The sequence below is a fragment of the Pleurodeles waltl genome, chromosome 3_1 (assembly GCF_031143425.1).
Source record: "Pleurodeles waltl isolate 20211129_DDA chromosome 3_1, aPleWal1.hap1.20221129, whole genome shotgun sequence".
In the NCBI taxonomy this organism is placed as follows: domain Eukaryota; kingdom Metazoa; phylum Chordata; class Amphibia; order Caudata; family Salamandridae; genus Pleurodeles; species Pleurodeles waltl.
The window spans coordinates 209,511,338-209,583,426 of NC_090440.1; positions in this window are offsets into that span (position 1 = coordinate 209,511,338).

Here is a 72,089-nt window from a genome sequence, read left to right on the forward strand (position 1 = left end):
TTCCCTTTGAGAGCAGATAGAGTTGTGGAGTTTGGGGTCTCTGAACTCACAATTTAAAAATACTTCTTTTAGTGAAGTTGGTTTTTAGATTGTGAGTTCGAAAATGCCACTTTTAGAAAGTAAGCATTTTCTCGCTTTAACCATTCTGTGACTCTGCCTGTTTGTGGATTCCCTGCCTGGGTCAGGCTGACAGTTGGGCTATTTGTGAATCTCCTCTAGACAGTGACACAAATGGAGCTGGGGTGTAGCCTACCTATCCGGATGAGACATCTGGGCTAGAGTGGTCCCTCACACCTGAATGGGCTGTGTCTGCCCTCACATAATGCAGTCTCCAACCCCCTGGTGTGTGTCTGGGTCCTGGCATGGGCAAGGCAGGATCCTGTAAACAACAGAGACTTTTCCTTTAAGTTGGGCAACTTCAAAGGCATAAAGGGGTATAAGTATTGGACCAAAAACCCCAGACCTTTGATTTCTTCAAGATTTGCTTCGGGAACCAAGAGGATCCTCTGCCAAGGAGAAGAGCTGAAGAGCTGAGGGGAAGTGCTACCCCTGCCTGTGACTGTGCTTTCTTCAGCTATCTTGCAGTTGATGCTTCTGCCTGTGAAAGGGGACAAAGACTGGACTTTGTGGTATACTCCTGCTTGAGAAGACTCTCCAAGGGCTTAGACTGAATTTACCCCCTGTTCTGCAGTCTCAGGGCCATCAAAGACTTCCTCTGCAAGCACCTAGACTCTCTGCTGAGACTCCTACCCTGCCAAGTGGTGCCTAATCAGGCCCTGGGCACTTGAAAGAAGAAGGTGGTGGAAAAACCAAGAAAAAACAAGCAAACTGACTTTGGGTGACTCTGGACTGATGCCGCTGCCAAATCCAGTGATGCTGCCTGCAACCAAAGCCCTGGTCCTCGCTGGAGTGTTACTACGCTGCAGGCTCGATGCGGCTGCAGCCTCACTGAAGTCCACGACTCCGTGGAAATCGCCGTACCACGTCTTGACCGCCGGATATCGACTTGGCCAGAAGTGCCCAGATCCAATGTTTCTCACCGATGCCACCTCTCCTCCACCACTTCGCAGCGAGGAACCGACACCTCTACGTGACACCTCCACTCCTTTGCTACACAGCACCCGAACCAGAACCAATGCCGCCTCGGATCCAGCGACGCTGCGATCCCCAACTCAGTGCACCAGCTTGTTTCCTCATTTTCACAAGGTACTGTACCTGGGGGTCCGTATGACTTTGTGACTGGCACCATTGGCGTCGGATAGTTGGGAACGACTCCGTCACGATGCCATGATATCACCTAATCAAAGCATTTGTGTTTCTAAGTGATATTTTTGTGTTTAATCTTTAACTTGACTTGTGAATGTTGGATTTTTGTTGTTTTGGTCTTGCTTTTTTCAGATAAATATTGGCTATTTTTCTAATCTGGTGCTGAGTCATTTTGTAGTGGTTTCACTGTATTACTGTCCGTGTTGGTACAAATACTTTACACATTGTCTCTGGGTTAAGCCTTTCTGCTCATGCCAAGATACCAAGGGGGTGAGCGGGGGTTAACCAGGTGTGTTTCTCCTTTTTCCTGACTAGAGTGAGGTTCCTTGCCTGGACAGGGGGCAACCTGACTGCCACCCAAAGTCCCAATTTCTGACACTTAGCAACCAGACCTGACTGCTGTACCTTCAATTTCTGCTGCAGACTAACTGGAATGAAGGGAAAGGTTTTGGAAAGAACAACAACTTGTGGAATTTTGGGATAGAATATTCCCTGCATGGTGTACAGTCATGTTCCCCTTCCCTGACTTTGTGAATATGTGTATCTGGTATCACGGTTTTTGATTCTGGCCCTAACTTCACACTTATCCAGTATGTTTGCCACGGCCAAGGCCTTTTCCTTCCTTGACTTCAGTGAATTCTTGGACCTGTTCTTTGACCTTAAGTGGTATACTAAGCGGGACCTCATTGTACTGAGAGTGAACTACCATTCAGTTAATAAATTTAGCACATGGATCGGTGGTGGCAGAGTACCCTGTTTTGTGAATCCATAACTATGACTAGATCTTTTTTAGGTTGAAGCATCCCAGACACTGCAGCTGCTGGATTTGCTAACAACTTTTTGTGTCATTCTATCCTACTTCAATCCGCAACTCTACCCCACTCCACTCCAATATACCCCTCTCCAAACTACCCCAATCTACCCCATTCCACTTCACCCCAAGCAACCCCAATCTACCCCACTCCACTCCAACCTAACCCACGGCACCCTAAACTACTCCAGTGCACCCCAATCCACCCCACTCCACCTACTCCAGTCTGTCCTACCCCAGCCCACACCAATATATCCGAGGCCACTCCAACCTACCCCACTCCAATCTCCCTCAATCTTCCCACTCCAATCCATTCCACTCCAGTCTACCCCAATCTACCCCCTCACCCCCATCTAGCCCAAACCACCCCATTCCACCACAACCCACCTCACGGTACCCCTCCCCAGTCCAATCCACCCCACTCCTATATATCCCTCTCCAATCCACCTCACTCCACTCCACTCAAATCTATCACAATCTATCCCACTCCATTTCAAACCCCCCACATTCCAATCCACCCAATCTACCCCACTCCATCCCAATCTACCCCACTTCCATGCATTCTACCCAACTCTACTCCACTCCAATCTATCTCACTCCACTTCAATCCACCCCTCTCCACTCCATTCAACCCCAATTCACTCCATTCCATTTCATCCCATTCTACCCACTCCACCCCATACACTCTTCCCCAATCTATCCCACTCAAGTCCACTCTATCCCAGTCACCCCACTACACTTTATCCCAACCTGCTCCAAGCCAATCTATCCCATTCGTATAAATTCCGGTCCACTCCAATTTACCCCACTCCACTCTAGTCCACCACACCCCACCCCAATCTATCCCAGTCCAATCCACACCACTACATTCTACCCCACTCCAATCTACCCCACTCCTTCACTCCAATTTACCCATCCCACTCTGTACCACCGCATGCACCTCCAATCTATCCCTCTGTGCTCCATGCCAATCTACCATACTCTATCTCACTCCAGTCTACCCCACTTTATTCCATTATATTCACCTCAATCTACTCCACTCTACCCCACTCTCCACCCTACTCCACCCCCCAATAGCTTTTAGCCATGCCGAACAGCAGCCACACTGGTGAACACCATGGCTGAGGTGCTGATCACCTTTCCTGAGCACCTAGAAGTCTCTCTTCATCCTAAAATATGTAAAGTGTCTGCTAACCATTCAGGAAGAGTAACAATTCTAGTGCAGTGGGTCGTTATGAGTGAAGGACTACAGGAAATGATTTTTGCAATCCAGTGTCAGGGGAATGCATAATCTCACTTGATTTCCTGTTTCAATCATGAAGATGTGGCATGGCCTAGCTGATACACTTTAAGTTTTTGCAGTGGCTTAACCTGTTCCACTGTGCCAAGAGACAGAGCCTGGTGCTGCCCTACCAAGATGCACTTGACCATGCCATGAACTGTATGGCAGATACCCCACCCACATAGTGAAGTTGATCCATTTGCTTACCAGCTGCAATTACCTAGTTGACTTATACCTATAGTATTCTTTCTCTGCCCAGCCAAGCTGTTTAAATGCATTCTGCCAGGACTGGTGGGACTTAGGGGCAGATTTAGGAGCCTCTAGTGCTACCGTAACATCAGTTTTTGTGACGCTCCGGTGGCGCTAACCACTGCTCCATATTTACAAGAAGGTGTAATGTGATTCTTTGTGGCATTACGCCTCCTTGTAAATATGGGCCCCTCCAACGCAGTTTTCTGCATCAAAGGGGCATGCAATGGGTGTTGCAGTGGGTGTTCCACCACAACACACATTGCCTTTTATGCTCTTCCAGATTTACGAGTAATCGTAAACCTGTGGCAGCACCAAAATCTAACGCCACCCAATGGGTGGCATTAGCAATGCAAAACGAGGAGGAATGCTTTAATTCCTCCTCGTTTCTTGCTTTTTCCATGTGTGCTGCATTCCGCACATCCATTCCTGCACATAAACAATCATTAAAAAATTACGCTTTGGTAGTTTTATGTGTACTGCATTTTGCAGCACACATAAAAGTGCCAAACCACCATTATAGATTGTTTATGTGCAAGAAGGGACACTTTCTTGCACACAAACAATCTATTCTCTCAACACAGACACCCTTGCACTTTAGTGCAAAGATGCCTGCATTGGCGCTGGCAGCTTAATTCAGCGCCAGCCCAGGAGAAATGCAGGGGTGCACAATATTCCTGTAAATATGACGCATCCATGCATTTCAAAAGTGGCACAGCGTGGTGCTGCTATTTTTGGCGCAGCACCGAACTGCGCCACTTTTGAATAAATCAGGGCCTTATTATCTTAAGAAAAAGCCTTAATCTAAATGGGAGATGTGACTGCAAGGAAAGCCTGACTGAGACATCTGTACCAGAAATAGCAGGAGCAGCAAAGCCAGCCGGAAGCAGGGTGACCACTACTGGGTGACCACTAGGGACTCAGCCTGATCAACAGCCTTACATCAATACACACATGCACACACGCATACCCACCACAACCCACGCATGCACACATACATACCCACCCACCGCAACACACACCAACATACATTGTCACACACATGCATTCACAACACCCAACACTCACAATTACTCATTCACGCATGCATTCAATGTGACTCACACCCGCATGCACGCATTCCAAAACATACACACACCCCCACACATACACACAATACCCCCCACCCCTCTCCGGTCAGAGAACCCGACTTAACTGCTTGCAGGGGGTCCTCCGGCTGGAGATGGTCCGTGACGCTGCTGTTAGCAGCAGCATCCGCCAGCAACACACCACCAGGCCATATCATTGGACATGATGCAGTCGTCGGTGTTTTGCACCTTACCGACGTCCACCGCCATGACCGTCGGCGGTGTTCCGCCAGCATTCTGGCAGTATACCACTGGCAGTCATGATATGCGTAGACGGCTGGTAGCCACGGCGGTGTGTTGGCGGCCGTCACAGTGGTGGAGGTGGTAGTTACTGCCAATGTTTGTAATGAGGGCCAAAGTGCTTAAATGTGAAGGATTGCAGTGTATGTTTGGGGTGGTAAAATGAGGAAGATGCAAGGGCGTGTACTCAGGATAGAGGGAAGAGAGGGTGTGAAAGAGAAAAGAGAGGAGGTTGAAAATGAGCAGGTGGATGAGATGTGAAGAGAAAAGGGCATACTTATCTAATGTAAAGCACACATAACTGAAGGTCAGACTCCTTCCATAGGCCTCAATAATATTGAATTCACAGTCTTACAATTTCAGAATTGAAACATTTCCAATGTTAATTATTGATAACTAATCATTGTTTTTCTCATTTATCTTAAACAGCTAACAACCATTAGCAAAGCTAATCGTATTGACAGGTATTAGGTGTATGTTAGTTGTTGTGTTATATTTCTAGATGCAATAACATCTCAGAGAGAAACCAAAATACAGGCCGGATGGCACAGAATGGGAATCACAGAAATGTATTTTTTGTGTTCCCTTTTAGGGAGTCTCCACTTTTTTCATCCGACTTAAAGATCTGTCTGCACATATTTCTGTGTGATTGATTGCAGCCAGCAGCTGTGGGTGCTTACTGATGCCTGGTTAGAGCATTTTCTTCCAAAGTTGATGCTGCATGCGGTGCAAGACACTGTACAAGCACACACTTACAAGGACCTGAAGTTGTCACTCAACCAAATACAGCGCAACTATGGTGTCTTTATGTGCCAGTAGGAGGGCGCAAGGAAAGTGCTGCATCATAGCTGATGCGCCACCTTTTTATAACTATAGGACAAAGTTTCTAAGAAAGCATGTGTTTTTTTCACTAATAAAAAAACATTCTTAATATATATTTAATCTTGTACTGAAATCAACCTAATCTTAAACCTTTGTTTTTTGTTTTTTTGATGACACGCTGATAGGTATTTTGTTAAAAAAAAAAAAAAAAAAAAAAATCACACTAGCCACGTCCTCAACTTTGTTTATGTTCTATCTGGACACTGTCATAGCTTTTAGAAACCTAAAGCTGAGCATTTTGAGGATTTTATTTTAAGTCTACATTGCCATCTACTGTATCTTATGGTAAATTACAAGCAGGTTTTACATACATTTAATTTATTTGCACACAATATGTCCCTTAAAATATAGGGTAAATGTTTGTGTAAGTTAATTGTTTTGTTCATATTTGTATTTAAAAAATACATTTATAAGATATATTTATAGCTATAGATATATATAGAGACATCTATCTATCTATCTATCTATCGCTTTCTCTCTCTCTCTCACTATATATATATATATATATATACATATATATATATATTTATATATATATATTTATTAACTAGTGGTGCTCGCTACTAGGTAGTCATAGTTAGGACCTAGTTTCTATATAGAAAGCGTTATTTACTTGCATATATCTTTGGCGTCGCTTGATAAATCTTTACCAAACTTTCTAAAAACATTTGCCAGCCTCGTCCGCTGCTGCCTGTAAAGTTTTGGGGTGATGCATCCGGTGGGGCACCAAGAAAAAGTTGGAGGTCTGAAAACACGTTTTCCCCATTAGTTTTTCCACAACGATTTTAAACAGTGATAGTGTAAAAACTACTGGACCGAATTACACCAAATGTTGCAGGAAGGTAGGTCCTGGTTCAGAAACAGTGCTTATTTGTTTTGATATAATTCCATTCAGTAGTTGTGCGGGAAATTAAAGAAAATCCAAATTCATATATCAAGGGACGCAAAGGATTCACGATCCCTCACGATCTGGTGCAGAGATCTGATTGGATGATAATACTTCAACAGCAGAAGCCGTTGAAGTGTTGTCAGCCATCTTGGGACTCAACTGAACCTGAGTCCCAAAAAAAAAGTAAAAAATAAAGAAAGGGGACCAGGGTATGAACACCCTGACCCCTTAGCTCTGGTGGTGCTGAAAAGCATTTTATTTTATGGCTGGATCTGCAGATACACCGTAAAATAAAAAATAAAATAAAAAATGAAGTGCGGTCTCCAGGGCTTTATTATCATAAAGCCGCTTGTTGGGCTGCCCCAGGGACCGCCACCTCCCTGGGGCATTCAAGTAATAATATGTGGAGGGCCCCGGGGGCCTCCACCCCGGGACAAAATGTAATTAATTTGCGGGGGCTATGCGGGCACCCTACTGTTCCACCCGAGGGACCACCACTCCTGGGCAAATTTATTTGAGGTGGCGTCATGCACCCCCACACCTGCTGCCCTGGGGACCACCAACTCCCGGGGCTTCCTTCATGTTGGAGGGGGGGCCATGCAGCCCCCCTCTTGGAGCCTCTGATGGCCCTGGGAACTGCCACCCCCCAGGCCGGCTTCTGCTATGTCCCGTAGTGCCAATCCCAGGACATAGCTGTTTGCTATGGCTTGGCTACAGCTTTTCAGCTGCATCCAAGCTACAGCAAACACTTCAGGGTTTGACAGAGGAATCGTAAAGCAGGTCCGGCTGTCAAAATCCAAAGCTTTAATGTTTTCAGAGGGGACAGAGATGAAATGCTTCAGCAAGCGATGGCACTGCGAGGGAAGCTTTAAGGCTCCCTCTGTAGTGCCAGGTAGCCCATAAGGGGTTGTTATTAAAAAAAATCGTAACTAAAAAAAATATATATGGGACCATGGGGGAGCCCCTGACGGCTCCCTCATGGTCCCAGATAGCCCATAAAGGGCTGGAAAAAAGTAAACAAAAACAAAACACAGTAGCTCAGTGTGAAGGTTGCAGACCTTCACACTGAGCACTGGGTGTTTGAGTCCAACTGGACTCATTTCCCTCTTTAAAAAAATATATAATAATATATATATATATATATATATATATATATATATATATATATATATATATATATATATATTTATATATTATTTTATTTTTAAAATTACAAATACGTTTTTTATTTTAAATTGTGTGTACATATCTAATTCTATCAGACATCAAAGTAAAAAAAAACTCTCTCTCTTTTTCTTTCTCTCTTTCTCTTTCTTTCAATCAATTTCTCCCACTCACACACCCACTCAGACACTTACTCACCCACTCACAGACCCACTCAGGCACTCACGCACCCACTCACAGACCCACTCAGACAGTTACGCACTCACTGACACACCCACTCAGACTGTCACACACCCACACACAGACCCACTGACACCCTCATGCACCCACTCGCAGACCCGCGCACACACTGGCGCACCCCCTAAAAAACTGACATACGCACTCACACACCCAGACAGACAATCTGACAGCCACTCTCGTCCCAAATACACCCTCTCACACCTTTTCTCACACCCAGAGGCCAAAGGACTGTGCACAGCATGGGGTCGGTTGGTTAGTGGGTGTTGGTCATAGGGTCTGGCTGCAGGCCACATCTTGCGGGCAATCTTCCCAGTGCACGGGTGAAGACTGTGCATGATGCAAGGTTAGGTGTTTATGGGTGTTTGGTGGCCAGGCCCTGTGGTCAACCGCCACCATGTATGGCCATAGGACGAGAGCGGTGATGGCTGGATTATTGCAGAGTAAAAAAAAATGACTACACCTTCAAAAAGACGTATAAATTCACTGAAAAAAACCCCAAAGGTTACAGGGATGTTATAGTTAGGAAATAGAATTTAAAAAATAGACGATCCAGAGCTCGCAGTTACAGCTTGGGGCCCGTGGCATCCTTGGGGTGGGCACTGTGCTCTGCCCTTGCCCTTTCGGGCACAGACCGAGATAACCCCGCTTGATGCTAAAACTGAACCACCTCAGATAATGCTTGGACCCAATGATGGCCATGGGCCTATGCCAGTGCACCTGTGAGATCCGTTGAGGCATTCTGGGGCAGATTCGGAGAAGTGCACAAGGCAAACAGGAGAATATGGACATAGAGAACATTTCCCAATACCGGAGGCCTGGAGCACGCAAAGTTGAGGCTCCCTGATCCCCATCAGCTGGTAGGCATGTGGAACCTGGGGGGGCTGTTCAATTGAGACATTGTGCTGCAGTTGCTTGGAACACACTGGGGACAGAACAGGAGACCGAGCAAGAGGCTTTTAACAGTATTCCTTATTGACAGCAGTGGACTTTATTGCTGTCCTACCTACCTTGCGAAAATGGGCAAAACTGAGGGAAAACAGTCCAAGCTACATTTTGAATTTAAACTCCCAGCAAAACATGAAACCAACACCATGGCAAACTCGGGAGAGACCACCAGATGATTCATTAGAAGACATGGACATGAACATGAAAACGTTGTTGGTTTCCATGAAAAGCAGTCTGGTATCAACAGAAAGCAAAACAGACTCTATGTGTGCTAAATTGGAAACCTTAAAGCAGAAGCTAGATTAACATAATATAAGAATACAGGAGGCAGAGTGGCGGAATCCACTATAGTGGATACTACAGCTTCCCATGGTGAGCAGCTTGTAAACATGGAAAAAATACTCAAACTCATAGCAGCAAAGAATGAGGACAATGGGAGTACCAGAGTCCGCTAATACTGGGAAAATGGAGGACTATGTGGAAAAGCTACTCCTCACGCTTTTCGGTGCGGACTCCTTTTCCAAAGTGTTCATAGTTGAGAGAACCCATAGATCACTTGTGGCTAGCCCGACTCCCGGCCACCCAATTATTGCCCAACTACTCAACTATAAAGACCATGACACAGCCCTTAGGGTGGCAAGGACGAAACACACATTGAACTTTGATGGGAAAGCAGTTTCCATCTACCCGGGCTTTATTATTATGGAGCAGGAGGACCATACAATATTTGTTGCTGTCAAACAGAGGCTACGCCAGGCACAAGTTCAATATGCGATGCTATATCCAGCCCAACTGAGAGTCAGCTACAAGGGGAGAGACTGAATGTTCACAACCCCTCAACAGGCCCAGGATTTTCTACTAAAAAAAGGCATCGCCCCGCAGAGGAGTAATACTAAAGAGATGAGATCAAGGTCAGGAGCACCCACATCGGATATTGACTAATAACGTGGGCCACAGGTCCTCTAGGAACATAATCTGGTTCCTGCATCATGGAGGGCGAGCATTGGGATATACCCTTGCCCTCTATTTAAGGCCCCAGGGTAAAGGTTAGTATTTAAGGGTGCACCGCTTATATTACTTTCCGTCGGAATGCTGAAAATATTGTCTACTACCAGGCGCCCTCTTTAGCTGAGGCGGAATACCCCACCTCGCTTCTGGAGGGACCCCGCAGGTTACCTCTCCTGCATTAATGTTATTGTTTGAGATAAGTTTGATGCATGGCAACGTTGAAATGCATTGGGAGGGATTGGACCATCAGCATGGGAGGAGGGGGGGACTGGGAATTATAGTCAAATTGAGCCAACTTCAGTCTGTTTTGAGTCAGTCCCATCAAAGGGTCAAGATACTAGTTTCATACTACACACCCCTCTACAAAATACACTACCCTTCTCCTGCATAATATTAGCAGGCAACACACCACAGAAGTGCACAAGACCTCTTCCCAGGAGTCATTCAGATGCCTTATATGGGACGTTCGGGGTCTTGGAGTCCGCGTAAGTTCAGGCACGTTATAGCCTACCTGGACAGGCATAATATCCATATAGCTCTTTTACAAGAGACACACTTTTTGCCTTCAATGTGGGGGGGGCATTTGCTACAAAATGGGCCATGTGTCAGCAATACTCCATTTCTTTCACATAATCTCGGGGCACCATTACCATCATACACAGAGGAGTGGCATTTCAACTACAGTGCTCTATGAATGATACCAAGGGAGGTTCACTATAGTGTGGGGCAGGCTGTGGTCCCAAACTGTCATAACAGCTATGGCCCTAACATCAATGATCACACATTCTTTAATAAACAATGGGGGCTCATTGCTGATATGGGTCTGTTAGAAATGGGGTCTCTAGTTGGCAGAGGTATACACATTTGTCCAAATAGGGATCACAAACCTAGTCAGGGTAAGTCACAGGCAATCCAAGTTATCCTGTGCCCATCAGCTTGGCACTGAGCAGTCAGGCTTAACTTAGAAGGCAAAGTGTAAAGTATTTGTGCAATAAACCATGCATTAACCCAGTGAAAACACCACAAAAAGACACCGCACAAGTTTACAAAAATATAAGATATTTATCCGATTAAATTAAGGTCAAAACGATCAAGAATTGTTAATCACAAGTTTAAATATCACCTGTGTAATGATAAGAAGAGTCTTTAGTTCTTAAATGCAACAATTGACTCTTGCAAGCACAAAGTAACGGGTTTGAGTCAAAATTACACACACAAAGACCGCAGAGGTACCAGGGATGATGCGTGGAAACTTGGGCATGCTGGACGAAGTCACAACTATTGCTGGCGCTGCGTTGATTCCACTCACAGGAAGTCGGGCTGCGTTGTTTCGGCTCAGCAATGCACTGATCCAGTGTGCTGTGTTGAAGTTCCATTCACAACGCTGGCGCTGCGTCGATCTCTACTCGGGGAGCTGGGCTGCGTCGTTCCAGTTGGGTGATGCAGTGATTTTCTCACGTCTGGGCAGGCTGTACATCACTTCCCGCAGGATCTGCGTCGATTTTCGCCGCACGAGGAGTTACTTTGCAGAGATGAAGTCTTTTTGGCCCTCAGACTTCAGGAACAGGAGGCAAGCTCAATCCGAGCCCTTGGAAAGCACTTCTCAGCAGAGCCAAAGGCCAGCATGGCAGCAGGGCAACAGCAAGGCAGCAGTCCTTACAGCAAAGCAGTCCAGGTGAGTCTTCTGAGCAGCCAGGCACCTTCTCTTGGCAGGTTGCAGGTTCTGGTGCTGAGTGTCTGTCCCAAGAAGTGTCTAAGTTGGTAGGGTCAGGGATCCAGTTTATATACCCAAAAGGGCCTTTGAAGTGGGGGAGACTTCAAAGACTAGTTTTAAAGTGCACAAAGTCCCCTTTCAGTACAACCCTGAATGCCTGCACCCCAGTAGGGGGTTTGGCAGTCGATTGTGTGAGGGCAGGCCACTGTCCTTTGAAATGTAAGTGTCAGGCCCTCCACTCTTCAAGCCCAGGAAGAACCATTCAGTGTGCAGATGTGTGCAGGTGTGACTGAGCATCCTGTGTTTGTGGTTGTATGGGTGAAATGCACAAGGGAGCTGTCAACCAGCCCAGCCCAGACATGGATTGGGGGCAGGCTGTAAGGCAAAGAAGGATTTGAAGTGCAGAGAAATGCTCACTTTCTAAAAGTGGCATTTCTAAAATAGTAATATAAAATCCAACCTCACCAGTCACCAGGATTCTGTATTACCATTCTGGCCATACTAAATATGACCTGTCTACCCCTTTCTGATAGGAACATACCACTCAAAAAGTATGTGAGGGTAGCCCCAATGTTAGCCTATGAAAGGAGCAGTCCACACAGAGGTGGAAAACGAATTTAGGAGTTTTCCACCATCAGGACATATAAAACACATGGGTATATGTCCTGCTTTTTACCTACACAGCACCCTGTCCTATGGGTTACCTAGGGCCTATCATATGGGTGACTTAAATGTAGGAAAAGGGGTGTTTCAGGCTTGGCAAGTACTTTTAAATGCCAAGTCAAAGTGGCAGTGAAACTGCACACACAGGCCTTGCAATGGCAGACCTGAGACATGGTTAAGGGGCTACTTATGTGGGTGGCACCATCAGTGCTGCAGGCCCACTAGTAGCATTTAATTTACTGGCCCTGGCACATGAAGTGCACTTTACTAGGGACAAGTAAATTAAATCTGCCAATTGGGTATGAGCCAATGTCAGGTCTAACAGGGTCCTTGTCCTGCTTTGTTGGAGGGGACTTTAATTTATTGCTAAATTGCACAGAGGATAAATTAGGATTAACCCACATTTCACACAGAGTAGCTCCACAACACATTGTGGCCATTGTGAAAGAAAATTCCCTGATCGACTCCTGGAGACAGGTTACTCTAAGTGCGCAGGAGGGCACATACTACTCTGGGATCCACAATAGTTGGTCTCGTAGAGGCTACTAGTTCATTTCTAAATGCTGGTGTCCCTGGGTACTGGAGGTCTGACACATTGCAAGAACATATTCAACTCACTCACCTGTCCTGGTGATATCTTCGCCAACCAGGGCCGGTGGTGATGCGCTGTTCTGTGAGGAGCTCTGACACGAAATTATGGATTTCCCGGGCAGAAATATTGACTCTGTATCATCCACAGGCATGGTTTGGAAGGCTTTTAAAGTAAACATATGGAGTTTCTGCATAGCGAAGAGCAGAGGAGTGCTGCATGTGTTCTGTGCCGATCTCCAGGAATTAGAGTGAGAGATTAGGTACCTGGAGACTCTGCGGAGTACTCCAGCTGAACCTGAAACCTACACACTATATGGAAGACCAATCAGAGCATGAGGGGGTAGCGGAGAGGGAATGCAGATATAGGGGGAAATATGCCAAGGCCCGAGCCTATGGGGAAATAGAAAGACTGGGCTGCACATTGGTCGCTATAAGTCACAAGATGGTGGCAGCCAATGGCATATTCGAGATGAAAGCACCTGAGGGAGGCACTCACAGAGACGCATCTGATATCCTACAATATTTGCATGCTTTTATGAGGGCTTACATGGCTCCCACACAGGTTGACTTTACACCATTCCTAGATGTAATAGCGTTGGCCTGCATCACTGATGTGCAACAGGAATTCCTAGCAGCAGACTTCATAGAGGATGAAGTCAGGGAAGTGACTATGCAACTACTGTTGGGTAAAGCCCCCAGCCTTGATGGCCTACCAGCAGACTTCTATAAAGCATATGCTGACCTTTTGATACCTATACACCTCAAAGTGTATTGGGAATCCAGAGACAAAGGCACGCTGCCACCCTCAAAGTGAGAAGCCATGATCCTTGCCATTCTGAAACCAAGCAAACCACCTACAGACTGTGATTCCTACCGACCACTGTCGCTTATCAATTGCAATGTCAAAATTTTAGCAAACATACTCGCTAATCACGTATCCTTGCTCCTTCCATTTTGAGTTAGGCCCTATCAGGCTGGATTTGTTCTGGGATGGTCAACTTCCCATAAACTGAGAACACTGTTTGCTGTTATCCATGATATAGACCCGGATCTCGACGCAGTGGCAATCTTTTTAGACAAAACCAAAGCTTTTGATTCACTTGAGTGGGATTTCCTGAAGGTAGTACTACGGCACATTGTCTCCCTGAAAGGTTTCTGGCCTGGATAGCTCTGTTATATACCAGCCCTACGGCAAGATTGTGAAAAAACAGTTCACTTTCAGAACAAATACAAATATCTAGGGGTACCAGAAAGGGGTGCCTGCTGTCTCCCCTCCTTTTACCATTGGCAGTAGTGGAGCCCATGGCTGCCAAACCTCGACAGAAGCACAGAGAGCTTGCACTTCGATACCCCTCCAGGCATTTAATGGTGTCACTTTATGTGGATAATATTATACTGTACCTGAGGGAGCCGCAACGTAGCATGAACACCTAACCCCTCACACGCCTTCATTCATACCTCACTACCCTCTGCAGTAGTGCACCATGGAATTGAAATTTTTGAGAGTAAAGGTCACCCTAAATTAAGAGAGGACGCTTAGGGTCAACTATGCTGTAGCTGTCTCAAATATTACAGATAGTGTCATGAGATGGGTATCTTTACCGCTATCCTTAGCCAATCGTATAGGTCTAATGAAGATGATTGTCCTTTCTAAGCTTCTATGCCTCTTCCTGAATATACCTTACTGACCCAAGCGTGCTTTTTTCCAGGCTCTTCACACTCAAATGATATGACTAGCATGGGTGGGTGGCCAAACCTGAATTAGCTGGGGTAACCTTGTTCCCCCATATTCCCAAGGTGGTTTTGAAGCACCACACTTTGAACTATACTACTATTGTGTGCAAGCCCACTGTGCTATATATTGGTTTAAACCCACACCCTTCCTTCCACACCTGGTTGTAGAGGAAGGCTAAATGAGCCCTCTACATTTCCCTGAAGCAGCTGATTCCACCCCTGCATGTAATGGACTGGCGCAACATGTAGGGAAAGCTGTACTATACTCCCCACATCTTCATCTTCTCTATAATCCCTTGTTACCAATCACTCATGAAACAACATGCCGTAAACTACCTGAACAGCTGAATTATCCCAAGTGGGGTAATCTATATGAAAATTGTATATTTAGATCAAAAGAGCAATTCTTTAAGGGAGCACTGCCCTCACCATTTGATGTATGCATATATAAAACTTCAACACAATGTAAGGGCCGTCAACCACAACTTCTCTGCGGAACCCAAGACATTGCTTACACTACACACAATATTACAGGCAGAAACACAGAGGCGACTGGTGTCCAACCTATACTGCACCATACAAACAGAGACATCTCCTAGGGCAACCGAAGCAAGGAATAGATGGCAAGCTGAACTAAATGTAGAATTAACAGAGGACCTTTGGACTGCATGCTGTGCACATATGAGAAATATTGCCTCTTGCAGCTGTCTCCGTATTACTCACTTTAGGGCCCATATTTATACTCCCTTTGCGCCGGATTAGTGTCATTTTTTTTACGCTAGTCCAGCGCAAACTTAACACCACATTTATATTTAGATAGTAGACCCGTCTAGCATTAAACTTTCAGAGTTTGCGTCATTTTCTGGATGCGTGAAACCGCCTTGCATCAATGAGATGCAAGGTAGGCATTCCCGACCACAAAATGACTGAAACACCCGTGCACCATATTTATCCAACCGGGCAAAAATGGTGCACGGCTGGGAAGCGGACCCGAAAAATTACACCTGGGTCAGGGCAGGCATTAAAATGGGGCAAACACACCACTACTTAAGGAAAACTCACACAAGCAACATCATTGCTCAAGAAGGACGACATGGAGGTGCAACTCACGCAGCATGCCAGATGACGCAGAGCATAGGACCAACAGCAGCAGCTACCACCACACCAACATGGACCCCAAAGGCAACGCAGAAGGCAGGAGAGGCTATTCAGGACCAGGACAACCCTCCTGGGCCTCAGGGAACATGATATTACCCAGAGGTACAGACTTAACTGGCAAGCCATACAGCAGCTGCTGAGCCAAATTGTGCCACAGTTAACAGCCAGCCTGCAGGCACCCCACATTATACCACCGGAGACCAAGCTGCTAGCTGTCCTGCACATGTTGGCAAGTGGCTCATTCCAAGCTACGGGTGCCCTGGTTGCTGGGGTATTACAGCCCTCATTCTCCGCCTTCCTTCCCAAGGTTCTTGATGCCATCATCTCCCTCACACCCTGCCACATCAGCTTCCCAAACACACAGCAGAAGCAGCAGGAGACCAAACAGAGGTTTTACCAAATACATGGCTTCCCGCATGTGCTTGGTGCCATTGACTACACACATGTCCGGATTGTACCACCTGCTGCAACCGAGCACCTATACCGCAACAGAAAGCACACCCACTCCAGAAATATGCAGGCCATTGTTGACCACCAGGGATTGTTCACCAGCCTCCTGGCAAAGTATCCTGGGAGTGTCCATGATTCCTTCATCTTCCGCCACAGCACCATCAATCGGCACTTCCAGGATGGACGATATGGCAATGGCCTTCTTGTTGGTAAGTCCAGAAACCTAGTAATATACACACGACACAGCAACCCTGTAGGACACACAATACATACACCACTACATAGACACGTGGACAGGAAGACACTAAGGTGTGACACTGGTAGTTATGTTTGATATCCTGACCCAATGGGATTCACACCTATGGACAAATGACGGCTGCCATTAACAATAGATGCAACTCTAGAGTCACAAGGGACCAATTTAAAACCACACAGTGACAATGACATGGCCTGCACTGGCAGTACAACTTGGAAAATCAGCCATTCAATATCACATAAGGCCACATAGTCAATCCCACACTCTTCCAAACAGTACACACTGTGTAAGGGGTGTCCAATGTGTGTTGCTGCAGGTCAAACCCATGAGACACATAGCATGATGACACTGACTCAAATGTAGGTGACATGGAAATACTGAGGCAGTGCCAACATTTCAAATCACTCCTGGGGTGACGTTGCCATCTAGCAATAAGGAAGCAGACTGTGCTACGGAAACATGTTGATGTGACACTAATGCAAAGTGCACACTGCTGCACATACTGAATCAGACAAATCTACATAACAGATGTACAGGGAGGGGCGTGGCCACGCGAAGGATGATGGCACACGCTTGATTCTGGAGCTCTGGAGGGGCCTGCAACTTATCCACGGATACCGAACTTAGCCTCGGGCATCCCGCAACCACAGAGCGGGGGAGCCTGAGAAGGCATAGGGGAGCTGTTCCGGACGCTGACGGGCGGATCCTGAAGGAGTCGGAGACTCCGGAGCCGGAGGCCGGATCCGCCCTGAAAAGCCAGGGACCTGCGTGCAGGCGCACGACCTGCTGTAAACGGGCCCCCTACGCGGATGAGACCGGAGGCGGCATCGGCCGGTCGGGAACAGCGGCGGAGGACCGGGGAGCGGCTTCGGCGCGCTGCTCGAGCCTGAGGTGAGCTGGGGGCGCGCCGGTGCCGGGGGCCCCCGGATGTGGCCCGGATTCGGCGCTAGCAGCGAGGGGAGCCGGCGGCCCCTGGGTCGAGGGGCAGCCGGTGCCCATAACATAAACTGGAGCAGGGGGAGTGCGGAGGAGAGCACCTGAAGATTCCTTGGAGGCAGCAATGACTGGGTGAAGCAGTGGACGCCCGGTTTCGGGGCCCCTGCGCGCTGCCCCCTTAGCTTTGGAAAGCTCTGTGGGGGGGGGGGGGGGGGAAAAGAAAAAAAACAGCAGACGAGGAGGAAGATCAGGAGAGCTCCACCCCCCCCGAAAAAAGGGGTAAAAAAAAAAAGGACTGCTGAATAAAGCTTAAAGAAAGGGAGGGAGGCGAGGCCCCCCACCCCAAAAAAAAAAGAAAAAAAAAAAAAAAGCGACCTAAACAAAGGCAAGTGGAGCAGAACCCTGCACTGAGTGAGGGAGAACGCAGGAAATACGGACCTCTGTTGAGCCCTGGTGAACGTGAACAACCGACTGGTGGGGGAATCCGGGACACCCCAAGAGCACAAGAGTGCAAGAAACGGAACAGGCGACCTCTCGGCAGTTGGTGAAGGCACAGACCGGGGGACACAACCCAATCCGGGTTGGACCAGGAGGGGAGGACCCGAACGGAAGAGTGAACATAACAATAGTCGCCCTGGTCCGCGCGGCGCACCCCCCTGAGCGCCTAATGTGACCCAAGAACCGCCACAAAAGTAAAACCATGGACAATACAACACCCGTTGAACGCAGGGGAGGGGAGCCACAGGACCCTCCACAACCCACGGTACAGGACACCTTAGACAAGATCTTCGGTGCAATAGAAGATACAAAATCCACGCTACAACGCGACATCAATCAGGTCGCAGTTGAAGTCGGCCTACTGAGGGCGGATCACCACAGCCTGGCGGACAGAGTAAATGAAACAGAGAACTCTTTGGCCGAAATTGCACCACAACAAAAAGACCTAAAGGCTGAGGTGACGTACCTTGCGGACAGGGTTTCACGATTGGAGCAAAGAGCAGAGGATGCAGAAGGAAGAAGCCACAGGAACAATGTGCGAGTGGTGGGACTGCCGGAGGGGGCTGAGGGTGCAAATATGATGAAATTCCTGGAGGAATGGTTGCGCACAGTCGTGGCGCCGGGCTGCCTAACCCCCTTCTATACCCTGGAACGGGTGCACCGGGTGCCCTCGAGACCCCTGGCCCCGGGCCGGCCTCCTCGTGTGGTAATAGCCAGACTATTACACTACAGAGACAGAGACATTCTCCTACAAAGAGCCAGAGAGGTGGGCCCCTTTAAAGTGGTGAATGGGGAGGTGACACTGTTCCCGGACTTCACATTGGACGTCCAGACCAAGCGAGCTTCATTCCTGGCAGTTAAGAGGGCCTTAAGGGACGAGGGAATCCAATACTCGCTTCTCTTCCCGGCCAAACTGAAAGTAGCAATAGACGGTAAGACTACATTCTTCCAGACCCCCGGGGAGGCGTGGGAATGGCTGGAGGCTCGGGGAGCCCAGGTGGGACGACATTTGAATGGGGGCCCGAGTGGGGGTCGAGCCCGTCGGGGCTCGGGAAGACGGCGAAACAGGGACCGTCTCCGCTTGGCGCCAACCCAGTCACAGAAGGAGATGGGGAAAAAGGCAGCTATAGAAGCAGCTGCCTCCTTGAGCAGAGAAGAGTCACCCCAGGAGGGCTCAGATGGAGAATCAGACGACACGGCGGTGTCTTCCGCGGGGGGATCGGCCTGCTCGGTGGTGGCCCCGAGGGTGACCCCGCAGACGGCGGACGCACTTTGATACTGGAGTACACAACGGAACCCCGAGGCGGGGAAGGAATGCGATTATGAGGCCCCTCCAGGCATGGCCCCCCCAACCAGAATCTCGTCCATTCCTGACTGGCGAGAACTAGAGTTAAATGTTTGATTGAGTTGCACGGTTGCACAAGTTTTTGGGCAGCCCTCCGTTTGAAAGGCGCCCTGGGGAAGGGGAGTTTGGTTACATATTTGTTTGGTTTGGTGGCGCGCTGTGGGATGTGGCTTGTCTGGGTTAGTTATCTAGTCACCCAGCTGATGCCGACCGTAGGGGCGGGCCGGGAAAGCAATAGTGCGACTGTCCCTCCGTCATGGCAGAGTATAACCTACTAACATGGAATGTGCGAGGGATGGGAACGCCAAACAAGAGACATAAAATACTGTCCTACCTAAAAAGAAGGGGTATTCAAGTGGCGCTGCTACAAGAGACCCATTTGGCAAAAGGGGAAGTGGTAAAGCTAAGGCGCAGATGGAGAGGACAGGTGTTCGCCACGGAATACTCAGCGTTTGCCAGGGGGGCACTGATCTGGGTACGTGCTGGGGTCCCCTTTGAAGTAGAATACACCAACATTGATCTCGAGGGCAGGTTTGTGGTTTTAGAGGGAAGATTACACGGAATACCGATTGTCCTGAGTTGCATATACGCCCCTAATCAGGAGCAGGTCCCTTTCTTGACACGGTTATCAGGCCAACTCACGCGGGAGCGGGTGGGAGGTCTCTTGATTGGTGGGGATTTCAATAGTGTAATGGACACAGACCTGGACCGTTCTACCCCACCACTGTCCGGAGCAATGACAGGTAAAGTAGCCCAAAGGCTGAGAGAATGGCTAGACACATGGAGACTACTAGACATATGGCGTGAACAGCACCCTGCTGAAAAAGATTATTCATACCATTCAGGACTCCACCGAGTACACACTAGAATAGACAGAGTGGTCTGTACAGCAACGATAATGCAAGGAATGGTCCGCTCTGAGTATTTGGGACGTACGCTGTCTGATCACAACCCCCTACTAGTGACCTGGAGAATGAAGGAGGATAGGCCCCCCATCCCGATGTGGAGGTTGGCTCCTGGAGCTTTAGAGGACCAGACATATAGAGACGAACTTTGCATGTACCTAGCTGATCATATTAAAATTAATAAAGGATCCACTGACTCTAGATCCATAGAGTGGGAGACTCTTAAAGTAACAACCAGGGGTTATTGTATGGGACAGACAACTGGGGTGAGACGTACACTTGAACGGGAATTGACTAGACTAGAGAAGGAAATGCATGAAGGGGAACGGAGACAGGGAATAGACGGACAGGAAAAGGAGAGGTATGCCCAGACGAGGAGAGCCCACTCCCAGACTGAAGAACAACTCCGGTGCCACAATATGCAAAAATACCTGGCCTCACTACACTCAGAAGAGGGTAGATCCGGTAAAATGCTGGCATGGCTGGCAAGGCCGGGAGGGGAGGGCGAGCCTATCACAAGGGTGATAGCCATGGACAGAGAGAGAAGACATAGTCCAGGCGCAATAAATGACGCCTTCAAAGAATACTATACTCACCTATATAGGAAACCCGGTGAACTGAATGTCCCCGCCCTTGATATATTTTTACAACGACTCCCCTTGCCAACGCTGACAAATGAGGAACGAGAGGGACTGGGAGCCCCGGTGACAGTGGAGGAGGTGTGTGATGCTATATCGCAACTAGCACCCGGGAAGACCCCAGGATGGATGGCCTACCCATGGACTTTTACAAGAAGTATGGTACCTTATTGGCCCCCCGATTGGTGGAAATGTATTCTGAGGCATTGAGCCGAGGCGAATTGCCGGCAACGCTGAGGGAAGCACTGGTGATCCCCCTACCCAAAACCAAATCTAAAGAGGCGTTGGTTGCCGACTTTTGCCCCCTGTCAATGCTGAACAACGATTTCAAAATACTCAGCAAAGTCATGGCCAACCGGTTGCTCGTCTACTTACCCACGCTGATACATGAGGACCAGAACGGGTTTGTCCCGAACTGGAGCACATCCCTCAATCTAAGGCGCCTCTTCGCTATCCTACATATGCCCAGGGAAATTAAACCTGTGGCGGGTGTGTTACTTGCTGTAGATTTCGAAAAGGCTTTTGACTCGATCAGGTGGGATTACTTGAGAGCAGTGATGAGGCAAATGGGGTTGGGGGAGGGTTGGGTAAAATGGGTGGATCTGCTATATGCGTCCCCCCTGGCTAGGGTGAGGACAGGCAGGACGGTGTCCGACACCTACCCAGTACACAGGAGCACCAGGCAGGGATGCCCACTGTCGCATTTACTATTCGCCCTGGCCATCGAGCCACTGGCGGCCCAGCTGTGAGGAGACGGTGCGGGTAAAGGGATACAATGGGGGCAGGTAGAACATATAGTTTCCCTCTATGCAGATGATATACTTATCTACCTCAAGGATGGAGAAACGGGACTCCCCTGGGCTCTGGAGGCTTTGGAGCACTTCGGGACCTTGTCGGGGCTGCGACTCAATAGAGGCAAAACATATGTCTTCCCTATGCTGACGAACTGTGACCGCCCCGTCTCGTGCCCGATGGATGTGGGCTGGGCGCCGAGGACCTTTAAGTACCTGGGCATACAAGTGTTTCATGAGATGGGGGACCTGCGTGACGGTGATCTTGGAGGGGCGCTCCGGTCCCTACATGCCTCTGTGAGATTCTGGCGTTCCCTGAGGCTAACCATAATGGCGAGAGTCTCACGACTAAAATTATAATATTGCCCCGCCTCCTCTATTACTTTGCAAACTTACCACTACTGATCCCAACGACGTGGTTCCGCGAACTCAACACACTGATCAGGGAACTCATATGGGACGATGGCCGCAGGCGCACAGCACTCTCGACACTCTGTAGGCCAACGCACTTGGGGGGTCTAGGAGTCCCAAACTTTGAATTCTATTACTTAGCTTCCCAATTACAATGGGTTGCAGGATGGCTGAGCGGAAGGGGACAACTGGACAGATACACCGCACATGAAGAGGTTGGAACAGAGAGGATTACTGCTTATATGATAAGCATGAAAAGGACCAAACAAGCAGACAGTCTGATGACGAGAGTAGCAGCAGCGTGCTGGAAGAGAAGTGCGAGAAGAGTAGGGGTAGGACAGCCATACTCACCGGCGCTGCCGCTTTCGGTGCTGAGGGAAGACACAGATGAGAGGAACCTGGTGGGCTTGAGGCTGGGGCCCTGGAAAAAGGCAGGTGTGGTGACGGTTGGAGAACTGTTCAGAGAGGGGGTGCTGAGGTCCTTCACGGAACTAACAGAAGCGGGAGTCCCAAAGGGACAGTTCCTCCAACATCGGAAACTAATACACACACTTAAAGAACACCGGGGGACGATTAATGCAGAACCCCCCACACATAGAGTGTTACATCTCCTATTGGTATCTGGGGGGGAATCCCACTTAATTGCTAAAATTTATAGGGACCAAAATGAGGAAGCACTGGATGCACTGCAATCCCAGAGAGAAAGATGGGAAAGGACGGTGGGCAGGGAATTAACTGACACGGAATGGGGCAGGGCTCTAGCATACCCCCGGACGGTCTCTCGAAACACCCGGCTGAGGTACATACAGTACAACTATATTCATAGAACATACCTCACCCCGCACCGACTGACACTAATTTACGGTGGAACCCCAAAGACATGCCCCAGATGTGAGGACGTAAGCGCAGACTTTGATCACATGGTGTGGAACTGCCCAGAACTCCAGCAGGGATGGGCTGCGGCGCTAGCGGACCTAACACGAGTATTGGAAGTAGAGCTGACCCTATCCCCAACTATATGCTTACTGGGTGTGAAATTGGGTATCCCACTCGGGAGGGTGTGGGGGCGCTTTCTAGACCTTGCACTGGCTCTTTATAAGAGACGGATCATGCTGGGCTGGAAGTCCCCCAGGCGTCCAACAACGGGTGATTGGAGGCGCGATGTGACAAAATGGGCCAGAGCCGAACTACAAGTCCTAAAGAGCGAGGAAGCGAGGGGCCGCCGCCAAACCCCTATGGCTCCGGCTTGGGAAGAAATATTATTAGAATGGGACAATTGGACAAGGGAAGGAGGGGAGATAGGGGAAGGATCAGAATAACCAGTGATCAGGGACATGAAGCAACAGGGCGGGATGGAGGTAACGCTAGAGGTGAAAGAAAGTGGGAGGAAGATCGGGGACCACATGGGATGGAAGAGTGAAGGAGACAGGCGGGCGTAACACTGCGCAATAGGGAATAGACAGACCCGTTCCAGGGCACAGTTATCCAAGACCGAGTGGGTAGAGACGAGGAATTTGGGGTGGCACCGGCCCGACCTCTATGGGGAAAAAGAAAAAAAAAAAAGAACTCATCCCAGCAATGGAGGGCACCGTCTCACAATAGCGCCACCACGTTAAAATAATAGAATTTGTTAGTTAAAACTGTTAATAGACACAAGAGTAAATTGGGTTTCCAGCACACACACGAAAAGAGTGAACATCTAAGAATCATAAGCGTACCAAGTATACTGGGACTTTAATGCTGCAAGTTACAAATGTGAATTTAATGGAAACCAGTTAACGTCACTAAATGTATTGCAAATGTAAAACAGTGAAAAGTTAATAAAAAAATATATTAAAAAAAAAACAAAAACAGATGTACAGGGAGATGGCCCTTCCTGCACACATACATCCACCTCCACAACCAAGTTAGCCAGCTCATCTTGAGCAAGTTCAGTAGTGTAGGTGCACGGTTGCACATGTGCCACTGGCAGAGGGAACAGCAAAGGTTTGCATAGAACTAGTCATACATGGGACAATTGTGCATTGTCAATGCTGAACACCTCAGTGCTGCCAACTTATGGAGATGTGTTGTTCATTGTCACCCAGCCTAATCAAAGGGCCTCACTGTTGCATTTGATCTGCAATGATATGGGTCTAATTGGATGGGACGTCCAGGCCATGTAGTGCAACCATTTTACCACCACAGTGGAATTTATTGTGTGTGTGGAAGTATCATGTCATCTCCAGTGAACGCACACTAAAACATCTTGCTCACTACATAATGTATGGGAGATAAACATTGAACTGCAAGTTGGAAAATATACCAGATATATCAGGTCAATTAGCAGGTTTTTCAAGTCAAACAACCTAATGCAGAAAGAACCTCACAGAAGCCCATGATCCCACACAAAACAACAAATACATATGAGTCACAGACGACACAAGATAACAACTGCCATGCAAAATGACATTCCTGGTGCAAGCAACATCAAAATACTTACCCCTATTTTCTCCTTCAGCTGATCATGGTTATCGGATCCAGCCATGGATCATGACCCCATTTGCCAACCCAAGCACAGCAGCAGAGCGTTCCAATAATGAGGCACATCAGAAGACAAGCCCCATTTTTGAACGGACTTTTGGCATCCTGAAGTCCAGATTCAAGTGCCTAGACATCAGAGGAGGCAGCCTCCTATATTCCCCAGAAATGGTCTGCAAGATAATTTTGACCTATGCCATCCTGCACAACATTTGTGTTAGGAGGAACATCCCCCTATAAGACCCTGAACAAGACCTGCCTGAATAGGAAGAGGAGGTAGATGCTGGCCGGGAAAATGAGGGGGAACATCCTAACACAGCTGCAGGTATGCGTCGTAGACAACAGATAGTTCAAAACGATTTTCAACAATAGTCACTATCAACACATTGTTACGATATGGAATTAAACACCTCACTTTATCACTCAATCCTGCTCTGGGTAATTATTTATGCATCACATGTTCTCTAGGAATCAGAGTATTACCTCAGGGAGCATGTCACAAAGACAAATTTGAAATACTTCTGATGCTACATCACATTTGATGAGTATGGTCTATTGCAGCATATGACACACAACTATGACATCATCAATCATAAGGTAAATAAGCGCATCACACATGAGGCAGTGGATGTGAAATCGCATTGGTAAAAGGAATGAATGACCAGACCCTTGACATAAATAAGTGTGACATCAGCTATCTCTGAAAGGAGCATGTGTGACAAGAAGTGCATCAATCCTGAAAATGGATAGCACGAGTGTCCCAGGTATGACAGGCAATGCTCACAAGACATGCCCTGCGCAGTCGGTAATCATCATCAACACTCACACAGACTCCCATTCTGACTCCGGTGGGCTTCCCTTTTCAGTATGGCATGCCATAGCTCAACTACATTAGCCTTCATGGACTTCATGTCCCATAATGCACTGCCTGCTAGTCAGTAGACCTGTAATCTTCTGTCCATTGCTTCCCATGGAAAAAGTCAGATTGGCCAGTTATACTGGATTCTCTCCCCCAGGACTTGTGAGAGACTGAGGCTGCACACACCTGTAAGCTCTCTCATGCAGCCCAGCCATTTGACTCTTCCCTGATCTTGCTGCAGCCTGGAACTGCTTAGAAGCTGCCATTCCCTGAAGCTGCTTGTTGTGCATTGGGGTGCAATTCATTTGTGTACCAGAGCCCTTGTTGGATTGTGTTACAATGCTGAGTACCCCTGAAACTGCTCTTTGTTTCCACAGTGTTGTTCCTGCTTGTTCCAGTCAGACTCTGCTCCCTGTTTTTCTGCCTTGTTCATGTTTGTTAATGTTTGTTCCTGACAGACCCTTCTTCCTGTTAGCCAGACCGGTTCCAGTCTTTGGGTCAACCAGAGCCATTCTCTGTGCCTACATTTGCCTCATTGTTGGTTTCCATGCCCTCTGTTTCCTCTTGGGGTATTGTGTCTGGTAAGTGTACGATCAGTTCTCAACTGTATAGAACAGTTACATTTTTTTTTTGTACTGGCATATGTTTTCCAGGCGGCGAATCCAGCCTCCATCCTTTGTCTGGTATTGAATGTATTCATTAGTGCCAAACAGTGTCAGTGTGCTATGGCTGTATTCCTGGATTTGGTACTGTGCCTCAAGCCCAACAAACAAGGGCTGGGAATGTGTATGTAAGGACAATCCATGTTTGTGCCCTGAAGGTCCAGACACTGATTTACTTCTGCTGTCACCTTTCGATAGGGCTTACATGGTGACTAGCTGTGAGATTAATCTGCACAGAGGCAATGATGTTCCCTGTTGCTGTGGGAAGTCCACAGCCCTACCCTGTGTACAAATGTAGTGATGAGACCTGTGTGCTTGTCCATTATTGATCCGTTACATATTTGTCCACACCAAGGTTGCTCTGTCTTCACTCTTCTGTATTTTCTGCTGTACCATAGCTGCCCTATCCCCTTGTATGCCTTTCGCTGAACTTTGGCTTCAACTCAAATCTGCTTTGAAAGATACTCTGTGAACTCAAGGGTTGCCTACACAGATTTCTGACTAGACCTGCACGTAACTGTTACACCATGGAGGCCAATACTGACACGGGCTACACATGGCCCCTTTTGTGCAATGAACCTCTGAAAATATGTAAACACATGCAGCCTGGGCTGCTGGTCCACCACAGCCACAGGAGGAACATAAGTCATTTACATTGATCAAACTGTGGGTACATAACAATTTTATGATTGGAATTGAGGCTCTGTGTCACAAACACTGTACCTACCAAACATGTTCAAATGCCTGACTCATGGGTAGTGTACACACAAGTGACCATGAAGCTATGAAGTGGTAGCCAACAATTAATGACATGTGAGGGGTGACATAGCCCTCATCAGCCATTCTCAATCTTCCCTGTGTATTTTTTGTCGTGAGAAATGTATTGTCCCCAAAGTCAAGCAACTACACACAGCAAAAGATTTGACACATATTACAAACACATATCTTGCCTGTTTTACCTCATTGATTGGCATCTGATGTTGATACCCATTTGTAACACATTCATACATGAACATTACGCCAAATGTATTGCATGCCGTTCCAACAGAAGCACACAAATAGTTTTAACAGTCAATTCACACACAAAACACACAGAACATGATTCATATTTTTGTAGCGTAGCCTTGCTGTCCTCTATTGACGCAACACCTGCGCAAACTTAAAACTTCCCTTTTAATTTCCAAAGTTTGCGCTGCTGTTGTTGTCAGTCAAAAAAGCTTATCCTGCACAACTATATTAGTAATTTGGGCCACAGTAGCATGGTCTACCAAAAATGGCCAAACACTAGAACACACACTGCAGGTCATAACATCCTATCTTTGTCTAGTTATAGGCCGCATGCATGTTAACATCTGAAAAATGATGCAAACAGAGTATAAGTCAGAAATTTTGACGCAAATGCATCAACAAATGATGCAAACACTCAAAATACATCAATAGGGCCTTAGCATTATTTCCACCAGCGCACCCCAGGCATGCGGATATCCATTGAAAACGTATTGTTCTATGAATGCGTGGGATTTTGACACTTATGTATCAAAAAATTTGACGCAAACTACGTAGGCGTCCAAACATCACACGCAAGACAGAAAACGGGGCGCAAATGAGACAGGAAGTGATGTAATAGGATATCCTTTTACAGAAATGGTACAGTGGGTGTACTTTCACTTTGACTTGCAGTCTGTGATTTTTCTAGACTGTGTGGCTGTGTGTTGGCTTGCTCTTATATGGGTTTTGCAAGTTTGTCTCCTGTGTGGTCTATTTTTTGTCTTTTGGTGTTCACTATCTGTATTTTGTACCTTTGTAAGTGTTTTTGTGTCTTTTATTGTTGTTAGATTTGTATTTGTACTGTTGGGGTTATGTTTGTGGGTAGGATTAGTTGGGGTAGTTTGGGTCTTTTATTGGGTTTTATAAGTTTCCTTTTTTCTACTTGCTTTCCCTGTTTTTTCCCTTTTTACTGTCAGAAATTGTGTTTTGTACTATGTCGGGAAGGGCAAGGCTGGAGCGCATGGGTGAGGAGGAGCTTGGGGCATTTGTGTGGCTGGTGTGCCACTTCGTTCCCATGATGTTGGAGGCTGGGGACCGTGTGATACAGAGGTATCACAGGGAGGCAAGACGGCTGCGGTGGTCAAGGGTGCAGTTCCATCTGAGAAGGATATTTAACACTGCATGGAATGAGCACCAGCTCAAGCATCGCTGGGCTGACCTTGAGGCCCGAGAGCAGGACCTGCTGGACCACCTGGGTGTGGTGATTGGTGGCCCTGTTGGTAAGTATCACATTGACATATGTGTACAGTTCAATGCTCCTGAGTGACAGTAGCAGATGTCGTGACATGCTGCATGCAATGTTTATGGTCAAGTGGAATGCAAGTTAAACAAACTGTAAGTGTACCAGTAATGTGATATATTACAGATGGTAATACATGGTAACAATGCAGTCCACAATTTCCTTGAGCCATGTCTGAACAGTATTCAGGGCCATATGTACCAAGCTTTTTATAACCTTTACTAATATCTAAGTTCACTGAATTCTTGTGTTTACGTCAGGACAAATATTCATTCACATGGACAAACCCAAATGGCCCATTCTGCTTCCAGATTGCACAATCACAAAACAGGGTCTTCTAGTGGCATTTAGGATTAGGCGTTGAAATCCTAATATTGCGCTGCAGGCACCTATGACATTTGTTTCTTGGGCATAATTGCCGGGACTGAGCTATTGCAGTTACCATCTGAGTCAAATTGGTGCCAAGCCATTTTCAAAAGGGAAAGGGTCAGCATGGGATCCCTCCTCTTTGTGAATGCATGGCCACAAACTATTTCTGAGCATGAAGTTGTGCAAGGGACCACTGACTGCTTCCAAAAATCTATTTTAGTAATGAAATAGGTTGTTAAAATACTTTCTGTACACCCCTGCTTAAATATTGCTGCATTCCAACAAATGTTAACATCTCAATATGAAAGCAGTCACAGACATGGCGGTCTGCTGGGCTCAGCAGGCCAGCATTCCTGTGAGTGCCGCCATTCCCAAGGGGTTTTTAAAATTAGACCTACCTTATCATGATTGAAGAGGTAGGTCATTTGCTACCCCATTTTTAATTAGCAAACAGTGTCATTTCGGGTGTTCTACCTCTGATCATCCAACTTGCTGATTGCTAGTTGCTGAGTCTTGCAATGTGTGATTCACAATACCTGATATAGGTACACATGGCCCTGAGTGACACATTTCAGGTGCAATGACTACACCTGTGCCTATGCATTCTGTCAACGATGATCAACTAAGATATTGTCAGCATACATTATTTTGCAGTTTTGGAACACCAAAGTGGCCAATCCATGTTTAGTGCTACATTGTCATCATTTCACACACAGGATCCCTGCCAACATGTTGTCATAGGGGGCATATACGGCTCAGAGGACACTGCCAATGGGGCATATGTAACCTACATACAACCCGGGCATGCCTATGATGGACCACTGAAAGCACGATAATTCCTGAAAGCAAATCAACCCACATGTCCATCACACAGTTACTCATTGTCCTTTGATGCACAAGCCACAATACCTGAGTCACTGGTATTGCAGTGCACCAGGAAAGTGGCATTGCAATTGTCACCTAATAACAAATGATGAAATGGAGTACCATCTGAAATGGATTAGCCACAAAAGTGTGTAGTCAGGTTTAGCACCACATGATTGTTAGGGCCAGTGCATGTATGCATATGTGCGTCTATCACTCACTGAAATGACAGTGTCAATGCAAGTTTGCAGTGGTATGCCCATTGCAGTGTCTACATGCCTGATATGCAGCTCTATCATATAAAATGTCACACACTGTGATATGTTGTTCCCACGTTTTTACAGTGATCAGACATTGAGCATATATCTCCCTTCCATGTTTTACAGGTGGACCAGCCCCCTACACCATTGGTGAAGTGGCTTGATTCAAGGACCCAGACGTATCCAGTAAGTGTGAAAATGTTTGTCCTGTGTTGTGATTGCAGCTGTTGTGTTATTGACTCTTGTGTGTTGGGTTCATTGCAAGATATGATGAGCTGGCCCAGGATCTGATATGTGACTTGACTGGAGGTTTACATAGTGTTCCATGGAAGAGTTAGACATTCACTGGCAGAGAGTCATATCTTGGGAGTCTAGTGCTGCACAATGGGCATGTGCAGGTGAACAAGGTGATTTTTAGCCATGTGTATGTCCACATTTGATTTGGAGGTGGTCCAGTGTCATAATTTAGTCAGCAAGTCATACCCAAATTCACAAAAAACAGTTATGAATCATTTTAGCACACAAAATTGTGCATCCCTGTAATGTAATGAACATGTAGGACTGTATGGGTGACTCTCCCCCAGCATCTAGGCCCACATGTTGTACTCCATTCACATACAACTTAAGTGTTATGTTATAGGCTTGCATGCAGGTCAAGGCCAGATGTGTGCTTGCATCAATGTGGGTGATTTAGGAAATGTGTCAGTGTGATCTGATATTGATGGTGTGATGCTATTAATTGTGTTTGACCAATGACTTTGTGTTTCACCACTGCGCATATTAGTTGCTCAATGTTCACCAGTAGTTGTTCAGTTTAGCTGCCTATTGGCTTTAACATGGAGTTAGCCATTTCATTCTGTATTCAGTTTAGCCGCCTATTGGCTTTAACATGGAGTTAGCCATTACATTCTGTATTCAGTTTAGCCGCCTATTGGCTTTGACATGGCATTAGCCATTACATTCTGTATTCAGTTTAGCTGCCTGTTGGCTTTGACATGATATTAGACATTACATTTGATATTTAGGTTAGCTGCCTGTTGGCTTTGACATGACATTAGACATTACATTTGATATTTAGGTTAGCTGCCTATTGGCTTTAACGTGGAGTTAGACATTGCAGTTGAAACATCGCAGATGTCTGTATTCTTCCAAGCTGTGTTTTTCCACAAGATGAACCAAGCTGTTTTCTTCACACCAGACCTTGGCTGATAAGAGCACGTAGATTTTGTGTTTACCTTGCAATCCAGTCTGAGAGCGGAATGGCTCAGAGAACTGGCCATTCTCCAAGGTCGTTCAGATCTCACACTGAGTTTGTTTTTAAGGATGACTCTGGGCTACAGTGAGTTAGATTCGAATCTGCTTGACTTCAGGCTGGAGCTAGACGTCAGTTGCCAGTCTCCCGTTTGGGTAGATAATCTCTTTCTCGCAGTTGACCGGAGTCATCAACTTGCAGACCCCAGAAAGATGAAGCTGAATATATAGGCCCTGCCGCCTTGCCCATACGGTGATGAATTTGACTTTTATGCTTTGCTATGCTATAATCATATATATTTGCTGTGTACATTGCAACTGAGAAGTACTGTGATATATTTTGCTTTCATTGCTGCGACTACGTGTGCTTGAAATCTACTAATTTCGTCTCTCAAGAACTTGTGGGTGGGGAGTATTTACAACAATAAAGGTCTTCTTTGAACTCAGAAGTGCATTCCAGAGAGGTTTTGTAAGCTCCAATAGGAGATATGTAGGAAAGCAGAACAGATGGTTGTCCACAAATGGTAACATACATTTAGATGTGAATGACCAGTGGTTGACTCACTCCTAGTTGGTAGGCCTCCTCACATGTGTTCCACTGACTTAATCCATGTACAGATGGACGAAGCTTAGTGGTTGTCCTTGACAGTTGAAAATACGTATTGCATGCCCATTCCCCCTGAGGCACAGGGTTAGGGGAGAAAATATATGTGGCTAGGTGTGGTGGTCACAGTGTAGATGACAGACATGTAATTCAAGCATGCATGTGTGCCACATTACACTGACCCCTTATGATTAGCAACTGCATACCATCCTACCAGTTCCATATATACAAATCACAGGTCTTGTGTGCCTTGAAGTTGATCCAGATGATAGGGATTAGTTGGCCTGGCACATGTTGAGTACTTGCTGTATTTGCAATGTGACCAATTGCACTACATATATGCACAGATCAGTTAATTTGGTACACACCTTGCGGTGCATTGCTGTGCTGTTAGATAATTGATGGATAGGCTGTGTTGCCATGTCATTCCTCAGGGATATTCTATCATCTGTACTGTGATTTGGACTGCATGTGCAATTTGTGAGGAAGTGTTAGATTATCATCTGTACATGCATCACACAATGATGACACTAATGTTTGCCTGTCTCTCTTTTACCGCTGCCAACATGAATGCCCAAGAAATGTGAAAGTTTCAGAGGCGGGCAGTGCGATACAGGCACATCCTCGATGTGGAGGCTGGGTGTCGAATGATGGCAAGACGCTATTGTCATGAAAGTGCCACAGGAGCATGGCGGGCTTTTAGCCAAAGGGGCCCGGCATTGGCCACAACAGGTGCCGTCGCCACCCCGACTGCAGACACAGTGGACACTGGTATCTCTGCCACACCTGCTGCACCCTCAACATCTACAGCACAAGCACAAAAACTGCTGCAGCATCTCTATGCTACCACCCCCAACCATGGCACCAGCACCTGCAGTTGCTACATCCACAGCGACACAAACCACCACAGCAGGTGGTACGGACATGGCCACATTGCGCCAGCTACAGCATGACATGCGTAGGGTCAAAAGGCAAATGGACAGTCTCCAGCAAGAGGTAGTCAGCAACAGCCGAAGACTCAAGTCAATTAAAAAAACTCTGAGGAGGGCAAACCTTGGAGTCCAGTTTTGCCTCACCCCTAATTCTGTACCCTCCCTCCTCTTTCCTTATACTGTTTTTCAGGGGGGGGGTTATTGATAGGTTAGAGTAGGCTATTAGTTTAGATGGATTAAGGAGGTTGGGTGGGTGGAGGGAGTTATATTATTACATGTTAGTTTGTGGGTGGGTGGGTGGGGGTTGATGTTGGGGTTTATGTGTATTCCAGAAAGAAAATACAAAAAATATATATTTGTTTAGTATAAGTTAGTATCTGTTTAGGTTAGTATATGTTGTCCTACACGTGTCCCGTCATATAAGGGGGGATGATGTTTAGAGTGTTTAGTTACATGTGGTAAGTAAGTTTAGCATAGGGTAGTTAGAGACAGTTGTGGGTAATGTATAGTTAGGATAGGTTAGGTTAGTATAGGTGTGTGACATAGTTTACGTTTTCTTACATACATATGTAACAAAGTTTTAGGTACTCCTTTACGGTATGTGTCATGTGCTTGCAGATCTGGGCCTTTGCATGACTGTACAGTGGCAAATTTGTGTTTGCCTGTGTGTTCCATCCTGCATCCACATCCCACTCTTGACATGTTTATTCCCACTTTCAAATGACCTGTCATATTGGCAGCTACAACAAAGCTACATCTCTATTTGTATTTGTATTTAGAATTTGTAAAGCGCATTCCGGCCGAGGCATCAAAGCGCTAGCAGAAAGGTAAAAACGCGTTTGCTGGGAGGGAGAGAAAGTAAAAAACAGCAGTTAGCGAGGAAATAGCCAAGTTTTGACTAACTTCCTAAAACTCAAGAACTTGTGTTCCTTCCTGATTGTCATGGGAAGCGAGTTCCAACATTTAGCTGTGGCTGACGTAAAGGCTTTATCTCCCCATTTTGCTTTGTTAGTGCGAGTGGCCTGAATTCTATGAAGGGACTGTTTGGGAGTATACCAGCAAAGTTTAGAAACCAGATAATTGGAACCGATTCCGTGAACTGGTTTATGAGTCAGGCAAAGAGTTTTGAAAATAATGCGCTGGGCCACTGGAGGCCAGTGTAGTTGATTCAAACTATCACTGGCCGAAGCTGAGCGAAGGAGGTTTAGGATAGCTTTAGCTGCCATATTCTGGATCAGCTGTAGCTTGTTAAGAGAGGATTTGTCCATGTTGAGCAAGAGGGCATTGCAGTAATCCATTGTGGACATCACCAGTGCCAGCGTTACTGTAATTTTCCATTCCATTTGAAGGTAGAGGAAGATTTTCTTTAACATTTTTAGGGTCCAGAAGCACGTTTTCACAATATGGTTTACATGTGGTTTAAAAGAGAGACAATTGTCAAAGATGACCCCTAAATTCTTTGTGGCGGTAATAGGGACTGGGATAGAACCGCAATCAGACGGCCACCAGCGAAAGTTCCACCTTTTACTTCCTAATTCAAAGCAAAGTATTTTGGTTTTGTCACTGTTCAATGTGAGCCAGTTTGATTTAATCCAACTATCAACTGCCTGCATGCATTTATTGCAACAATCCGCCACTGCCTCCCAATTTTTATTGACTGGAATGATCAATTGGGTGTCATCTGCATAGGAAGTAGGTCTGAAACCAAATGAACGAATCAAGTTGGCTAACGGGGCAACATACAAGTTAAACAGAGTGGGACTAAGTGATGAGCCCTGAGGGACACCGCAGGGTAATAGGTAGGCTGGGGACCTAAAGTCTCCACAGCTAACCGTGGTCCACCTGTTTGTCAAGAAAGATTCCAGTAACTTAAGGGCCTGCTCTCTAATGCCTGCTTGATATAGGCGGGCTAGCATAATTTGCAGAGAAATAGTGTTGAAGGCCGCTGACAGGTCTAGTAGGATCAAAATAGCCCCTTGCCCTTCATCCACCATTCTCCGAATCGAGTCTGAATAAGTAATGAGGGCTGACTCTATGCTATGTGCCCTTCTGAAACCGTCGTGAGAGGCATCTAGTCCACCAGATTCTAATAGGAAGTTTACTAATTCCCTGTTAATGTGTTTTTGAAAATCTTCGCCAGAAAGGGAAGAGGGGCAATGGGACGCAAGTTGCTGACTATTTCCAGTTTGCTTCTTTTCAGAGGGATAACTGTAGCCTCCTTCCAAGATGCTGGATAGACCCCAGAAGTAAGGACCCCCTGAAAAATTGGAGCTAGAGCTGAGGAAACAAGATCGGGGCCAATTGAAAAATAGAAGGGGGCAGGGGTCCAAGGGAGAGCCTGATTTAATTTAAAAAATCAGCTTCTTAATTCTGTCCAGGAGGATAGGTTGAAAATTGGATAGAATGGGGTGGCTAACAGGATGGTCTACTTTTTCCTCGCGGGGGATAAAGTTAGCATAACTTTGCAAGATTTTACTTTCAAAATGCATAGTTACTTTGTTGCGGAATTCCTGTGAATTCTCCAGTTGAGTTGATATTGGAGGGGAAGTCAGCGCATTAATCACCTTGAAAAGTTCTCTAGGGGCGTTAGAGGCCTCTTTAATTTTTAAGGTAAAAAATACCGATTTGGCTTTGGTACTTGCTTCTTTATAGTTTTTGAGGGCAGTATTTAATTTGTCTTTCTCCATTACGGATGGATTAAATTTCCAGCGTCGCTCTTGTTGGCGGTACTTTCTTTGGAGGAGCTTGAGGTCTTTAGTAAACCAACGTTGACTAGGCCTTTTGATGTAGCGTGAATCAAAGATCTTAAGGGGGGGGGGGCAATTGATTCATAGCCATGGTGATTCCCTGCTTGAAACTGTCGAGAGGTGCCAAGGACAGCTTCTTGGCCCTATGCCATCCTTCTTCCAGAGCGGGCACTAACTTCTCTTTTTTAACGCACTTCCCGTGCCTGATTAATTTACTATTGTGATTAGGTACCTGGGGAAGCTGGCCAGCCATAAATTTAAAGGTCAATAAAGAATGATCAGTCCAGCTTAATGGAGTATTCAGTTCTGCCAACTGGTCCTTAGTGCGGGCAAAAACCCCATCTATTAAATGTCCAGTTAAATGTATGGCTGAGGATACCTTTAGTTCCCAATCTAGGGCCAACATAAGATTTATAAATTCTATGATGAAAGGATCTTGAGTCTCATTAAAGTGGATATTAAAGTCATCTAATATGATGGCCTTAGTGGACATAACCATGGGTTCTAGCAGATCTGTCCAAGTCTGAAAAAAATTGGAAGGCGGTCCGGGTGGATGGTATGTTAATAGGCCTTCAAGGAGTAGCAAATTGTGCTGAAAGATTTTGAAGGACATTGCTTCACCTGTCTCCGAAGGGGGATTAGTACCATTCCACTGGCACTTGAAGTCTGACCTGTAGATGATTGCCAATCCTCCTCCCCTACCAGTAGTCCTATCTAATCTGTAGACGGCATATCCTGAGGGATCTGCCATCCATTGAACCCACCACTTAAGGTGACTATGGTTCCCATGTATTGGAGAGGTAGGTGTGATTTTAAAGCTGTCATCATTTGGGTCCTGTGTTAGAATCCTGGGCACTGGGGGACGTCTGCCTGCAGCCTGATGTTCATGTGAACCCTGATAAACTGGGTGGTGTATTAATCTTATGAAGTTCAGTATACAAAAATCACACCTATGAGTTTTCTCATTGTACTCCCAGGTGACGTTATTGTCCAAACACTCTTACACATCCATTCCTGCTGTATGTTGTGGTTGTGGGATTTAAGTTTAGAGTCATATGTCACATACACAATGATTGTCTTGTAGGGGATGTGGCCAGCATTGGGTTTCATCTTGTAGATACCTTGGTCCTGATATATACAATTTGTACACAGCATTATACATATAACTTCAGAAATGAGCCACAAGCAGCACAGATGATTGTAAAATCCAGACCCTTGTGCAATAGACATCAGTCCACATTCTTTCACACTTTTGTATTTGACCTTCTGTGGCCATTGACATGTTACATGCATCACAAATCTCTGCACAGTAGATGTGTCACATTACATAGAGACAAAGTAGTTGTGTAGGTGCTGTTTATTTGAAAGTGCTGTAGTGCAATATTTACATAGTCTAGGTTTGTAAGTCCATTGTTGTGACACATTCTTTAGTGACGCAACACAAGTGCAATGTTGAGGGACATTTCATTGGACATGCTGCGATGGAGTGTCATTCAGTGCAGAGGAACATGAATTGCCAATTGGGTAGTGAGAGACAATTGCAGTCCATAGTGGTAAGGTAAACTGTGTGTTGGAGAACATTGCATGTTACCAACTGTAGCAAGACTGGCATGTTGTCAAGCACATGCCATGGAAAATCACTGCCCATGTGGCATGGGATGGTGCTACTGGGTACCCTTTCGGATGAAGGTGATCTGTTCCAATTCTTCATCTTCTGATGTGTGTGTCAGCTCCTCTGTCCTTGGTGGTGGTGGTGGGTTTGAGGGGGCAACACACACTTCAGTGTTTGGAGAAGTGGACTCTGAATTCCAGGGAGCTGCCAACTGTGGAACTATTAAGGGCATTACTGCAGCAAAGGGGAGCTGCAGGTTATTGAGTATAGCAGCAACAACCCTGTGGTAGGCAGCCAGGGCGTCTCTAAGGGAGTCCTGATTGTTGTCATGCATGCAGTTAAAAGTTTGGGAGGCCAGGTGTTGTGGCAACTCCCTCACTGCAATGGTGAATTCCCTCACACACTGTTGTAGTCCTTGCTGTAGTGATTGTTGGACTTGCATGGCTGCTGACTGTTCTGCGGATGTCATTATGCACATGTGAATCCCCTCAAGGCTGGATGCCATATTTTGCATCCCCACCTGCACCTCCTTGGCCAGCTCCGGCTGTACTCCCACAACTGTCCTCTCAAAGGTGGTCCCAGTCTCATCAGAGTCCTCAGCTGTGTTGGAGTTAGCAGGTCGTATTATTGGGGTGGTTCCTCTGGGAAAGCTGCTACATCTGTGCTCCTCCTTGCGACTGAAGTGGGGTCTGGACGGTTCCCAGGACATCTTGGAGGGTTTCCTTGCTAATGGTTGTCAGCTCGTCATCCATGTCTTCAGGGTAGTCCAGGACAGGCATATCCACAGGAGAGCCATCGTCCTCTGCAATGAGATATTTGCAATTAGTGTGTCTGTGTTGTGCCAGTTGTAATGTGGCAAACACTGACTTCCTATTTGTGGAACATTGTAATCTGGGTTCCTGTTCATAGTTCCTGTCATTAATGTTTGCATTCTGACAGGCCTATGCCCAACCTGCATGTCACATGTAGTGTGGGCAGTTTGGGGAATTGTCTGTATCACATCCTTTAGGTGTAGGTTCTGTTCAAATTGTGTCTTGATACCTTCTTGTCCTACTCAACCCTCCCTCTACTACCATTAGCGTGGTGAGGCCTTGCAATGCCTATTGGTGTTCTGATGCCACTTGCACCACACATAACAATATGGCCCTCAACCAGTCTATGATATTTGAAATACACCTAAACGTTGTTGCAATCTAGCACATACCATGCATTGCATTGGCATGACACGATACAGGTGTCAGCATTAGTAGTTTATCATGTTGATGTTTGCGAATGTGTGCTACATTGCATTGCACTGATGGGCCTGGCAGAGTTCCATTTCCTCTTATTACTGTGCAGGTGTGTTTCCATAGCTACACACATATGCCCTCCCCCTCAATGCTGTTGTCTTAGCAGTATGACAGTTGAGATGTTGCAAGGAGGCATTGCAGCTATTGTAACACAGGCACGGTGTAGACCCTGGAATGGGCAGCATGGCTATGACATCACTGCTGTGTACTTCATAATGTAAGTGACAATGCCTGATGTTTATTGAACTTATAGACATGAGCATTTGACAGGAGGTACACTTGGATAGAAATTGAAGGGGATTGATCACATTGCTATACTGAACCCTCATTTTGAGTGTGTTTGTGCCATGGGCACCTAACTGCCATTTCCTAATTGACCAGCACATACAGCATAGGAAGTAGTGACAAATGTTGTCAATGGTAAATGCGCTTGAGGCAATGGCCTGAGACTGGGCATTGTCCCCTAGTTCACTTTCTGACAATACCAGCTATCCTGTGACAGCAGCCCAGTTTTACATTCTAGCCTACCCTCCTGGACTGGCTTTGCCTTTCCAGCAGCCTTGGCATGGCGGTGTCCTCCCAATCAAAGGTTGTTGGTGTTCTGTTGTTCTGTGCCCCTGGATGCCCCTGCACAGCCCATGCACCGTGCCATGCACCTTTGCCGTTTCCACTGCCTGATTTCCATGGCTGACATGCACTGTGTAGTAGGTAGGTACCTCCCCCTGTTTCCACTTAACATTTAGGCATTTTGCTCCCCCACACAACTTATCCTGAATATTTGTTGTTTCCTGGTAGTCTGTGCTGTCCTGTACTTCGATTCCTGTGACGATCTCCTCCAGGATGACGGCTGCAACCATCTCCTCCATCTCGTCCAGGGCCTCCTGCGGTGCTGGACTCCCACCTCCAGTCTGCAGTGCTGCATTTCTGTTTCTTGCCATTTTTTCCTCTGCCCTGCGCTTACAGTCATGCCAGCGTTTCTTGCACTCAGTGACAGTTCTTCTGACCTCTGCCACACTGTTTATCTTGTTGACAATTTGTGCCAAATTGCCTCTCTCCTCCCAATTGTCAATTTAGAGGTGATGAAAAGTTGATACTGGGGCTCCGTCACCTCTCTGACCAGTATTTCATGCTCCTCTGCGCTGAAACGACACTTCATTTTTTTCTTGTCCCTCCCCTGGTTCCTGTCTGTGTCCTCCTGGCTGGTTCCTGGAAGACTGAGATCTCCCTGGGGTCTCTCCTTGCTTCTGGGATCCATTTTGGGGCTCCTTAGCACGGTTTGCTGCGTTTGCGCCGCTTCGTGACGCTATTGCAGTGGAAAATGGAGCATATCCGATTTGCGACATTTTCTGCGCCGCAAACCGGATTAGAGTCATTTTCTCCTGCGTTAAGGCCATTTTGCTTTACGACGTAGCACAATGGTTAGCGCCAAAAACGACTCTAACCAGTTCTTAGCACCACTCTGCGCCAAAGTCTAAATTTGACGCCCGGGTGGTGCTAAGAAATGGCGTTAGCCTGCATTACATTTTTGACGCAAGACTTAATTAGCACAGTTTTGCATCAAAATATATAAATACGCCCCAATGTTCCTACATAAAGTATATTATACCCCACACAGATTATATAGATGCGGGCTGAGAGAATACAGCAGATGTCAACGATGTAACATGGAAGGTGCTGATTTCCTTCACCTAGCATGGACTTGTGGGTACATCCTGCCATTTTGGCAAGATGTGGAAAATGCGTTAAGGGAAATGATGGGTTCCACTCTTACACTCACACCGTTGCTTGCCTTACTAGGCTATGCTTCACAAATAGAGCCCTGCTACAAGGAATTTGTAGCAATGGCATTACTCTTTGCAAAATGCAGAATTCCATGTAGGTGGGGGAGGGGACGAACCCCCAAGTTTAAGGATTGGCTGATAGACCTAGTTTAAAGTAATGAACAACTAACAGCATATGTGGAAACTTTACACCTCAACTCCAGGCCGAGCGACATTTGGGACCCCCTGCGCAATTACCTGCCGCTTCATCTGGACAGTACTGCTCCTGCCAAATGGCTAATAGCTACCTTATGCAAGAGTTGGAGGGACATTCTGAACAAGACAGAGACTGAACAAATTTGAGGCCCAAATGAACTATGAGAAAAGCCAAGACACTGCTTATTGTGCGATAATTACTGCCAAAAATGATTCCCTAATAATTGCTTGTTGCCGATTTTGATATGTATTTAAGAACTGCAGGAAATGGAAGTTACATCTTGGGGTAACTTTAGGCAGGTATCCATGGCGAGATAGACTAAGAATTTCTATGTTTTAAAAAAAATTCTATTTCCTAAGTATAACGTCCCTGTAACCTTTGTTTTTTCAGTGAATTTCCATGTTTTTTTAACGTAGAGTAATGTTCATTACTATGCGTTAATCCAACCACCTGCGGACAGACCTTTAGGCCAACCCCATATAAGCATCCAACCATGCACTGTGCACGGCCTTCGCCTGTGCGCTGCAGGGTTTGCCCGCAAGGCCTGGCCTGCTGCCAGACCCTGTGGCCAACCCCCCTGACCATCCTCCCAACACTGTGCATGGTCCTTTGGCAGTGCGTGGCAGGAGATGACTGCAGCCTGTCTCTCTGGGTGTGACAATAGGTGTAAGAAGGTGTATCTCGGGATGAGAGTAGCTGTGAGAATCTCTGTCTGGTGTGTGAGTGGGTGCATGAGTGTTTGAGTGGGTCATTGAGTGGGTGTACAAGAGTCTGAGTGAGCCTGTGAGTGCGTGAATGTCTGAGTGGGTATCAGAGTGGCTGCGTAAGAGTCTAAGTGAAAGAGAGAGAGAGAAACAGAGTGTGGGAGAGGGAAATAGAAAGACTTTTAGGCTTTCATGGGTGCTATATCTAGAATGAGATATTTCAGCACAAATTGATAAGAAAAATGTATTTGTCAATGAAAAAGAACACCTTTCAGTATGAGCCTTAAACTTTTTCACTTGAAAAAAATAATAAAGGCGGGAAATGAACAGTGATACACCTGGACCTGAACTCTAAACTCCCAGTGTGAAGGTCTGTGACCTTCACCCTTGAGCTAGTCATATTTTGTTCCAGTTCTTGGTTTGCCTTTTACCGACTATCCGGGGCCACAGTGGGAGCCTCAAGGCCCCCGCAGTCCCTGCTCATGATTTTTATTTTTAAAGTGGCCCTTTATAGGCTATGTGGTACTGTGGGGGAAGCCTCAAGGCCTCCCCTGTGTTCCCATTGCTCCAGCAAGCAGGCAGCTGCTTTTAACAGCAGCTCCCTGGTTGCTAGAGCAAAGTTTTCATCTGTCTTTCGTGCACGCATCTCTGCCTGCAGGGAAGACAGATGAAAACTTGGCTTTATGACAGCCGGACCTGTTAGACAGATTTACACCAAATAACAACAAGCATTTGCAATGCAACAGATCTCCCATTAGGTTGAGTTAGAGCTATTAGCGTTGTAAACTCCTAACTTGACTTTTCTTGCCACATTAAATGCAAAAAAAAAAAGATAAATAAAGAGAAAAAGTAGTCCAGAAACCATACGGAAAACATGGAGCCTTGTATGTTTCTAGTAGTTTACAGGTGCTCTCAAGGAGGGCTAAACACAAGAAAAGGCATGACGTATGCATCCCTTTTATGAATTAAAACAAGCAGATTTTAAAAGGCAAGCCCACGAACCAATGAAAGTGATTGCCGTAACATGGGCATTGTTAAAATCCCCCTAAATAGAGATTAGAAGAAGGACGGAACGCTTTGCTCTTGCCCCTAAAAAGGACTGTTTCTTGGACTAAGCGCTGCCTTTCTGCCTAATTTGGTGTAATTCCATCCAGTGGTTTTGGCGCTATTGCTGTTCAATTTATCCTATGGGAATTAACATTGGAAACACTCTAAATTTCTCCCCCCTTTAAGTCGGCCCCCACTTCACAGATCACCCCGAAACTTTCCAGACAGTAGCTCACGTGACTGTCTAATTTTTTGGGACATTTTCGCAAAGATTTGTCACGCGGCGACAAAGATATAGGGAAGCAAAAAACTACTTATTTATAGAAACTATGTCCTAACTATAAGTACCTATTGTGGACCACCTCTAGGTGATATATTTTCACTTAAAAAACAAAGTATACAAGGATGTTATAATTGGGCTCACATTTTAAACCTACAAAACCATAGAAATTCCCCCGCTATAGTTAGAGTTAATTCAAGTAACTATAACTCATGCCTTAAGGTATGTAATTTGTAATGTGACCTGGGGAAGTGGTGGCCCCTGGGGAAGCACGCCCTCCTATATGTCAAAGTCATTGCCCTGGGGCTTTGGGGAAAGGCCGTACGGACCCTCCTGCACTAATTTTAGATGATTTGTCCCAGGGAAGTGGCGGTCCCTGGGACTGTGGGGGTCCTGTATGGGCCCCCCTGCAGTAACTGGACATGTTTTGCCCCAAGGAGGTGGTGATCCCCAGAGACGTAGGGGGGACCATGCGGGCCTCCCTGCATTAATTTAAGATGATTTGCCCTGAGGGAAGTGCGGTCCCTGGGGCACGGGTGGGCCCAGCGGGTCCACCCGCATACGTATGTCTCAGTGCCCTGGGGAGGTGGCAGTCTCTGGGAGGCACACGGGCAAAATGAAATCATTTATAAGCCTTTGCCCTGGGGAAGTGGCATTCCTAGGGCACGGGTGGTGCCATGTGGGCACCTCCTGCATAATTAAAAAGCAGTGAGTTGGGGAGGTGAAGTCTCCAGGGCTTGCATTAGAGCTAGGAGGGGCGCCCTGGGTCCCCCTCCTATCTTTTTGCTGTGCCTCCGGGACCTGGCCCTCTGGAGGGGAAAAAAATAAAGCAAGTGCAGGAGACCATGCTTGCTTTTAAAAAAAAAGTCCCAGCAAAGTTCACAAATTTGCCTTGATTTTCACTTTTAGGCCTTGGTGGGTGCCCGGGGCACCCCGCACCAATAGGAAGAGGGGCAGGGTAACAGTACCCTGCCCCTTTGTTTTTTTTTTTGTTTTGTTCTTGAAACTTGGCTGAAGCCGAGTCTCAAAATGGCTGCCAACTCTTCCTGGTCGAAGTGTTGGAAGCCAATCAGATCTCTACCTCAGATCGGGTGTTTTTGTGAAGTCTGCGCGCATCAAGATATACAAATTTCTTTTTCTTTTAATATTTCAAAACTACTGACCAGATTTGCACCAAAAGCTACCTTTCTGCCAAATGTGGTGTAATTCCATCTAGCAATTCGGACTGTAGCCGTTTTCAAAATCCTTATGGCAATTAAAATGGGAAATGCACCGGTTTTTTACCTCTCCCTTTATGCACACCTGCAGGCCAGAGGAGACCATGTTTCCACCAGACAGGTTATGAAGTTGCACACCACCATGGAAACCCAAGTGGAAACTAACCGTATAAAAGGAGACACTCACCTACAGGGCACCAGACTCGTCCGAGCTGCAATGGAATGTGAACTATACGTCTTCCCACTGCTCCTACTCACCCAGAGACACCGGAATCAACTTCGAAGATGACAACAGCCACCAGGAGTACCCACAGTTAGCTGTCACTGTTGTAAATTGTCAAATTACTTACGCACACACAACATACCAATCAGGAATGAGTGGCGAGGGCAACACACACACGTCAAAAACACACCAACTCCCAAAAAAAAGCACCTGCACAGTCACACCCAACACCACCAAACAACACTACAACACCACAACCACAAAACCATCAAAGCATTGGCAAGCACCCACAATACACACTACCCATTGACAAATCACACATACAACACAACGTACCATCATCAGGGAACAAATGCACACTATCACACAACCATACACTGCAGCATTCTACATACCCAGCAAACACACATCACAGTGTATCTGACATACCATTCACCACACACACACACAGTCAAACCACACAAAGGCCACCACACTGCAACAAACACATGTCAACACAAACACCACTCAATACCATGACAACAACATGTTCCCAACATAGACATGGTCATCACACAACACACACCCATCACTAGGGGCCAAATGCACTACAGACCACCTCAAATGCTGCCAAGACAAAACAGGTAGCACAAGCACCACTTACACACAAATAGTTACCTACAAACAATGTCAGGCAGTTTCTTAAATGCAGCAAAAAAAACAAATCATGCACCATGCACTTGATGCACATGTTGGTGCCCCGAACTTGACTCCTGACTGCCATGTAACCTCCACATGTAGGGGCATCAAGGTGGCAGGTAGGCAGCTCAGGGATTGGGGGGACAGATGGGGGTGGTTTGGGCTTAGGCTTGGGAGGGAGTTCTTTGGGATTGGGCTTGGAAGGGGGGTTTAGATCTAGGCTTGGGGGAGGGTTGGGTTCTCTTGAGAGTGGTAGACTTCTTGGTGGGTAAGAGGGGCAAGGGTACTTGCAGGGGGTGTAGGGGTGGCCTTAGAGGTGGAAGGGATGGGCCTGGGGAAGGAAATGGAGCATTTAGGGGTCTCACAGTGGGAAAAGGAGTAGGGATAACGTCAAAACATGTAAGGAACACTTTTTATGACACACGGGGCTGGCCATCTGAAGTGGGTTTGGGAGTGGAGGGTGAGGAAGTGGTTGTCTGACATGTCTGTGTGCTCGTCATAGGTGTGTGTGTGTGGGAGCTATGCTTGTGGGTGGTGGCTGTTTGTTGGGTGGGTAAGTGAGGATGTTTCAGTGTGTAGGACTGAAGGGGTGGAGGTGCTGGGGGATGCTGTGGTGGGTGGGTAACTGTTGGGGTGGTGACTGCAGGTATGGTGGATGTGCTGCATGTAGGAGTGTCAGTGGTTGCAATTTCTGTGGGTCTGGTGAGTGGGGGGATGTCTGCGGGTCTGCTGTGGAGCTGTCTGTGGGTAGATAGGTGTAGTCGCTGGATCTGTGAATCTTGGTTTGATTCTGCAGGTGTGTCACGTGTTGTGTCTGTGATGCTAGGGGGTGTCAGGGCAGGTAGTGACTGTTGATGTGTGTGCAGGTGTATGTTGCTTGTGTGCATGCCGGTGGTGTGTCTTGTCGTGCTTGTGTTTGACTGAGCTACCCTTAGATGTTGACGTAGATGCATGCTTGTCTGTCTATGTGCTTTAGCTGGGTCTGGGAAGAGGGGTTTGGGATTGGGAAGAGGAATGTGAAGGGGGGATTGAAGACAAAGGGTGGCTGGCTGCTGTTAGTGTGGAGGCCAGAGCCTGAAATGATCTCTATAGGCCAGCCAGTGCACAATGAATGCGCTCCAGGAATGCATTACTCTGTTGGACTTGAGTTGTCAGTCCCTGGATGGCATTCACAATGGTCGACTGACCCACAGAGATGGACCTCATAAGATTAATAGCCTTCTCACTGATGGCAGCAGGGCTGACAGGGACAGAGTCAGAGGTGCCTGTGGCAAAGGAGACGCCCACCCTCTTGGCTACACGGGGGGTGATGATAGTAAGGGGGGTTGGCGGACTGAGATGGTGCAGGGGTGGTCCCAGATGGGTCCTCTACCATCAGGTAGTGTCCACTGGAGGAGGATTCTGATGAATAAGACGTGGATCATGTTTCCCTGTGGCACTCCCCTCACCCTTTGGGTCCCTCAGTGTCAGTGGTCTCAGCACTCTGGCTCCTGTGGCCTGCAGCTTCCCCACTCAGCTGTGCCCCGTCTCCTTCACCTGCCGATGCTGATCCACAGAAAGAGAGAGAGAGGAAGAGATAGAGAGGGTCATCACATTCTTCACACATACATATATCACAACATGCACAACTGTTACAAAACATCTCTTGCTAATAAAGCCCCAGTCAGAAACCATTCAGAGTCTACATCATGTCACAGAAACATATGTCCAACTTTCCCATATGACAACAGTCTTACCCACAAAATAAGCCAACCATCTGACTACTACTTCACCATCCCATCAACTCAGCTGTAACTCAAAAGCATCATGCACAAGATGAATTGGCTACATCAAAATTCTATCCCCATACAGATCATCACTGTCTATCATCAAATCAATCTAAGGAAATGCAGTTGACTGATAACACAACATCATGCCTACTCCTACTCCACACCTGCCCAGTCCATCACCAAAACCCATGTTCCTTGAAAGTAAACTCATCTCACTTCACAAATGACACAGCATGTTGCTTTCCAATCACATGCTTATCTGATCATTCTATACACAGCTTACACAATGGGAATAACCTCAGATGAATACACTGCATGTGGCATTCCCATACAGTGTGCATCACAAAATGACATACCATGTCATTAAAACACCAATCTAAATATTAGGAAAGGATTACTTTCTGCAGCCACTAATCTGATACATTGTCACATAGACAACAGTCCAATGTACTGCAATAGGGTTCTACCTAGCACACAGAATACATCCATAGACAACCACAGGGAGCATAGTTAGACCAACAAAACAATGGACACCAAGCAATGTCCATGAAGGACTTGTACCATTCCACCATACATGATGACTAGAAAGCTCTACAACAAAACATATGAACACCTACATCACTGACAACTATCCAGACATGTGATTCCCACTACCTAAATCCAGAACAAACACATACACAACTGATTACTAATGTACCCATTAATGACACATGCACCAAGAGTCAACCTAATTGAATGACAACATATCCCACAACACCAACAGGTGTATGTGAAATAGAACACCTGCTACACAATTAAGTCAGGCAGAAATGAGCAGAGCCATAACCAAAACTGTCCAAACAGCCTCAGATTTGCTAAGGTATATCTGGTAAGAAAAAGACTACAATATCTAATCAGTCGCAGAGTATCAATTGAGACATGATGTAGGCAGCAAATAGCATATGTTGCACTCATATAGGTATGGTATTGGCCTATGTAGCGTGGACAATCCACATGGGCTAAGGGCTCAGCACCTAGCCACTTACCTTCTCTACACCAACTACATTAGGATAAAAGGTATTTGTACACATGTCAGTGTAATACCATGAAATTTCAATGTCTTATTGTTACCATAAGTTCCCCAATGTAGGATGTCCACCCTTATCAAACTTCACATTTCCCAATGTACGAATCTGACATGACAATGGGGACACCTCCTCAGACCTCATAGGAAGTGTAGTAAGTTGCCCATACCAAAAGCCTGATTTCTATGACAGCCTCACATGAAGTGCCCAACTATTTCAGGACACAGGATTACTTGGCCCTGTTACTTATTTGTCAGACCCAAGGCTGCACATAGAGCAGATCCAGTGGAATAGGTGTGGTTGTAAGAAAGTACCCTCTTTCTTGGCATGGTTACCCTCTGTTTCTGCCTGATGTCAGTGTGCTTTACTGTGTTCACTGGGATCCTGCTAACCAGGACCCCAGTGATTATGGGCTGTATCCCAAAACTTGGGCCCATATTTATGCTTTTTGACGATGAACTGTGCTAACACAGTTCAGCGTCAAAAGGTTTACCACCGGCTAGCGCCATACCAAGACGCCGGCTGGGTGTCACATTTGTGGTATGACGCTAGCCGGTGGTAAGGTCCGGCTAGCGTTATAGAAAAGGACGCTAGCCGGATGCGGGAGGCGTAGGGGGAACAGGGGGTTTAGCGTCAAAGGATGACACTAGTACGGGCAGGGGCGTTAAAACACCATGGATATGACATCTGTCTCAGTTAAGTCAGGAGTCATGCCCCCCAGCCCAATGGCCATGCCCAGGGGACTTATGTCTCCCCTATGGCACTTTGAAAAAAAAATAAAAAATACCTACCTTGACTTACCTGGGATGGGTTCCCCCATCCTTGGGTGTCCTCCAGATGTGGTTGCAGGTGGGTGGTGGTGTCCCTGGGGGCAGGGAAGGGCACCTTTGGGCTGTTTCTATGGTCTCTGACCATGGATAAAGGCTCACAGGTCCCCTAACGCCTGCCCATACCCAGGTGTTAAATATTGGCACTAAGCAAGCTTAGCGCCATTATTTAAGGCCCTCTGCCTCCTGTGCGTGATTTTTGCACGAGAGGATAAACACGGCGCTAGGGCCCTAGAGTCATTTTTTGCCTGGGAACGCCTACCTTGCATCTCATTGACACAAGGTAGTTTTCCGCAGGCAAAAAATACCTTTAACTCCAATATTTTGTCCAATATTAGACATGTCCAGCGCCAAAATATAAATATAAGTGTATGCCAGATTTGTGTAAAACAAACTATGCAAATCCAGCGCAGAGTATAAATATGCCCCTTGGTATTTTACCCACAATTGGCAAACTGGTATATGCCCTAGTATATGGTTCCTAGGCACCCAGGGCATTGGGGTTCCAGGGGATCCCTATTGGCTGCAGCATAAATTTTGCCACCCATAGGGAGCCCGTACAAAGGCTTCTGCAGGACTGTCATTACAGCCTGCGTGAAAAGGTGCAAGCACCCTTTCACTGCCATTTTCATTACACCAGGTCACTTTTAAGTCATCCATATGGCAGGCCTTCTAGCCCAGAGGGCAGGGTGCAAAGTAAATGTGTGCGAGGGCACCCCTGCACTAGCAGAGGTTCCCCCATGAACTCCAGGCCCATTTTCCTGGACTTGCTGAGTGTGGGGATGCCATTTTACGTGTGTACTGGACAAAGGTCACTTCGCCAACTCCGAACGTAGGCATGTTTGGTATCAAATATGTTGGAATCATACACCAAATCTTTTGCAAGCATTGGTTGTATGATTCCATGCACTCTGGATGCTCCTTAAAGGACCCCCAGTATTGCCATTTCAGCCTTCTGGTGGTTTCCAGGCAGCCCCAGCTGCTGCTACCTCCCAGACAGATTTCTGCCCTCCTGTTGCTTGAGACGCTCAAGCCCAGGAAGGCAGCACAAAGGATTTCCTTTGGGAGAGGGGTGTTACACCCTCTCCCTTTGGAAATGGGTGTTACAGGATTGGGAAGGGTAGTCATCCCAGAGAACTGGAAACGCCTTGAATGACAAATTTGGTGGCCTCCTTACATGAACCAGTCTACACCGGTTCAGGGACCTCCAGTCCCTACTCTGGTGCAAAACTGGTCAAAGGTAAGGGGAGTGACCACTACCCTGTCCATCACTACTCTTGGGGTGGTGCTCAGAGCTCCTCCAGAGGATCCTTGAGTTTGCCACCTTGGATTCAAGGTTGGTAGGGAACTCTGGGAGCATCTGAGTGGCCGGTGCCAGCAGGTGATGTGAGAGCCCCTCCTGATAGGTGGTCACCCAGCTAGGTGACCAATCCCCCTTTCAGGACTATTTAGGGGCTCTCTCTTGGGTGGTTCCTTAGATTCTGATTGCAAGACTCCAGCAAGAATCCTCTGCATCTTCCACTTCGATTTCTCACTGAAGAAAGTGCATCTGGACTCTTCAGGACCCTACACGCTGCAACATAGCAGCAAGACGTCTTCTGCAACATTGTACTTCTGGCTCCTTCCAGCAACTGCAACATTTCCCCGATTGTACATCCTCTGAGGACAGACCGTTTTCAGCCTGCATCAGAAGAACAAAGGAATCTCCCTTGGGGTGAAGGAGTCACTCCCCTGCTTCTGCAGGCACCAACTGCGATGACAATTGCCTGCGTGGATCCCCTCTCCTGCTGAGCTGTGTGGATCCTGAATCATGGGTGGTGGACTGAAGTGGTCCCACTGGTCCTCTCTTCCAACTGTTCAACGTTGGTGGAGTTAAGAGCTTGCCTCCTCACGCAAGACAGTACCCCCGTGCACCATGTCCTATGCAGCTGCCAAGGCTTTTTGGCATCCTTCTGCCAAGATCTTGAAGCTCCAGCCCCCAGAACTCTATCTTGTGACGTATAGCTTCCTGAGTTGTTCTCCAGCGGCATGGGAGCCTTTGTCATAGTGCTGCGTGGGCCTCTTCTGCAACTTTCTTGTTCCCGTCCTGTGGGACTCCTCGGTACACTGCCTGGTCTTCTGTGGGCTCTCTGTGTCGCTGAGGGCACCCTTTGACTCCCCTTCCTGGGTAGAGTCCACCTTGTCCTTCCTGGTCCCTGGCAGCACAGTGTCAGGAGTCAAGTGAGCAATAGTGCAGAAGATGTCGGTCACGTCCGCCACGTACAGGACTATCGCCGCCGTTGGATATCGTCATTGGCCCAAGTCCACCAAAGGCAGCAATGTCTTCCAATGGCAACTTCATCCATGGTTGTAACCGCATACCACCATGACGACTTCCACCGGTGGCCTTAGGTCACTTCCAAGTGTCCAGTACAGTAGGTCAGGTGGCTGCTATTTTAAGCAGATTACATGTATGGAAGAGTTGTATCAACTGCGTCATTCACTATACCCCATATTGTGCAGCACAACTGTAAGCCTTTATGTTTAGTTGTCAACATGTGTATCTGTGCACCAAATAGTGTGTTACAGAAGGACATGTCATGTTAACAATCTACACCTACTCAGATGTTCACATGTTTTCTAGAAAACGTAGATGTGCAACAATATGTGTAAGACATGTCATATTGGTTTGAGTGACAACCATGTATAGTAACTGATTAATCTGTATGTGTAGTTCAATAGTTAGGTGGGGGTATGTGCCCCAATGAGGGTGTCATCGGGTTAATAACTGTGTGAGGTAATGTAGATATCTGAGTTTGTAAACGCCCTTAACAGTAGATATGTGTTAGTTGTGTTACTGACTTTTCAAGATGTCTACATGCTGCATGTCACATACTATATTTACATTTCTTCACATAGTTTTCCTGCTATGAGGAGAGGACCACAGCCACCAGTGTACTATACACTAGTAGACCTGCACACCATGGATTAGAGACACTGTATCCAGACCTATAGGCTGAATAGTCATAGTATCATAGTTCTTTAGGGAAGCAGCCTTAATGACGCGTCTCGAGTCACGTTGTGCCTTACCAACGTGGCCTTAACCACGAATGCGTCTTTACAACGCATTCCTTTACCTCTCAAGTCATTACAACGACTTGCCTTAGGGAAAGTGTTGTTGGACTGTTTAAGTCCAACACTTCCCCTACTGGGGTGCTGACTGGAGTTGGAATAGTAAACTATACTATTCCAAAGTCCATCACTTTCCCCAAGGCAAGTTGTTGTAATGACTTGCGTGGTAAAAGAATGTGTTGCAGAGACGCTTTTGTGGTTTGGGCCACGTTTTTAAGGCATGCGTGCTAAAGACCTGTGTTGTTCTGACACACGACCGGTTCTTTATGATCAATTGGAGCCAGATCTGATGCCTGCCATTTGCAATCCCTATAGCATTCCTCCCATTGTTCAAAACTCGTCAGCGCTACACCTCCGGACCACTGAATCCTTTCAGGATACAGTGGCCCTAACTGCAGGAATGTCTCAGCCCATGTTCAGTCTGGTTTTGAGGGATGTACTGTGTGCATTATTGAAACACCTGGACAGCTATATCATGTTTCCTCATTGTGTGGGTTTGGCCTATGTGAAGGCAGAGTTTTATGCTAGGAGACACATTCCACATGTGGATGGAGCCACAGATGGCGCACATGTAGTCTTAGTTCCCCCCCAGTGCCATTGAACAGGTGTGCAGGAACAGGAAAAACTACCACTTAATCAACATTCAGGTGGTGTGTTTGGCAGACCAGTAGATTTCCCAAGTTAGTGCCAAGTATCCTGGATCAGTCCATGATTCCTTCATCATGTGGAACAGCAATGTCTCACTGCTGATGACACGGCTCCACACCGAGAGGGCCTGGCTGGTTGGGATGTAACAACTGAAATGTGTGTTTGCAATGTATGTCTCCTGACATCACAATGTAGCATGTCCTACATACATGTGTGTGCTGCTCTACCAAGTTGTTCACAGGTAACTCTGGCTATCCAAAACTTCCTCGGTTGTTGACACCAGTGAGGTAGTCAACCACCGCCAGGGGCTCCTTAAGGCAAGATTTAGGTGATTGGACAGATCATGAGCTGCCCTCCTTTACTCACCTAACAAGGTATGTCAGTTCATAGATGCATGTTCCACAATCGTGTCCTGAGACAACCCATACTATTAATACCAGATGAGGGGGAGCTAGCAGTACCTGGGGGTGGTGACGCAGAAGTGCCAAGTGATGAAGAGCCAGAAGAAGATGAAGCAGGAGACTCTAGGACAGATCTCATCAATCAGTACTTCAACTGACTAAAAGGTATGTGAAGTCGACGTAACATTGTGGGTCAAATTTGCAACCTGAAGTAGATGGGTAGCATGGCACCTCCTTCATTGCACCATTTGTGGGGTATAGATAGCTCCAGTGCCTATGGGTGAGTTGTGCTTGCAAACTGCAAATTGTATTGTGTACATAACAGAGTGGTCTTCATTTTCATGTATTGTTATAGGAGATGCTAAGTCACACTTCTGGACATTACTACCCTGAATTGAAGTGTGTATACTACTATGTCCCATCCCTCTTCTCTTCCAAACACAGATTTCCCTAGATCCTGGTTGGCTCATCAACCTTGGCAAATGGCAGACAGTGCCAGGAGCAGACAGGAATTGCAGACAGACATGGGAAGTGGACATGGAAGATACAAGGTACTATGAGTCTTGATTATGTGGAGAGTGTCTGACATTGTTAGACTTTCAGAACACTGGGGTGGTAGATGAGGTTTTCAAATGTTGTCTTTTGTGTCTGAATATGTGTCTGGCTTATGTGTAAATATGGGACCATAGCCCCTCCCTGCACAATGGTAACAGTTTTATGTATTCTATGTTGAATCTAGCTGCCAGTGTGTTCCTACTTTGCAGACCAATGTGCATGTTACCGTGGACTGACATAGCTGAGTGATTAGCCTATAGTTATGTGGCCAATGTTAGTGAAAGTTTCCAGGTATGGGTAGATCATGAGATATGTATATTTGGAAGACATGATATGGGTATGTGAAAAGCTTTGCTAGGTGATAAAAAGTACAAATCTGTGTGCCTCCTGCCTTGTTGATAATGTGACATGTCCCTAATGTCTGTATTGTGTAGTATAGCATTGTGTTACACCTTAGCAGACATCCTGATGCTACTCTTAGTCATGCTGTTTGTGCTGTTAGCACAAGAACATGTGTACAATACAGAGGGACATGATCAGACTATTGTTGGCATGCATAACTATTGGACATGATTCATAAATGAGACATACACAGGACCTGTGTTTAATTGTGATTTATTGTTGAGAAACAAAACACATATGTGACTATGAACGTTAAACTAACATAAAAAAAGGTGATAGGTTTAGTCATGGTGGATGACATCATCAGGGTAGCTGCTACACCATTTGGAAACACAGGTACAGTGTATTTGCACCATAGGAAAATGGAGATTGGTTACGGAAAAGTCAAACCAACAGGTTGGATCTGTGGCACACAAGGGGAACAGTTCAGGAGAGGTTTAATTCCTGGCAGTGGGTTTGGTCTTGGCATCTGCTCCTGCAGGATATCTGGGTGGATGTCCATGTTCACAGGGAGGTTCTTCAGCTACAGAGGGTGGGGTGTCTGAGGAATATCCTTACCCTGGCAGGGCCTCCATTCCACTAGCAGCCGCAGATATAGAAGGGTCTGATGTATCATTGCTAGTGGAAGGGGCCAGATGTTGGGTACAAGACCTACTCAGCATGTTATTCAAGTCTCTCAGCACCCCTGCAATGGAAGCCAAGTGGCCATTTTATGCCTGCCACTGCTGCATGACCTCTTGGTGATTGTCGCTGTGCAGCTTTTGAATTTCCCCCAACATGTTGATAACTTGGCGCATCATGCCTTTGGGAACTTTGGTAGGCTACCAAGACTTGGGAGATGTTATCCTGATCACTAGTGTCCGTTTCAGATCCCATCCTTTGGCCCACAGCATCCCTCCCACACACTCTGCCCCACGTGCCTGTGCCCCTGGCACAGTGTGGCCACTCCCAGTGGTGGCAGGTCTATCATTGTTAGGGGTGCCAAGAGGAGATTCTGGTACCTGTACTGTGGAGCACACAATGGATGACACAGTCTTTGGGACACAGGTTAGGGGGCGAATAGTTGCCTGTGATGTAGAATCAAGAGGACTGGGAGGAGTTGCTGTGGTCAGGGTGAGGTTGACAGTTGTTGAGTGTCCAGATGTCCCAGGTGGACCAGGTTCTTCGTCAGTGTGCAGACATCCAGGGGTGTTGTCGTCACTAGATCCTTCACCCAGAGGGGTAGTGGCAGTCTATGGTATCCTCTCCAGGGTGACAATGGCATTGTTACCTGTGGAGGGAGTGGAACACAGAGTTCAGGTTTCAATGGAGGTTTTGTAGCAGTTGTGTGAGTTGCAGACAGTGCCTTGACATGATCCCCAGCAATGACATTGATAGCTGATGCACTATGTAACTTGAATACAACATGAAACTCTGTAACTTCAATTCCATACACCGTGTTTAGTGCTGGGAAACCATGTTGGTAGTGATTGTACAGATGATGGCACCTGATATTGTCAAATAATTGACCTGGCTGTTCACCTCTGTTACCTAGTGAACTGTCTTGCATGAGAGCTGGCACAAATAAGAGCTGCAGAATGCACATTGGTGTCAAAGTAGGAACATAGTATATGAGCTTACAAAGGACATTGACCTGTATCTGGATATATTGAATGTGCATCCATTCAGCCACCTGGCTTTCCAAAACAGGTTAGTATGTTTCTAGCTTGGGATCTTTGATGTGTGGCCATTATATACGGGCACTCAGCTATTGCTGTGTTTTGCTTGGGATGTTAGTGTGAGTGAGCCATTGCATTGCTGCCATTGGCATGTACACACTAGTGCAATCAAGATGGGTTAGATCGGCTATTGCTTTGACATGCATGATTAGTAATATCTGGAGCAGTGTACTGATGTTGACTATGTTGGGATTTATAATTTAGCAATATCACTGACCTGGGGAGCAGTATCACTGACCTGGTCAGTGCACTGCTCTGCCTCCCGTGGCTCCACCCTGTAAGTAGAGCCTTTTCCCTGGCTCCTCTGAGCTCCTGACCCCTGTCAGGAGTTTGAGGCCCTCCTCCACCGCAGGCTTCTGCCTGCAACTCATCCCTGGTGTCTAGTGAGAAAACTCTGCTTTCCTACTAGGCTACCTTCTGCCTCTCTCCTCCTTTTGCTTTGCTTTGCTCTCTGCTCTGCTTCACTACTGTCCCTTGGTGCTTCTTTTCCTTGTTTCCCTCTCACTCCGCTCTCTCCCTCACTTTCACTCTCACCCTCTCTCTCCCCCGCAGCTGCTATCCCCGCGGCCCTGCCCCCTTTTTCAGCTCCGCCCCCTTTTCTCAGTTTTTGGTACCCATCCCGTCTCACAGCTGTCCTCTCCTCCCCCTACCTCCCTACTTAATGGCGGCCGCTGCGTGGTAGGTCGAGTAATATCACTGACCTGGTCAGTGCACTGCTCTGCCTCCCGTGTCTGCACCCTGTAAGTAGAGCTCTTTCCCTGGCTCCTCTGAACTCCTGACCCCTGTCACCCCAACTACGGAAGACCATCAACAGCTCCTTTGGGTCCACCACCTTCCCGGAGAGCTGGAAACATGCCAAGATCAAAGCCCTCCTCAAAAAAACTCAAGGCGGACCCAAAGGACCTCAAGAACTTCCGGCCTATCTCCCTGCTCCCCTCCCCGGCAAAAGTCATCGGGAAGGCTATCAACAGACAACTAACCCACTTCCTCGAGGAAAACCGCACCCTGGACCCTTCCCAATCTGGATTCCGCAGCAACCACAGCACCGAAACCGCCCTCGTTGCTGCCACCGACGACATCAGAACCATACTGGACAGCGGCGAAACCGATGCCCTCATCCTCCTGGACCTCTCGGCTGTGTTCGACACGTCTGCCACCACACCCTACGCTCACACCTCAGCAAAGCTGGAATCCACGACAGAGCCCTGGACTGGGTCAACTCCTTTCTCACCAGCAGAACCCAAAGAGCCTCCCCCATTCCGCTTGGAGGCCACCAAAATCATCTGCGGCATACCCCAGTGTTCGTACCTCAGCCCTGCCTTCTTCAACGTCTACATGACCCTGCTCGCTAACATCGCTCGATCCCACAACCTCAAGATCATCTCATACACCGATGACACCCAGCTGATCCTCTCCCTCACCAAGGACTCCGCCAAGACCTACCTCCAAGAAGGAATAAAGGCCATTGCTGAATGGCTACAGAGCAGCTGCCTCAAACTCAATTCCGACAAGACAGAAGTCCTCATCTTCGGCTCCACCCACTCCGAATGGGATGACTCCTGGTGGCCTGCCACTCTTGGAACCACTCTGACTCCCACCGACAACGCATGCAACCTAGGATTCATCTTGGACCCCTCACTATCCATGACCCAGCAAGTCAACGCCCTCTCCTGCTCTTGCTTCAACGACCTCCGCATGCTCCGAAAGATCTACAAATGGATACCCACCGAAACCAGAAGAACAGTCACCCAAGCCCTTGTAAGCAGCAAGCTGGACTACGGCAATGCCCTATAGGCCGGAACCACGGCCAACTCCGGAAGAGGCTGCAACGCATCCAGAACGCCTCTGCACACCTCATCCTGGACATCCCCTGCTGCTGTCACATCACAGACCACCTGAAAAACCTGCATTGGCTTCCAGTCAACAAAAGAATCACCTTCAAACTCCTCACGCACGCTCACAAAGCACTGCAGAACACCGGACCAGAATACCTCAACAGATGACTCTCCTTCTACACCCCGACCTGGCTTCTCCACTCTGCCGACCTCACCCTCGCAACCGTCCCACGTGTCCACAGAACTACAACCGGCGGTAGATCATTCTTGCACCTCGCTGCCAAAACGTGGAACACTCTTCCTACCCACCTGCACCAGACCAAAGATCTCCTTACCTTCAGGAAACTTCTCAAGGCCTGGCTGTTTGAGCAGTAGCAGCACCCCCTTTTCTCCCCCCTCAGCACCTTGAGACCCTCACGGGTGAGTTGTGCGCTTTACAAGTTCCTGATTGATTGATTGATTGGGAGTTGTAGTGCTATGTTTAGCCAGTGCTTAACGTGCCATTTCCAAGGGCTGTGGGGCCAGATGGGTTTAGTGGACACGTGGCATGCCAGGGAGGGATATTAGGTGATTAAGAGAGAGCTGTAGTGGGTGGAATGTAATTTGGGGCAGGTATAGGTGGTGATGGAGCATGTGAGAAAAGACAATTGTGTTACATGAATGTTGTTGGTATTTACCAGACTCCACTCCCCCAGGTATTCCTGTCAGGCCCTCACGATGCAGTATGTCCAAGACCTTCTCCTCCCAAAATGTGAAAGTAGGGGGAGGAAGGGGGTCCACCGCCCATCTTCTATACTGCGAGCTGGTACATGGATGCCATGGAATGGACCTTCCCCCTGAGATTGTTTCACCTCTTTCTGATGTCCTCCCTTGTACGTGGATAACTGGCTACAGAATTGAGCCAACTATCCACTGCCACAACTCCATTTTCCTGGCAATAGATGTTTGTTGGTATGCTCTGTACAGGTCTGGCTCTACCCTGACAATTTCAATCACCATTAGCCTCAACTCCACCTCAGTGAAACTTGGGTGTTTTTGTGGGGACATGGTAGTGGTTGTATAGATGGTGTGGTTATGTTCAAAGTGAGAGGGTGCAAAATTAGGTAAATGGAGGGTTGAAGGTTTTGTGATGTGAGTGGGTGACGGGTGTTATGAATTGTGCGTGGTACTTATATGTGTGTTTTGTATGTTGTACAGGTGTGTGATATGTGTGTTGTGAAGTGTAAATGGGTGCCTATCCTTGCTAATTTGAACTCTTTGGGATGTTGGTTGTCTGTGGCTGTGTGTGGCGCTTTGATTGCAAAGGATTGTGGGTTGTGTAGGGGTGTGTTTTATAGTACAGTGAGTAGGAGTGCCAGGTGTGTGGATGTGTATCAGGTGTGGGGTGTTCAAACTATCTAATGTGTTGTGGTGTTCTGACAGAAGTGAGTTGAGACTGCAGTGGTTTTCTGCAACGAAAGAACCGCTGTGTGATTTGTGGCTCGCAAAATGAAAGGTGGATTTTTGTCTGGTTTGCAATGTTGGTGGTGCGACTGCCTCTTTTCCATCCTCCACTGTCCTGGCGGTTTCAGGAATGTGGCTGTTTTTTGGGGGACTTCACTGTGTGACTCTTAATACGGCAGTCGGATTACCGCCAAGAGGGCAGAGGAAGAGCCAATGAAAGTACAGTATTATCATGTCAAAGAAACTGGATGCTGATTTTATTCAAATGAAACAAAGAGCAATTTCAGTATTCATGGAAGTAGAAAAAAGTGCAATTACTAAGAGGTCGATGATTCAGCAAATGGGCCCAAAAGATTTGTATGGCCTGTTCAGGACCTTAGAGAGACTTAAGAAGGCAGAAATAAGTAAAAGGTGGGAGAGTGAATCCCTTTAAAAGTACTTAGATTTGGGAGGAGCACCCAGAGGGCTACAAATGTTGATTACCCCGACATATAAAGACCTGAACCCGGAAATGTTGACGGCATGGGCATTACTTAATGCCAAAGGCTCAGCAAGGATGATGCAAATATTAATTAAATATGAGAAGTTGTATAGAGAAAAATTGATCAGTTGCATAACAGAGATTACAGAAATTATAGACAATCATGAAAATAGGGAATTTGTGCATTCCCTCATGAAGACAACGATGAAAAGACTGAACTTAGCGTAGGAGACAATTATTCAGAAAAAAGCACACAAATTTAATAGAGACAAGAGGGCTTACGAGTCTGGCCAAATCTATGCTTTTGCCAAAAAGTTTGACAATTTGAGAAGACAAAAATTGAGCAATCACAATAAAGAGATGTCTTAAAGGCACTGAGCGAAAAGATCACAGATGTCAGCTCAGACACAGACTTAGATTAATCAAATCAAATGGAGGTACATACAATTCTGCAAGAGGAATTTGAGTTTTTAAGGAGGGACAAGAGAACAATTTGCAGGCCTTGGCAAGACAGCAAAAAGGGATGGCAACATAGTAATAAATCTATCAGATATGGTATTGTCTGATTCAGACTTAAAAAACTAAATCTTTCACTTGGACTGACGTATTGCAATAAGAATAAGTTTGAATATGTACAAAGCAGAATAGACTTGTTTAAATTTACAAGAAAATTGAAATTAATGAAAATACACATGCTGAATGAAAGTAAAATACCACAGATTAGGGCACCAGCAATGGAAATACAACAAAGTAACTTGTTAACTGATATGTATATTATGAGAGAAATATTGGAATTAGAAAGTGATGCTATAGCCGAAATTGATAATGACGTTCTAATGGAAAGGTTGGTAAAAGAAGGGGTATGGATTTCGGAAGAAAAGGTTCTACTTTGAAACCCACTTCCAAAATGATACTTCTCACTAGTAATTATACTATTGGTCAGTTCGTGGAAGTGGTCACGAAGGAATTAAAGAGAGTCAAACCTAGGAATGTGAGCAACATACAAAATACCAACAGAGAGTTTATGTCCACAATGACTAAAATAGACACCAATCCTCAAGAGGTAGTGAGAAGCTCTGAAAGGGGGGAAACATAGTGATCTGGCCCACAAAAAAATACATGATAGCTGAAAGATACATCCTGGTACAAAAATGTAGACTATGCCCATTTTAAGACAGTGGAACAGGAATTTACACAAACTCTAAATTCATGGTATGAACAAGGGTTAGTAAGTGTAGATGAAGTGAGCTATTTGAAAACAGAGCATCTCAAACTACCAGTCTTCTATCTGACCCCTAAAGTGCACAAAGATGCTAGGAAGCCGCCAGGAAGAACTATTATAACAGCACAAGAGGGATTGTTTGAGAATGTTTTACATTATATTGATGTTTTCTTGAGACCCTTAATAGAGAATCTCCCCTCATATTTTAAAGACATAAATTGGGAGGATGAAATGCTATTGATGACACTGGACGTATCCTCATACAACACAGGGATGGTCTGTGAGCCACTGAATATTTTTTGAGGGCAAGGCCAGTGATAGTCTACAAACATAGGAAAATGCTATTAAACATGGTGGATCAGTGCCTAAAACATAACATATTCTTCTTTAACAATGAAATTTATTAACAATAGCAAGCAACGGAGATGGGCACGTGGTTCGCTCCCACCTATGTGAATCTTCACATGGGCTGGTGAAAGGATCAGGTGCTCAATAGCCACCAGACCCCCCTAAAATGCATGGAATACACATATAACCCTGTGGCTTAGATTCATTGGCAATATATTTGTCATTTGGAGAGAAGATAAAGAGAGTTCTGTACTTTTTGTGATGGAGATTAACCAGAACGACTTAAATCTGAATTTCACGAGTAACATCACTGACGGTGACATAGGGTTATAAGACATAAAAATCAAGATAGAGCAACTAAGAGTGGAAACAACATTGTATAGGAAACTGAGTTGAGGAAATATTATTTTGCACACTAATAGCTTCCACCCTAAACCACTGAAGGAAAGTACTCCATATGGGGAGCTACTCAGAGCCAAGAGACTTTGTATTACTACCAAAGGCTTTGATAAAGTTAAAAAAGATATGCTGAAAAGATTGAGGGAGAGAGGCTACAAGGAAGACAGAGGGCGGTCATTCTTTTTAATAAACAAAAGACTAGAAACACACAGAAAATACAACAGAGATTTACTAAAACATACAACACTGCACATTCAGAAGTGAGATCATCCCTCTGAAGGTGCTGGCTTCTTTTAAAGAGTGATCCTATTACTGGAAGTGAGATACCCAGACTCTATTACCTTTCCAGGTAGGGAAATCCATGAAGGATATGTTAGTGAGGAGTGATATCAGGAAATAAAGTGTAACATGGCTGAAGTCTGCTGCAGGATTTTTGAAATGTTCAAAATGTAAGGCATGTGAGATTGGAGAAAACATCAGAAACCTGAAAATAGGAGGGAAAACGGTGCATAAAATCTGAGGACAATACACATGCATATGTGGGTTTGTAGTTTATATTTTGAAATGAAGTTGCTCGAAGATATATGTAGGCAGCCAACCTTGCAAGCCCACAAGAGAATCTTGCAACATTGAAGAGTGATAAAGAATTGTGATATGGCAACCCAGCCAGACTCAATAAGGAAGTGCATGGTGGGAATGTTCAGGGTCTGATATATAGTGTCATCAATGGAATAGCAAAAGATGCCCAAGGGGGCACCAGGGAAAAGAAATTAAGAATTTTAGAGTCTAGGTACATACTAGCCTTTGACAGCAAACCCTCACGGCTTGAATTGTGAAGAAGAACTACATGTCCATCTCTAATATAAGATATAGGATCAATCATAGATTGTTTTGTAGTTGAATATTGTGTAAAATGTAAATAGATAGCGCTTTGTATATTATGAATGAGAAGGCAGTTTTTGGTTTTAATATGATTTGTAATGTTTTGCAGAGTTGGAGCTGGAAACTTATCACCTGGACAAAGCAAAGGAGCTATATATATCTAGCAAGAGCCTGGTCGTGACTTAGAGGCTGATGCTATAATTGAGCAAATTGGTGAGAAAATACTGTAGAAAGGTTAGCCCACTTGGCAATGTGTATGAAACTGAAGTGTGGACCCTCCATGGCCACAGATTGTAATGGAACGATTTCACAAGTATGATTATATGAGGAGATCCAATGATTTTCTACAGAACATAAATGGGATTTCACTCACGGCCCATCGGGGAGCAAGGTGGTCAAACCAACATTACGCATTCAGTCATCTATTATAGAAAAAGTGTTTTGCCTTAATATGAATCCTTTGGGTTGACTTGCCAAGATGAACCCAGCAATCGTGTAACCGAGTGATATCATTATTCCCTTGAGGCCAGGTGCCGAACCCCTAAGTACTGAGGGAAGGTGTAAATTGTGGAATGTGTGTGATATTGTTACAGCTCCATAAATGTAAGTTCAAAGGAACATAGACATGTTTTAATTGTGTCACAATTGAAACTTTATTGAAACACATTAAGTATGTTTTCACTTTTACATTGCACTCCAGGAGATGTAGGCAACACATGATTGTTTAAACTGTTGAGCAAGATGGCAATGTTTTTCAGTTTGAGAAAGGTGATACTGGAGAAATGCCTTCTGTTTACCATTTTCAGTTAATAGATTAAAGAATTCACTGAGCATGATCATCGAGTGCATGTCATCTTTGTACCTTCAGGGGCAGTGAGAGAAGATAGGTACAAAAGGGCGAGGAGATAGGTGCAAAGGGGAGAAGGTACAAAGAAGACAGACACTCCATATATATTTATATATACATATATATATACACACATACATATTACACAAGCCAAGTACAGTTGTCAAAATGAAGTGAATCATCACTACAGCATACCTATCCAGTCCTAATCAGGCATCACCAATGGGTTGTACCCTGAATGATATCCTCACATAGGGCTGGGGTACCGGCACACTATGAAAACTAACAAAGTGCCCCTTGTGCATTAAATAATTCCATTAATTAATTTTGCATTTCATGTTATACAATTCACAATAACTTGGGAGAAATATTTTGATTATTCAGTACTTTAATGTGGAACAATATTTTGAAATGCAAGTACTCTATTTATGTCCTCTTTAAGGTGGGACAGTTGAACCTCATCACCACTTCCTTCTGAAAGCAGGGGTACTACAATAAAATGTAATTGGATCCAATTAATAAAAAATCTACAAATCCTCATTGCTCCAGAAATAGTGTATCATTGATGATTTTTTTATTACCAATTTTATTGATTTTGGAGCAACAACCAAGATACAAACATAACCACGGTCTATGAAGCCGACACAGTAATTACAAAGCAAGATGACAATCAGTTGACTCCCACATCCAGTCTGTAGTAAGCTCACGACCTGCCCCAAATCTTCTCTTGTTTGTAGGGTCAGCCCTAACCTCCTGAATGGGTACTTCCTGATGGGCACACCAATCCACCCTACTACACCTCTGATAGGGAAGTGGGTGACATCCATTTTCAGGCTATTTCATGATGCCCCACCTCTGCCCACCCACGTTTTCCATTGACCCAGCAGAGCAACCTTGGGGGTGAGAATTGCAGCAAGTTCCCTCTTGATTGCCTCCAAAAAAGGAACCAGTCAAGGGCATGACCACACCATGTGGAAAAAGTCTGCCTCCAGGAATGAACAACAGGCACAACAGGCCTGGGACATCCTGCCGGCTCATTGGAGCCACTGGGGAGTCATGTATGAAATCTGTAGGTAGTTAAGCTGGACCAAGCGGAGGTGCACATGGACAGACAATTAACTGGGGGCCACTCCTCATCTTCGAGCCTACCCACTCAGGCCACACATCCAGCCCAAGGGGGAGGTCTGGAGTTTTGATAACTAGAGAATGGTAAATCCAGGTGATACCTACTGTGCATCAAAATGACGCGGGAGTATAAATAAGGCGCATAGGCCTTAAAGTAATTTTTTGGATGGGAATGCCTACCTTGCATGTCATTAACGCAAGGCAGTTTCCCCCATCCAGAAAATGGCGCACACGGAGGGATTTTGACGTTCGCAGGGTCGGGCATCATAGTATAAATATGGGGCAAGGTTTGCGCTGAATGTGCGTCAACATTTTTGACGCACATTCGGCGCAAACAGGGTATAAATATGCCCCATAGTTTTTTTAATCCGTCTGTTATGTATTCAAAGCTCTCCAGGGCAGGGCTCCTGTGCCACTGCAAAATAAACTACATAAGATACTATTCTGGGAGGTGCCTTCCTTCTGTCTCTGCAACCTTGCGAGCATTCCACTAGTTAGAAAGTCTAGACATGGCAGACATGTCTTTATGGTGAGAGCTACCCAAATCTGGAATCAGCTTCTCGGTCCCATTAGATCCTTGACAGACTTTTTAATTTCAGAAAGGTCGTGAAAACCTGGCTCTTTCCACAGTAATGTAGGCTTACGCTATAGTATTTCATATATTGCAGCATTTATCTCTTCATGGCATTGTCTCAGTGGCAGCTTTTCCTCTGCCCCTTTTCCTCCCTTGACCCAGTGGGCTTCTATCATCGTCAGGATACCTGAATGATCACAGAGCGCTTTATAAGTGTTTTAAATAAATAAATATAAAATAAGGAAATCTCAGTCCCCTCATAACAAATTGTTTCATGTTAAACAGCCTATATTGAGTGTTACATTTAATCCACATGGTTTAAATTACGGATACCGAAGTAAAACAAAAAATTACATTTCATAGAACTCATTAGAAATTAGGATTCCATAAACACTTCATATTTCAAATAAACATAAATTTCAAATGAACATAAATTTACCTAATGTTACTAATAACTAATAACGTAGACTTTTTGTAATCGCATCGTTTGGCTGAATCGATTACATGAACAAAAACTCCCCACGATCTAGAAAAAAGGCTCAGAGATTTTTCATAACACATATACATACTAGCATTATTTTTATTTGTTTATAATGGCCCTCAGTTGGCAAGCAGCAATGAAAACTCGTGCAAATAAGTTCATGCAAAGGTAAAAGGAAGAGAAAATAACGAAAAGTGGGAAAAACCGATAGGGCGAGGCAATAAGGTGCAATGCTAAGAATAATTTCAAGTCTCATAATATCTAGCCTCCTGCTAACCACGAAATGCACGTTCAAATCAACAGTGCGATCCAAGACTATAATCACTGCTCTTATAAAAAAAAAAGAAAAACAAAACAGTCAAATTCACATCAGAAGATTATAGCAAAGCTGATACCAGTTAGCACTACAGCGCCATCTGCTGTTAATTTTCATCTTCAGGGCGTTCATGTAAATCACTCTTTTTCTGTCTGATCATAAAAGCGACAAAACAGAGAAAGAAGAAAAACTTCATTGACTGAACATCCAACTAAAAGCGTACTTTTAAAATTCATTTGACCCTAAGATCATTGTAAAGTCACTCACGCTCTCACCGTATTCACCAACTGCCCATACGGAGGAGCCGCCACTGTGTTCTCCTGTCATCAATCATAGAGTCAGAAAGGATGCCGGAATAAAACTGCTGGTTTCATCTCTAAGGTGGCGTATCAGCAGCTGGCGCAGGTAATTCATAGCACCTGTTTATCAGTAGTTAAAAAAGAAAGCCTTGATCCGCGCGCGAACCGACGACCAAGATGGCCGCCTGATAACAGAGCTCCGCGCATCATCGGACAAATTTCTACCGCCGGAGCCGTTTTTTTTCTTCTTTCTAATGTCGTTCCCCTAAAAATAACCATGGGATGTTTTGGTGAGCACTTTCATCGTTTTTTGGGCTGCCTAGCATATTTCCTGACTCTTTAATTACGTTTTCTTATTTCTCCTAATGAATGCGGCCATTTTGACTAGCTTTGCTCACCATTACATTATACTTTTTTTGAATATTTGACTTTTTTTTTTGCGCAAGCCTGGTTTTTTATTTTTTGCTGTTTCGCTAACATATTTTTGGAGTTACTGTGTCACTTGCTTCCTTATTGAAGGCTTTTTATTTTTATATGGGCAAACTAAAGAAAATAAAAGCTCTGTCACATCAGTCCTCCTCAGCTGACAAACTTTTGCACTTTTTTCAATTGGACACTTCTGCTGCAGCGTCTTCTTCTTCCATCTCAAAGATGTCTTCCTCATCTTCTTCTTCGCCTAAAGTTCCTCAGCATATTTCTGCATCCACTCATAAGAGGGTCAAACAGGACCCACCTTCACCAGTAAAATCTCCCTCGCCGATCTCTCTTGAACTTGTGCTTGACGAAATACGTGCATAGCGTCCTTTTATTCAAGAAACTCATTCTCAGATACAAAATCTTGATTCTAAGTGGGCTGAAATGGAAGTGAGAGTCTCTTCTTTGGAATAAAGAGTCAGCGACGTGCAGGATGAAACACATAAAATTATTAGTTTGGAGAAGGAAGTGGCAACCTTCAAGACTCTTATGGAGGATTTGGAAAACAGAAATAGGCGCAATAATCTTCGCCTTTATGGATTACCGGAGGGTCTTGAAGGGAGTGACCCAATTTAATTTTTCACCTCATTCTTTCCACAGTTGGTGGATCTACCATCTTCTACAGTATTGAACATCCAAAGAGCGCACCGCATTGGTCATCGTTCTCCGCATTCCTACACATCTAATCCAAGAGGCGTGATTATTTTCTTTCTTGAATTTACTGACTTATGAGAATTCTCAACGCTGCGAAAACCAAAAAACAAATTTCGTGTCAGGAAAGTAAATCCTGGTGTTTTATAATCTTTATTTTTGCTCGTAACCTTTGTCCGTTGATGCATTCCGTTCCCTTGCTGTGCCGTTTTCAGTCTGTGCTGTCACCACCTCTCCCCTATTGTTCATTCATCTCAGGTATGTTTTTGCAGTTGTCTTTATTTGACATGTACTGTCTCTTCTTTTTTTCTTGACTACTTTCTATCCTTTTTCCTGCTGTTTTCCCTTTACTCTTCTCTCCTTTTGTTTTTTCTGTTTTCTTTTTCCTTATATGTATTTTCAGTTATTTATGTTACAAGGCCTTTCGTGTATATATATGTGACATAAGTTCAGGGTTGTTTCTTGGAATGTCAAAGGTTTTATTAATCCAATCAAAAGGCAGATAATTTTATCCCACTTATCTAAATATAACCCAGACTTGGTTCTTCTACAGGAGACCCATTTGACAGACTCTGAAGCTATGAAACTTAAAAAAGGCTGAGTGGGCAATGTTTTTACTTCACCTTCGTCTACAAAGAAAAATGGTGTAATTGTGCTTTGCCATAAAAAATTATCAGTTAATGTTATTTTGCAAGACTCGGATTCTGATGGTAGGTGGCTCTTTGTTAGGCTCAGCATTAATGGGATTACAATGACTATTGGCAATATTTATGGTCCAAATAATTCAGATCATCTTTTCTGGCCCACTATTACTAAACAATGTTTGCATTAGAATTATGATTTTCTTCTTATTGGAGAGGATTGCAATCAAATTCTTGATCCCTTTATAGATAGGCAATCCATAATTACATTTTCTCCCCATAAAATGCATAAACAATTTAAGGCATTTTTCTCACAATGTAATTTAATTGACTCATGGAGAACTTGCAATCCTGATAATAGGGATTTTTCGTTTTATTCTCCACCACATGGCTCCTTATCTAGACTTGACCATATTTTTGTTTCTAAATCATTATCCCAAAATCTTATTAACTCCTCCATTGAACCTATGGTAATATCTGATCATGCCCTAGTCATTACAGATGTTGACTTGCTCCCGGTGCATCCCAGGTCCACTAGGTGGTGATTTAATAACTCTTTATTACTTGACTCTAAATTTTCCACTTCCTTTGTTGCCTTTGCAGGCAAATTTTTTCAATTTAATGAAGATTCTCACGTTTCTCCACAATTGTTATGGGATTCGTTTAAGGCTGCGGCTCGTGGACATATAATAAAATTTGTCTCTAATAAAAAAAAATCTTTCAATGCACAGCATCAAGCACTGCTTCTCAAATTTAAATGCTTAGAACATCAGTACTATTCTTACTCCTCCAATTTTAATATACAAGAACTTATTCAGGCAAAACTGCAATTTAACAAAATCTCAACGGATAATGCTTCCTCTTTTCTTCTACGTAGTAGTGCTCGTTATTATGGAGGTCAAAATAGAGCGGGGAAGCTTCTGGCTAATTATTTAAAAGTTCGAAAGCAACGCCATAATGTGAAGTCTATAGTTTCAGATACTGGTGAGTCCCTTTTTAAGGATGAAGATATTTTAGCTGAATTTGTTAATTATTACCAGACACTTTATACTCCTGAGTCAGTCCCGACCCCCTTACAGATTGATGATTATTTAAAGAATATTCCAAACCCTAATAAGACACTGATTGATGCTACTTCACTTGAAGCAGATATTACTTCGTTAGAAATTTTTAAAGCCCTTACATCTCTAAAAAAAAGGAAAACTCCTGGTCTGGATGGATTTACAGTGGAATTTGTTTTACATTTTTCTGACCTGTTACTTCCTAAACTTTTTCAACTTTTCCAATTCTTCATAGATTCTGGTTTTACAGGGTGCACATTTCAGGAAGCTTCGATTTGCCTAATTCCAAAGGATCATACTTTTTGTAAAATTTTTAGACCAATCTCTCTTCTTAATACAGATTAAAAAATCTTTGCTAAATTATTAGCCCTACGTTTTGATACCCTTTTACCTGCGATGATAAGTAAGGAACAAACGGGTTTTGTCAAAGGTAGACTTGCTTCTGACAATTCTAGAACATTCTTTAATGTACTCAGCAAGGCTCCCGCTCTTTCGTATTCTCTAGCGGCAATTTCCATAGATGCTGAGAAAGCATTTGAATGGTTAGATTGGTCTTTTCTATTAAAAGCTTTAGCCTGGCATGGTTTAGGGCCTCATTTCATTTCATGTATCTCTTTGCTTTATCAATCTCCAATGACATCGATATCGGTAAATGCAAAATTGTCTAGATATTTTGTATTACGCCGAGGTGTACGTCAAGGGTGTCTGGCCTCTCCACTCCTATTTATTCTAGCTCTCGAGCCCTTTCTATCCAGCATTAGAAATAACATTAAAATTGAAGGTTTCCAGTATGGCGAGAAACATTTAAAATTAACGGCATATGCAGATGATATACTTTTATATATCTCAAACCCTGAGCTCTCGATTCCGTCTCTACTTTGGGAAATTGAGGATTTTTCCTTGATTTCAGGTTATAAGATACATTTGGATAAAACTGAAATCCTCCCTTTAACAAAATTTTGTTTTAAAGCATCGTTTGATAACCCTGGTTTTCACTGGAATTCTTCCAAGATTAAATATTTCGGTATTTGGTTCACTTCATCCATTAAAAAGTCCATTGAAGTAAATATTTCAGAGGCTTTAGAGAAAGTTGATAGATCGATTCTGGCTTGGAATCCCTTATTTTTATCTTGGTGGGGTCGTCTTGATTCTATTAAAATGATGATTTCTCCTAACATATTATATATCCTATGCATGATTCCGCTTCCTTTACCTGGTACCTTTTTTACACAATTGTACTCCAAATTGTCTAAATTCCTCTGGAACAATAAGAAATCTAGACTTCCTCTTAGTCATCTTTGCCATTCTAAACAGGAGGGAGGAGTCAATTTTCCTGATTTTAGATTGTATCACAAATCCTTTTGTTTGTGCCAAGCTTCTAGGTGGATCTCCCTGTCAGACTCAAGTTTAACCCATTATAGTTGGATATTGAATGTTCTTTTCTTTTGCCTTTTTCCCCTAGTGAGGTGGTATCCTTTTCCTATAATATTTCACTTATCTCCTCTCCGCTTCTTAAACATCCTTGCTCTCTTCTGCGTTCTTACTATTTACCTCCTTCGGTTTCTTATTCCTCTTTTCTGAACTCCCCTATTTGGCATAATTGTCTTATCACTATTAATAAAAAACCCTTATTTTGGAAATCCTGGCGACAGACAAATATAGTTTGGGTCAAGGATTTATTCTCCAATAATACTCCACTTACTTTTTCACAATTCCAACTTCTATTTCATTGTCCCAATTCATTTATGCCTAAATAGCTTCTTCTTATTAATATTATTCTTGATGTACTTTTTTCCTTGCCTTCCCCTTCTTCTTCTTCAGAATTAGTCTTTTCTTTGTCGTCCTTTCTTATCTCATATCCTAAGGCATCCAATATCTATAAACTTTTTCAGTCTCCTGTTTTGACGCGTCCTAAATCTAAAATTGAATCTCAATGGGAATTGGATTTGGGATGTACCTGGACTGTTTCCTTTTGGAATAAGGTGTGGTATCGATCTTATAAAATATCCAGATCAGCTTCCACCACACAGTCACTTTTCTTTCTTTATCTCAGACTTTAATTTACCCCTTCTACTATAGCAAAATTTTCTGCATTCTCCACTCCAAGTTGCTGGTCCTGCGATAGCCCAAAGGGAGATCTTATGCATATCCTTTTTGAATGTCCTCCTACTGTCTCTTTTTGGAGAAAAGTTTGGTGTACCTGCATTTTTCATTTGCAATCCCAATTATCTCCGCTGGTGCTTTTTTTAGGTAGTCTCTCTGCTGACATTGTTTCAGATGATGATAATTTAAAATTGTTGGATCTCATGTTAGCTTTGGCCTTTCAACAAGTTACTCTCAATTGGAAAAATTCATCCAATATTTCCTATAAAGCTCGGTGGAATAATGTTTGTCAGTACCATAGATTAGATATTGCTTTTACCTCTTTATGCTGCCCTTCCATGAATACAGATTTGTCCTGGTTACCTTTGACTGATTATCTTAATGCTGTTGCTTGTAATTCTACTAATTGTACATTATCTGAGAATTTTAAGCCACCATGAATTCTTTATTTTCTCTGTTCTTGAGTGAATTTTAACTTAGCTTACATTTATGCTTTTTTGCTATAACTTTTTTTTTTGTTTCTTTCTTATATTTAACTGTTGAAGTTCCAATGCATTTTTCGCATTGTAAATGGTCTTGTCCCGTTTTCCTTGTTTCCTCCCCTTTTTTATACTTTAAAATGTTAAACAGCTTTTACAACTCGTTTTAAAAATTATATCATTATCATTATGACAGATATCTTGTATTGTTAGTATATAACCCATATGTATTTTGATTTTAATAAAGCTGATTTACCTTAAAAATAAAAAAAGGCTTTACCAAGGCATTCTTGCCGTACCTATGGGAACCCTCTTCCTCCACCAAATGTTTATCAAGTGGAAATCTCTGCTTAATGCTGCAAACATGCAGCAAAGCAAATCATCCTAGTGTCACATAACTTTCTGGTACTAAAAATCTGCAATTGTCGTTTTTACTGTGAGAAAGACTAGTAGCCCCATTGGCAAGTACAGAGCTGCATGCTGACCCCTTCAGCTTTGTTAACTTCTGACTGGGACCACCAAAGGTGGTCATTCAAGGTATTGAACAACTCTTAACTTAGCCCGACTTGATTCCCAAGTCGAAATTAATGCCATTTGTTGCCAAGTTTAGAAAGTTGCCCCCCTATTGCCCACTATTCTCATTTTCTGAGGCTGGCAAAGACACAGCCTTTTGCTCCCAGGGGAGACGTGTCAACGGCTCTGAGGAGAGGTAACAATAGAGTCTTCGACTGGAGGAGGTGTTAACTTCTCCTAGCTGGAAGCCATACAGGGTGATGACCTAAAAGGCAAGCTTCAATGGGGAAGTCACCTTTGAAGGGCAAATGGGAACACACTGGAGATGGGCTGCTCTTTTGTGTGCGTATACAGAGAGGGGGAAACAATTGCCAAACATTTTTTACTATAGGACGAAAGGTGTTGGAGGCGGCATGCTTTGGGTGGCTGAGGCAAGGACCTAGACAGGCAAAACTTACGTCTCCCATCAGGGGTGCTGCTCTCACGCTTGAGTAGCTTGACAATGAGCAGCCAGGCTTATCACAGGGGCAATGTGCAAAGCATTGGCATAGCAAACATACATGATAAATAAACCGAGTATCACAAAAGAGACTTCACACGTGTATGTAAAGAATATTTGTATTCAACATATATACCAATTAACACAACATGAACATCATGTAAACCTGGGCATAAATCACAGTGAAAAATATCACTAACAGTACTAGGCCCAACCATGTCAAAAAAAATATTATGTATGAATGATGTGGCCCCACGATAAAGGGCCTTACTCTTTGAATATGGGAAGTACTTTGCAGGGTCCGCACCAGGAAATCCGGTCTCCAGGCACGGTACTTGGTTCCATG